Source organism: Schistocerca serialis, chromosome 4 (assembly GCF_023864345.2).
Source record: "Schistocerca serialis cubense isolate TAMUIC-IGC-003099 chromosome 4, iqSchSeri2.2, whole genome shotgun sequence".
In the NCBI taxonomy this organism is placed as follows: domain Eukaryota; kingdom Metazoa; phylum Arthropoda; class Insecta; order Orthoptera; family Acrididae; genus Schistocerca; species Schistocerca serialis.
Window position 1 is genome coordinate 496,618,536 of NC_064641.1, and position 72,089 is coordinate 496,690,624.

General features: G+C 43.6%; 1 non-coding gene across 1 annotated transcript; it reads right to left on the minus strand.

The window, feature by feature from the left end:
- Positions 1 to 39,404: 39,404 nt before the first annotated feature.
- On the minus strand, positions 39,405 to 39,479 carry Trnad-guc (transfer RNA aspartic acid (anticodon GUC)). The gene has a single exon. It is a non-coding gene; the product is annotated as a tRNA-Asp (tRNA).
- Positions 39,480 to 72,089: the final 32,610 nt, after the last annotated feature.

Here is a 72,089-nt window from a genome sequence, read left to right on the forward strand (position 1 = left end):
AATGTGGTCACATGAAATGTACAGGGAGTAGGGTCAAATGAACTAAACAGAATTCTCAAATAATATAAAATAAATATAGCCATGATCACAGAAGCAAAGAAGCTTAAAGGCATGAAGGAGCTGGAAGACCATGTCATGCTTTACAGTAGACTGACACAAACAACGAGAACACATCGTGGAGTAGCAATTTAATATACAGGAAATGGAGGCATAAAATAAGACATCATTCTTTAGTAGATGAAAGAACAATACGACTAAAATTCGTCGGGGGAACAGTAGTATGAACTTATACACCAGAGAAAGTAGGACCAAAACGACCTTCACTACGAAGAACTTCAGAAGTGGTTAAATAAAACGAACAATAAACACCAAGTAAATATAACGGGAAGCATTCTTGTAGGGTATACAAGTAACGGGAACTCCAGTAAATCACTATTTTATCCTGCGGCGTCGCGTGTTAGATTTTGCTGATTATTGGACGAGTTACTCTTGCAACCGATCCAGTCAGGTACGTTCTGGTGTGTGTTGATGTTTGGTGATGCTACGGTATGATAACATTATGTACGAGTATTTGTTGATTAGTTATTTTACTGCTGACTGCAGGTCTGAGAAGGGTTAACGTTCAACCGAAACCAGTCATTCAACAATTAATATAAAGCAATCGAGGCAGAAAATAATAAAGTCTGTGGTAAGATATGTAACTTACACCACGTGCATGGGGACACATGGCCATCTTAATAAAACAAGAAAAATCAAAGCCCGCACGAAAAGATTAAGGTGTTCGTTCCTTCCACGTGCGATTCTGGAGTGGAACGGTCGAGGTACATATATCACACATACACACTCCGTAAGCCACCGTACACTGCAAAACGTCCTTCTTGTACCACTGGTATCCAACTAACTTCTTTTTCACTCGTAAATGAAGGGAGGGAGAAACGACCATCTATAAGCCACCATACGAGCCCTAAATTCTTTTATTTTCGTGGTCCTTACCAGAAATGTACGTGGCGGCAGTTCTTCAGTTAGCCTCAAATGCCGCTCCTCTAGATCTTCTCAGTAGCGCTTTGCGAAAAGAACTTCGTCTTCTGTACAGATGTTCCCATTTCCGTAATACTTGTGTGCCGATGGATCATACCAATAAATAACCTAGCAGTACGTCCTTGAATTACATTGGTGTTCTCCTTTAATCCGACCTGGTGGGATCCCACACACTCGAGCAGTATTCGAGAATGGGTCACACGAGTGTTCTATGTGCTGTCTCGTTTATTGGTGGGCTACACGTTCCTAAAATTTTGCCAATAACCCGAAGTCGACCACTCGCCTTCTGTGCTACCGTCCTTACACGCTCGTTCCGTTTCAGACATCTGCATAACGATACGCCTAGATATTTAATCGAGGCGACTGTGTTAACCAGCACACTGCTACTGCTGTATGCGAAAGTTACGCGGTTGTCTTTCCTACTCATCTGCACTACCTTACATTTTTCTGCATTTAGAGCAAGCTGCCATTCATCACACCAACTAGAAATTTTCTCATTTTGTAGCCGCCTTCCCTGTGTCTCCCCTGACGATAGCCTTATCTATGATGAACAGTCGCCGACGAAGATGACGTTCTGCATTCTGTTACTTAAGAAGTCTCCGAGTCACTCACATGTCTGCGAAGCCATTCCGTACGATCTTACCTTCGTTAACAGTCTGCATGTGGCGTACGGTGCCAAACGCTTTCTGGAAATCCAGAAATGTGGAATCTACCTATTGTCCTTCACTCTTGATTCGCATGATGTCATGTGATAAAAGGGCAAGCAAGATTTCGTATGAGCAGTGCTCTGTAAATCCCCGCTGATTTATGAAAAGAAGCTTTTTTATGTCAAGGAAATTTATTTTGCTGTAACTCAGAATATGGTCAAGAATTCTGCAGCAACCGATGTTAAGAGTACTGGTCTGTAATTATGACGATCTGCTCTTTTATCTTTCTGATATACTGGGGTCGCCTGCGGTTTTTTTCCAGTGGCTTGGGACTTTGCACTGGGCAAGGGATTTGCAATAAATGCATCCTAAATAAGGGGCCAATGTCGTAGCAAACTCTCTGAAAAATGGAACAGAGATTCCATCCGGACCTGTGACTTACTTGTTTTCAACTCATTCAGTTGCTTCCCTATTAGTGTCTCCTCCATACGAGAGTCTGTGCGACAGTCAAACGATAGTATTTTTGTACGATCCTCCAGCCTGAATGATTTCTTAAACGCGAAATTTAAATCCTAGCTTTCCTTTTGCTGTCTTCTATTGCCTCTCCAAACTGGTCGACGAGTGTCTAAATAGGAGCCTTCGACCTGCTTGGCGATTTTACTTAAGACCAGAATTTTCCCGTGTTCTTGGGAAGATTTTTCGCTAAGCTATGACTGTCGAAGATGTATCTTCGCACATTGATCTTCTTACAGACGCACGAATATCTACTAACTTCTGCCTCTCGACATTTGCGCGTTCTCTTTGAATCGATAGTGTAACAATCTCTACTTCCCCCTCATTTCCCGACTTTTGTAACTAAACCACGTTGGATCTGTTTCAAAGAGGAAGACTGCACTGTAGTTCCCTCTCTAAATTGTGGCACAGATGACAAAATGGTATGTATCGAGATAGACGACAGAGGGATAGAGAAACAAATAAAATCGCTCAAAAGAGGAAAGGCCGCTGGACCTGACGGGATACCAGATCGATTTTACACAGAGTACGCGAAGGAACTTGCCCCCCTTCTTGCAGCAGTGTACCGTAGGTCTCTAGAATAGGGTAGCGTTCCAAAGGATTGGAAAAGGGCACAGGTCATCCCCGTTTTCAAGAAGGGACGTCGAACAGATGCGCAGAACTATAGATCTATATCTCTAACGCCGATCAGTTGTAGAATTTTGGAACACGTATAATGACTTTTCTGGAGACTAGAAATCTACTCTGTAGGAATCAGCATGGGTTTCGAAAAAGACGGTCGTGTGAAACCCAGCTCGCGCTATTCGCCCACGAGACTCAGAGGGCCATAGACACGGGTTCCCAGGTAGATGCCGTGTTTCTTGACTTCGCCAAAGCGTTCGATACAGTTCCCCACAGTCGTTTAATGAACAAAGTAAGAGCATATGGACTATCAGACCAATTGTGTGATTGGATTGAAGAGTTCCTAGATAACAGAACGCAGCATGTCATTCTCAATGGAGAGAAGTCTTCCGAAGTAAGATTGATTTCGGGTGTGTCGCAGCGGAGTGTCGTGGGACCGTTGATATTCACAATATACATAAATGACCTAGTGGATAACATCGGAAGTTCACTGAGGCTTTTTGCGGATGATGCTGTGGTATATCGAGAGGTTGTAACAACGGAAAATTGTACTGAACTGCAGGAGGATCTGCAAGGAATTGACGCATGGTGCAGGCAATGGCAATTGAATCTCAATGTAGACAAGTGTAATGTGCTGCGGATACATAGAAAGAAAGTTCCTTTATCATTTAGCTACAATATGGCAGGTCAGCAACTGGAAGCAGTTAATTCAATCAATTATCTGGGAGTAGGCATTAGGAGTGATTTAAAATGGAATGATCATATAAAGTTGATAGTCAGTAAAGCAATTGCCAGACTGAGATTCGTTGCAAGAGTCCTAAGGAAATGCAATCCGAAAACAAAGGAAGTAGGTTACAGTACACTTGCTCGCCCACTGCTTGAATGTTGCTCACCAGTGTGGGATCCATACCAGATAGGGTTGATAGAAGAGATAGAGAAGATCCAACGGAGAGCAGCGCGCTTCGTTACAGGATCATTTAGCAATCGCGAAAGCGTTACGGAGATGATAGATAAACTCCAGTGGAAGACGCCGGCCGTGAAAGCTTACATGGAATGATTCCAGTGGAAGACTTTGCAGCAGAGACGCTCAGTAGCTCGGTATGGGCTTTTGTTGAAGTTTCGAGAACATAGCCTCAGCGAGGAGTCAAGCAGTGTATTGCTCCCTCCTACGTATATCTCGCGAAGAGACCATGAGGATAAAATCAGAGAGATTAGAGCCCAGACAGAGGCATTCCGACAATGTTTCTTTCCACGAACAATACGAGACTGCAATGGAAGGGAGAACCAATAGAGGTACTGAAAGTACCCTCCGCCACACACCATCAGGTGGCTTGCGGAGTATGGATGTAGATGTAGATGTAGATCTTTTGCATCCTTAATCCATTTACTTGGCACATAATTATCCTTGGTGCGATTCAAAAACAGTTAAAAAGTTAGACGTATCCGTCAGGGATTGTCGACGATCGTTGCTTATCCCAAACTGTCCAGATTTAGTCTCCAGATAGCTTTTTTTTATTTCCACATGGCTGTCACATGACAACGAACTTTCATTTCCATATTTGTCCGGAAACAGAAAAGCCTAAATATGTGATCTGGTATTTTCTTGGTGAGTGACCAACGGGGACTGGTTGCTGAAAGTGGTTGGATGAACCCACCGCCAGACTCGTAATTGTTAATTGCAGAATAACCGTATAGAGGTAGACGAACATGTTTAACACGAGAAAATGCTCCTCAGTACTCTAAGTAACGTCAAAGTTTTCTCACTGGGAAAGTAACAGCGAACTGCAACTTAAATGACAGACAGTTCAGACCTTATACCGACGGGAACGACTTGTTATCATTTTAATCCTTACGTTCATACAATAAAAAACGAAAAAGTAAACAAAATAGAGATGAAACGAGGGCGTCCTCCTGCCCCATGTGTGTTACGTTTAGTTTAGAGAAGGAAGACTGAAGAAAATTAATGGGTTCGCTTGCGCGACAGCCTCGAGGCGTGCCTTAAAGAAGTTCCCCGACAGGCGCTGAGAGGGCCGCCGTGTAAACACGGCCATCGCCTCCTGCGTCACATTTATCTGCGTCCCTCACGGGATAAAACACAACTAGACTCGGCGCACGAGTGTGTTGAAACAATGGACGTGCCGTTCGCATCACCTAGAAGCCGTCTTTCGGTCAAAAGCTGCATCATCGACACACCAGTTACTTCCTGCTAGCATCCGAGCGCCAGAGGGTAAACCTGCAAAAGGCTACGAGCTTTACCAGCTGAAGCTGCTGAACAGGAAACCTTCGCTTGACTGGACGTTTTAACAGATCAAAATGGTTCAAATGGCTCTGAGCACTATGGGACTTAACTTCTGAGGTCATCAGTCCCCTAGAACTTGGAACTACTTAAACCTAACTAACCTAAGGATATCACACACATCCATTCCCGAGGCAGGATTCGAACCTGAGACCATAGCGGTCGCGCGGTTCCAGACTGTAGCGCCTGGTGGAACAGAACAAATGTGGACCTCAACTACAGGGTTTATCATAATAACAGCAAAAAGTGACACGGATGGAAGTGTACCTTAGGTTGGTTGTTTATTTCAGGGGAGGGGACCAAACAGCAATGTCATCGGTCCATCGGATTATTGAAGGATGAGGAAGGGAGTTGGCCGCGCCCTGTCAAAGGAACCATCCCGGCATCTGCCTGAAGCTATTTAGCGAAATCACGGAAAACATGAATCAGTACGGCCGGACGCAGAATTTGAACCGTCGTCCTTGCGAATGGGAAACCATAGCACTAACCACTACGTCACCTCGCTCTGTAGTATACCTGAATAAAAGCAAAAACGTTCCGGTATCCATTGGCCATTTGCAAGATAATTACGAATATGTCGTTACGAGATGGCACTACGTTATGTGAGAAATATAGCCCTGTGCACTACAAAGGCATTTTCAACGTAGACTTTTCGATTAAGCCCTTATCTAACAGGGCTTAAATTTCACGTGCGGTCTACGTCTACAACTTTAACATAAATGGTTTGTTACAAGTCGCTGGGTGATCTTTATTTTATCTGAAAATGTCTACGTCCCCTTAACTGTACTTGAAGAACGGACACATGCAGTGATTATAAGATCCAAGTTTCAATATTTTCTCTTGTAGGAAACACTTCAGGCAAGCCAGCTTGCTTGTCGCTTCGGAACACAGAGCTCTTTCCATAAGCTTTTCAAGGCCCGCAAAATTCTAAGAACACACGGGATGCCTGTGATAATTCTTGTTTGTCGGAAGGACAGAGCGCGCCCTTTCAAGTCAGGAAGTTCCGTTGAGCCCCGAAACTGTTTGACAGGTGTTACGGATCCGTTAAAAATGCAGAGCACTGGAGTGAGCGGCTCCGCCATTTTGTGCTTCCACAGCGTGAATGCATCAGCATCGAGCGTGGGACCGCTGGTCGCTTCGGAACACAGGGCTCTTTCCCGAAGCTTCTCAAGGGCCGAAAATTCTAAAAACACACGGGATGCCTGTGACAATTCTTGTTTGCCGGCAGAAGAGAGTGCGCCCTTTGAAGTCAGAAAGTTCCGTTGAGCTCCGAAAGTGTTGAGGAATTTTGGATCTGTTACCTCTTGGAGGGCACTGAAGTATGCGACTCCACCATTCTGTGCTTCCATAACGTGGGAACTTTTCATATTCTGGGAGCTCCAGAAGCCGCCTATCTCTGCTTTTGGTTTACCCAGTGGGTGTAGAGATAGCAGTCGGTATGGAAACCTTCATACAAACAAGGAATACGCTATTCAAGAATTTTAGCTGTTTCTCGACCACCATTTGAGATGAAAAGAGAAATCCTGAGTTCTCAGGCTGGTATTCGTGACACTTTCTTCCCACAATGACGTGGTCTTCTGGTGGGGGTGTTTGTGTTTTTAGAAAGGATGCTTTATTACTGAGGATAGTTCGAACAAGAATATTATTCTAAACATACTACTACTACCGTTTGTTAAGATCAGAGAGGTGCTCATGTCAAGCTTCTGAAGTCTTTCGCACTGACAAGTATGATCTGTTTTAAGAAAATGCTTATTGAAGTTTTATGGTAATTAGCTGGCTGAGAAACTCGGCTTGGCCTCGTTATTTATTTATAGCTGTGCCAGACACTTGGTACGTATGAAATTTACGTTTTATTTATAAAGATTCTTTGTGTTCACTGTTTGAAATACTGTAATTGGTGAAATGAATAAAGAGCTTGTTCGCTTCACTAACACAGGAGAGAGCCACGTAGGGCTAGTCGTTCGAAAAGCAACTGACGATAAGGAACATGCCCGCGACACGCGGCATCCAGCCTCGTGGTTTGTTTACAATCATGGCGTAACATAAGCTCACAGGGAAGAGTACACGTTTGAAGCAAAATGGTAAATTGTCAGGAATAAGAGGTATTCGGTGTATAAAAACATGCTCGTCTGTGCCCCTTTCAGTCAAAATTTTCGCTTTTGTGATGTTATACTGGAGAGAGATAATACATAACGCTTCAGATCAGAGTTAGTCCCATCTTGTTTTTGGAAGGAGTTTAAAAACAGCTACACTATTTGATCAAAAGTATCCGGACACCCCTAAAAACATACGTTTTTCATATTAGGTGCATTGTGCCGCCACCTACTGCCAGGTACTCCACATCAGCGACCACAGTAGTCATTAGACATCGTGAGAGAGCAGAATGGGCCGCGCGGGATTAGTCGAGCGGTCTAGGGCGCTGCAGTCATGGACTGTGCGGCTGGTCCCGGTGGAGGTTCGAGTCCTCCCTTGGGCATGGGTGTGTGTGTTTGTCCTTAGGATAATTTAGGCTAAGTAGTGTGTAAGCTTAGGGACTGATGACCTTAGCAGTTAAGTCCCATAAGATTTCACACACATTTTTGAGCAGGATGGGGCGCCCCGTGGAACTCACGGACCTCAAACGTAGTCAGGTGATCCGGTGTCATTTATATCATATGACTGTACGCGAGATTTCCACACTCCTAAACATCCCTAGATACACTGCTTCCGATGTGATAGTGAAGTGGAAATGTGAAGGGGCACGTACAGCACAAAAGCGTACAGGCCGACCTCGTCTGTCGGCTAACAGAGACCGCCGCCAGTTGAAGAGGGTCGTAATGTGTAATAGACATCTATCCAGATCATCACACAGGAATTCCAAACTGCATCAGCATCCACTGCAAGTACTGTGACAGCTAGGCGGGAGGAGATTAATACAGGCGGCTTGCTGCAGCTGTCATGCTTGTGGACGAGTTTCTACAGGCGACTAACAGCGTGCGCTTGTATCTTGAGCTATAAATAGCTGCTGATGCAACTTCGCGCATTCATTATATGAATAGCATTATTCAACAATGGGTCGCCGTTTTGGATATCGCCATCGCAGACGAATGCTGGTCTACAAACAATTGGTCAATATTACTGGCACCTATGGTACTGTTCCAGCACCAGGTACGAGTAAGAAGATAACAAACCTGAAGAAGATTGCATCTTTACCTGTATTGTCAGGTCCTAATTACATTTTAGGACTTAAATTGAATTTTTCCATTTCAAAAGCATCTGAATCAAGTACTATAGGTAATGGTTGGATTACCTTTGCTGTTGTTATGTGTCATGACGCTTCTAGCACTGGTTTGGAAAGTTTTACATCACGTGAAGTTTTGGCATTTCGTACTGTACATTTGGCCGAAATGCTGGTCTACAAACAATTGGTCAATATTGCTGGCACCTATGGTACTGTTCCAGCACCAGGTACCAGTAAGAAGATAACAAATCTCAAGAAGATTGCCTCTTTACCTATATTGTCAGGTGCGCTTGTATCTTGAGCCAAACGACCCCTCTCTTGGTATAAGGAGAGTAAACATTGGACGACTGAACAGTGGAAAAACGTTGTGTGGAGTGACGAACAACGTTACACAATGTGGCGATCCGATTTCAGAGAGTGGATATGGCGAATACCCGGTAAACGTCATCTGCCGGTGTGTGTTTTGCCAACAGTAAAATTCGGAGGCGGTGGTGTTATGGTGTGATCGTGTTTTTCATGGAGGGGCTTGCCCCTCATGTTGTTTTGCGTGGAACTATCACAGCACAGGCCTACACTGATATTTTAAGCACCTTCTTGCTTCCCACCGTTGAAGAGCAATCCGGGAATGGCGATTGCGTCTTTCAACAGAATCGATCACCTGTTCATAATGCATTGCCTGTGGCGGAGTGGTTACACGACAATAACATCCCTGTAATGGACTGGCCTGCACATAATCCTAACCTGAATTCTACAGAACACCTTTGGGACGTTTTGGAACGCCGACTTCGTGCCAGGCCTCACCGACCGACATCAATACGTCTCCTCAGTGCAGCACTCCGTGAAGAATGGGCTGCCATTCCCCAAGACACCTTCCACTAACCTTCCACCACTTGATTGAACGTATGCCTGCGAGAGTGGAAGCTGTCGTCAAGGCTAAGGGTGGACCAACACCATATTGAATTCCAGCATTACCGATGGAAGCCGCCACGAAATTCTAAGTCTTTTTCAGCCAGGTGTCCGGATACTTTTGATCACATAGTGTAGTTAAATAAAGCCTGATGTTTTCGAGCCTCAGCAAGCCTCGCCTCACGATATTCATTGGATTCTTGATATTGCATAGTTCGTAACCTTCTAACCGTTCTGGTGTATTTAAAAAGACGCGACCGTTTACTAGGCATTTTTATTTGTAAACGAAATTAAGTCAAAGCGTAATGAGTAGTCACCCAAAGACAAGAAAAATTTAAGGAAAGGTACAGGAATAAAACTTAGCGAAAGAAGAAAAACAATGTCGTTATGTTTTAAAAACACCAAAAGAAATCGGTAAATTCCTGTATCCCAGCCAGGTAAATTTGCTGTTAGTATGTATTCGTAAAGATAATTGGCGTAAACTACCGAAAATACAGATCTCACTGAACTGAAAAAAAACTAACAGCGCCATTTATGGGTTCTTTGGTGGACTTCGCCTTAATGATTAAACAAACATCCGAACTATCGATTACAAGCGATGGAAAAATCGCTGATTAGTTGAAATACAGTTTTAAGGTAAAAAATAATGTTTATCTTTAAATTACGTGGATTAAAAACAAATATTAAATGTGTGTATAAGTGTAAGTGTAGTAGAGCCGTATTAAGGGCCAAATTGTGTTATCTGGGTGTAACAGGGTGGAGGGACAGATGTGTGGTGTATAAGCCCGAGGGAAAACAGGTCTCTGGATTGCTTTCTTGCACTTCCCCCTTTTATAGGTCGGCAAACTGAAGATGGAGTAGGTGGTTCCCCACTCTCTCTGCCCACTACGTCACAAGAAACAACTAAGGGCCTTTCACAAAGTTGTACCGGCTTCCCACAGCGCAGCCTATTGATCATTAGCGACATGCATTTCCAATAAAATCCGTTGGCACTGTATGGAATGCATATATGAGCTACTAATAATACTAAAACAAGTAATGTATATAGACAGATTCAGCGTAAATCTCTGCACACTGTTCTACACTGCCAGGGGGAAATGGATTCTTAGTCATCCTGTGCGGCAGCTCTTCAGAGAAAGAAGACTACCTCCACGACGAGCGCTGCACAGTTTTCAGTTTCCAGACACTCTTTACCTCTCTAGCATTACCCATCCCGTGTTTATATAATGAAACTATTTTCAGTTAAATGAGCTCTTATTTGCAGTTGTTAAGTGAGGGTAAATGTAAAAAATGTTCCTATAAACGGTGGGTGAGAAGTGCGTAATTTGTAAGTGTGATGTTATCAGTGACCTATGCTGTGTTGGTGAGAGAGGATTATATTGTTAATGAGTGGCCGGAAGATTACTGCGTTTCCCTCACCGTTGGCTGTGTTACTGGTAGGCTGCGTAAATATTTTCCATTAAGAGTTAGCCGCACTGAGTGGAGTCACTCACCGAACATCTGCAGTTTATCTTACAAGATGGTTGTGAATATGACTGATGGAATGGGACTGATCACGTTAAAGTCTAGAACAGTAATTTATTACAAGGCATTGCTTGACTTGTGCTGAAATATTGGAAGTTCTATAACACCTAGGTGACCTACTGCTATTGTAGAAGGTCTCTTATATGTTTGGAAGAGCTGAGGCTGGGGTGATGAACTGGATGAAGTCAACATTGTCGAGTACGTATTGACAGCATGATGCACTCGGAATAGGCTTTTTAGTGTGGTAGAGAGCTGAGAGCTCCAGTTGTCGAACAGATGTTTCAACACTAACGTGCAGGATAAACAATCAACACAACACGGTATCCAAGCTAGAGTACCCCAAGGAAGCATCCTAGGGCCCATCTTGTTTAACCTGTACATTAATGACTTCCCAGCGACACAAAACACGACGTTAGCCGTCTACGCGGATGACCACCATCCTTGCGCAAGACTGGAAACCGTCGAACATCAATTCACGAACACAGACAGCACTCAGAACAGCTGAGCCTTGGTTGGAGCGATGGCGTATTAAAGTAAACGTCGACAAGTGTGAAGCAGTTCTGTTCACACGCAGACCGAAACTACTGCGCAAACATCAACACTGTAGACCAATAACACTACATACACGCCCAATACGTTACCGAGAGAAAGTGAGGTACCTTGGTGTCTGGCTGGACCGGAAACCTACATGGGGGGACCACATCGAATACGTTGCCAACAGAGCGCACGCGAGGCTCAAACAGCTCTACCCAATGCTCAACAGGGAAAGCACACCGAATAGGAGGGTGTCGAGGTCCATATACATGACACTGATTAGACCTCTGATGACGTACGCAGCTCCCGTCTGGGGATATGCAGCTTCTACACGACTGCGCCGCCTGCAGATCATACAGAACAAGGTGCTACGAATCATTAGCAAGGCTCCACGCTACACACGCACCGTGGATCTTCACCATGAATACCGCCTTGATACCCTCAAGGAAGTATTCAAAAAACACGCCACACGACTATACAGGAACTCGAGACACTCGAACAATCCTTTCATCCTCACTCTGGGAACCTACGATCACAACCACAGGTGGAAGCACAAGCGGCCAAAGACACTGCTAGCTAGGGCATAGCCACCTATGGTAAACTAACATACACAAACAGCGACAAACGTCGGTAAGCCCCTGCATATCAGCAACACTGACTGGCAACTACCAGCTGCTATTAGAGCCGACCAACAGGCCACAGCAGGGACACCGACGAGCTCGCCCACAGACGCACAAATAATCTGCCAACATTCCCTCACACTGTGCTTCCGGCATATGACCTATCGGACACAAGATCGATAACAAACCTAACTGTTGCAGGTTGCTGACGCTGAATGAGGACTCTGTACCAGCACCCAGCACCAGACGCCGAGCAGCACAAACGCACAACGTCAAGGTATCGACATGCATGATACCCACTACTAACAAAGCCTATCCTTGCACGACCTATCGCAGGCAGCAAGACAACCGCTACTGCTCTTACCACCCGACCTAACTATCGCAGAGGTTTTTTCTCTTGGCTCTTCTTGCCTTGACACTTTTTTTCCTCTGCCCTTCAAACCGCTACCCTTCGTCCGATTTCGACCAATCTATCTCCAGATGAGCGCGTGTTAATGGTTAACCCTAACCAGACGTGCGCAAACATCGCAGTACCCACATCCTGCGACACCTCACTTTAGTGAATACTAACCCTTATGCAGAGATAGCAGTAGACCTTTTGTGTTGGCCATCATGCCGGTGTGGGCGTGGAGGGGCTCCACCTCTTTAAAAAAAAAATCGACAAAACAGGAAGAAGTTGTGTGGAACTATGAAAAAATAAGCAAAATATACAAACTGAGTAGTCCATGCGCAAGATAGGTAATATCAAGGATAATGGGAGCCAAGGAGCTCCGTGGTCCCGTGGTTACCGTGAGCAGCTGCAGAACGAGAGGTCCTTGGTTCAAGTCTTCCCTCGGGTGAAAAGTTTACTTTCTTTATTTTCCCAAAGTTATGATCTGTCCGTTCGTTCACTGACGTCTCTGTTCACTGTAATAAGTTTATTGTCTGTGTTTTGCGACCGCACCGCAAAACCGTGCGATTAATAGACGAAAGGACGTGCCTCTCCAATGGGAACTGAAAACATTTGATCGCAAGGCCATAGGTCAACCGATTCCTCCAAAGGAAAACACATCTGATATATTCTATACGACACTGGTGGCGGCATGTGCGTCACATGATAGGAATATGTTGTCGACCCACCTAACTTGTACACTTGGCGAATGGGTAAAAAGATTCTTCTACCTTGCCCGATTTAGGTTTTCTTGTGGATGTGATAATAAATCCCAAAAAAGTGATGAAAACAGGAGTTTGTCACGTAAACTGGAAATAAAAAATTAAACTTTTTCACTCGAGGGAAGTCTTGGACCAAGGACCTCTCGATCCGCAGCTGCTCACGCTAACGACGGAACCACGGCGCTCGTGAGCTCACGTTATCCTTGATATTGCCTATCTTGCGCATGGACTACTCAGTTTGTGTATTTTGCTTATTTTTTCATAATTCCACATAACTTCTTCCTGTTTTCTCGATTGATCTGTGTTCAGTTTTTCAAGGCCTATCCATGTGCCAACTTATAACTAAATCTGAGGGGGGTGCGATGGGGACGTTCCCTTGTAAGTACATATCGCGAAAGGTTTATGAAGGTAAAACTAAATATGAGGTATAGCAACTAATCGTCCTTCACGGAGACTACTCGTGACTGGAACAGGAAAGTGGAAATGTGACAGCGATACACAAAACATCCTTCGCCAATCGCAATCAAGTAACCTGCAGAGTATAGATGTAGACGTAGATGTATGTAGCCCACTTTGTGCGTTGGGAACAAAAACTGCACTACCGTTGCTCTCATCGCCTGTCAACAATCTGTCCAAACAGGAGATGAGAACCAAGGAGGCGACATCTATCGCAACTGGACTCAGTAATTTATATGTAATTCTCGAATAAATGCTGCACCTGAAGCCTTTTCTGTCGGAGGAGCGGCGACAGTGCAAATGTAAAATGACAGAAATAAAGATTTACGAGCGGTCGTAACAGGGTCTGCAGCGGGAAAACGTCGATATTTGTTATGGTGTTCTGGGTTAATGACAGTTGCGAGCGAATGACGACGTTCCTCAGCCCCTAACGATCTCGGCGCCAGACTCGGTCGGCTACAGCAGGGAGTGGCCCTGGTAACAGCGCCATTTATCTTGCGCCGCTTGCTCCTGCTGTCATCGGCAGCGCACCAGCCGCAAGTAATTCTGTCTCTCGCGCCGTCGCACTGCCGCTTGCTGAGCGGGGTACAAACGCCTGCTTCAATTGCGTCGCCTACTGAGATCACAGGTGTCACTTGCGCTAATATTTATTCACCGTACAGTAATCAGGCAAGCTTGCTAAGCGATTCTCCATCATACTCAATATAAGATGCGGGAATCCGCTCACCATCTCAAAGTAGCAGCTAATTCACCGTTTTTTGGCGTATTATGACAAGACGTGAAAGCAGGGTGGAAGGGACTGGATTTTAATTCTTTTTCAGTTTGTACAGACAAGACGTGCAATGAACATAAACTCCTTTTCGTCATGAAATATTCCCATGTATCCTCACAACTTCATTCCGAGACAAGTTAATGCTTACCGACATAGACTTGATGTAGTCGTTACCAGTGGTGGCTCGTGCCTAAAATTAGTGGGAGTGCTGATTCAAAAATTTTTAGTCTTTGTTTTAAAATTGGGTAAAAGGAAACATGCATGTACAACCCTTATATTTTGCTAATTTATTTAAAGTCTGTGTGTCTCACTAAGCTTCTCTCAAAATGGCTCTGAGTACTATGGGACTTAACGTCTGAGGTCATCAGTCCCCAAGACTTAGAACTACTTAAACCTAACTAACATAAGGACATCACACACATCCATGCCCGAAGCAGGATTCGAACCTGCGACCGCAGCAGCAAAGCGGTTCCGGACTGAAGCGCTTAGAACCGCTCTGCCACAGTGGCCGGCCCTAAGCTCCTCCTTAATCCCTGCAACACCTAGAAGTTAAAGCGAAACTACATGATCAACGTGCTTCTTTGACTTCTCGTGATTTTTAGCTTTTCATCCTAACACCATCTTTTGTCCAAGTTAAATCAGGAGAGCGAAACAATGCTTTTCAAAGCCGCAAAGCCAACTTTTCCGTTGGTGTCATTCAGGAATGAAGCAAAGAAATAGTTCTTGTCGTTGCTTATGCCTGCCTGAGATATTAGTGTATCAATTTTGAAAGACCTTTTCTTTTAACTGCAACTTTTTCCTGGAGAAACGGCTGTGGATGTTTCAGCTGTTTAACCTGACTTACAGTCACATAACTTAATTCTTCGGGGTATGTCGTTGTTGTTGTGGTCTTGGCAGCTCTCCATGCTACTCTATCCTGTGCAAGCTTCATCATCTCCAAGTAACTACTGCAACCTACATCCTTCTGAATCTGCTTGGTGTATTCATCTTTCGGTCTCCCTCTACAATTTTTGCCCTCCACGCTGCCTTCCAATACAAAATTGATGCCTCAGAATGTGTCCTGCCAACCGAACCCTTATTCTAGTCAAGTTGTGCCACAAATTTCTGCCCAATTCTATTCACTACCTCCTCATTAGTTACGTGATCTACCCAACTAATCTTCAGCACTCTGCTGTAGCACCACATTCCGAAAGCTTCGATTCTCTTCTTGTCCATGTTTCACTTCCATACATGGCTACACTTTCAGAAAAGGCTTCCTGACACTTAAATCTATACTCGATGTTAACAAATTTCTTCAGAAATGCTTTCCTTGCCATTGCCAATCTACATTTTATGTCCTCTCTACTTCGACCATCATCAGTTATTTTGCTTTCCAAAGAGCAAAATTTATTTATTAGTTTAAATGTCTCATTTCCTAATCTAATTCCCTTAACATCACCCGACTTAATTCGACTACATTCCATTATCCTCGTTTTGCTTTGTTGATGTTCATCATACATCCTCCTTTCAAGACGCTATCTATTCCGTTTAACTGCTCTTCCAGGTCTTTTGCTGTCTCTGACAAAATTAGAATGTCATCGGTGAACCTCAAAGTTTTTATTTCTTTTTCATGGATTTTAATTCCTACTCCAATTTTTTCTTTTGTTTTCTGTACCGCTTGGTCAATATACAGATTGAATAAAATCAGGGTTAGGCTACATCCCTGTCTCACTCCCTTGCCAACTACTGCTTCACTTTCGTGCCCCTCGACTCTTATAACTGCCATCTGGTTTCTGTACAAATTGTAAATAGCCTTTCGCTCCCTCTATTTGATCACTGTCACCTTCAAGAGAGTATTCCAGCCACCATTGTCAAAAGCGTTCTCTAAGTCTACAAATGCTAGAAACGTAGGTTTGCCTTTCTTTAAGCAATCTTCTAAGATAATTCGTAGCGTCAGTATTGGCTCACGTGTTCCAACATTTCTACGGAATCCAAACTGTTCTTCCCCGAGGTCGGCTTCTACCAGTTTTTCCTTTCGTCTGTAAACTTTTCGTGTTAGTATTTTGCAGCCGTGACTTATTAAACTGATAGTTCGGTAATTTTCAGATCTGTCAACGCCTATTTTTTTTGGGATTGGAATTATTATATTCTTCTTGAAGTCTGAGGGTATTTCGCCTGTCTCATACATTTTGCTCACCAGATGGTAGGGTTTTGTCAGGACTGGCTCTCCCAAGGCTGTCAGTAGTTCTAATGGAATGTTGTCTACATCTGGGGCCTTGTTTTGACTCAGGTCTTTCAGTGCTCTATCAGACACTTCCCTTAGTATCATATCTCCCATTTCATCTTCATCTACGTCCTTTTCCATTTCCATAATATTGCCCTCCAGTACATCATCCTTGCATAGACACTCTATATACTCTTCCACCTTTCTGCTTTCCTTTCTTTGCTTAGAAATGGTTTCCCATCTGAACTCTTGATACTCATACGCTTGTTTCTCTTTTCTCCAAAGGTCTCTTTAATTTGCCTGTAGGCAGTATCTATCTTACCCCTAGCGATATATGCCTCTAAATCCTTACATTTGTCCTCTAGCCATCCCTTGACATATAACGTTCTGTAAAATAAAAGTCAAAAAGTACGAATCAAATAGAACAGCTGCAAGCAGGATAGTAATCTATTTCTATACTTTATCACGCTCAAGAATACGATACATGGATTTTTAAGCACAACACGCGATAAGTAAAATATCTATCGGGCATCAATAGTGTCGACACTGCAGGAGCGACACTGCTCTCTCACCAAAGCAGCCTCTTGGGTGGTTACCTACGGATGCCCGCAAGAGCAAAACACCACGCCGCCGGAAATGTGAAGCACATAATTCCATACAAAGATTTCTGTATATTCTTTATAAAATGGGAAGTAGCTACAAGCTTAAGTGACTTTTCAGGCTATTTAGACGGATCTGTTGCAAATACGCCTCTCGTGTTTGCCACTGAAATATGTGCAAAAATTCCACACCATTTCATCGATACAACTCTTCAACATCTTCAGGTGGCGGTAGTTGCCGACGTCACTGCTGTAAGACGCGTCTGCTGGTAATCACACATTTTTCTTTCTTCATTGTTATTTCATCCCCCTCGCCCCATATACAGGAAAACTATGCAGATGAGAGGTAGTAAATGAAGTGGATAATGAGAAATACAGTCTGTGGATAAGACAGGGAGTGAGGAGTAATATGTCGTGCGGGTTGAAAGAGGAAATGGATCGGGGTGGATAGAGAGGGAAAGAAGAGCCATTATGTGGAGTCGGAGAGGTGATTCAGAATTAAATTGGTAGGAGGGATAAATGTCGGGGCTGATCTCATTGTATGGGAGAGGGAATTCGTTGAAGCTGCGTTGGAATAGGATATGGAGTGTTTGTGAAGCGCAACAGCATACCAGAGTTGGTGATCAGAGGGGAGACAATGGGGTAATTGGAATCTAGTTCTTGGTCCGTCTAGGAGACGTGGAGGTGTTCGATCTGGGTGAGGAGGGGTGGGAATTTGATGAGATGGTAGAGGATCCAGGAGGCCGAAGGTAAACGGATGGCGAAAGCGAGACGTAGTACATGACCGTAGAGGATTTGGAGGGGCTTACAGAACTTTCGTGGGGCGAAGATCCATGCAACACTCGCATAGCAGACAATGGGTCGGATCAGGATTTTTCGGTGTGGAGAATACTAGAGGGATTTAATGCCCAGTCGGTCACGACGCGATGTCGAAATTTATCAGGTCAGGAGTAGGAAACACGCATGCGTGGAGAGGCGGTCACAATTGGATGAAATCGACACTGATAGAGCACCCTCCGCCGGGTGACTTCGGCCCGTGAGCGATGAGGAATCCTTCCAGACACTCCTGTGGTTAACAGGTTCTTATTTCTCCCGCTGGATTCCAGGTGGCACTTACAAGGGCATGATCCAATACGACATGTTGAAAGATGCCGTGAATTTTTTTTTTTGTGCAAGAAGAATACACCGAAAGACAGAACCTGCCAAAATTTTGGCTGCTAAGACGCATTACAAGCATTTTAAAAAATGTCAAAAACTGCCAAACTCTTAGCTCGCCAGGCGTCTTGAGGAATGGAACTGCTACCGGTGCTGTACGGGAATGCGTATGCGCAACATGGCATTCGCAGATGTCTGGTTGAAAGCATATCGGTTAACAGAGAATACGACTTGGTACGATCGTAATTTGTAAAGTTAATTTCAGATTTCGTTCATAATTCCTGTGAGATAATTGCCCATAGATACTGTTCATTCAGTTTTGCAGCTCAAATAACATCCCTAATAATTACCATTTGTATTTGTAGTTGCGTAAGCGTTAACAATGGAGGTAAAGCTGAATTAATGTTCAGTGTGTTTAAAGCTTAATGTTAAGCACTGTGCAAACCCTGTTTTCTTCATAAAATCTGTCCTTGAATGCATAAATGGAAGAAAGACTTACACGAAATAATAAATACGCGCCAAAATGAAACTCGTAAAACTATCAAAGAAAAACTATCCGATAAGATTTACTCTACATGGTGGCCACAGAGTCCGGTTACCCCCATTAATAATCAGCATAAACCCCTAAACTTGAATAAATAATGCGAAAAACAGGTTTTTTTTAAATATAGATATGAAGGACGTAGAGCTGCTCGTGAGAGGCGGTGCCCTATTACCGATACAAACGTACGAGAGTGGGCCCTCCGAATCGCACTTGAGATGAACACTGCTGAATTCAAGTTTTCTGCGACCCGGTTAAGCAGATTCAAGAAATCATACAATGTAGGAAGTCGCAAACAACGATGTTTACTTCAAGTAAAAGTGTAGAGGAGACACCATTAATTAGTAGCTGACGTAACGTGCTGTTATCCCGACATCTGCTGTGTCTAAGGTTAGTCAGCCAGGTTTCGAGAAAGAACAGTGAAGAAACAGCACTTTATCATTTCCTGGCGAAAAAAGACCGAGTCTGTTGTGTAATGACAGTGATAACTATGGCTGGTAAGACGCATTACAAGCATTTTAAAAAATGTCAAAAACTGCCAAACTCTTTCTGCAGCTTTTTATCTGCCTTTAGCACCCTCAAGGCATATTAGGACCAAAAATAAAAAGAGGACTGTTCCGTAAGAAAAATCTTATAATTCATTTATCAAAATTTAGAAAAACAAAAAAGAATCATTTTTAACATGCCTCTCGAAACGGTTTTTAATCATTTGCAGTAATTAAGTCATTGCGTTTGTTGGTCTCTTGGCCTGAACATAACGACACCTATGTGTTTCTAGTGGATGACGAAAAGAGTGTTGATATAATTCAGGTTCCACTCGGAACAACCTATGTAACTGTGAATGAAAAAAAATTTTCCTCTGTGGAAAGTTCTTTTAAGAAAACTATCGCACTATATAATTTCCGATAACTTCGTGTCATTTGAAGTTTATCAGCAGAACAACATTCTTAAATGTCAATTATTTGTGCATTATCAGTTTGCATTGGCATATCTTACGAACTGCATTAAGTATGCTCGGTATGCAGCACAATAAGCAGAGCAGTGGCCAGGACCATTGCTTACACCACTGCAGTACTGTCTAAATACAACTAGTAATTACTGTGATGTGCCTGCAAGCTTTCATTTTTATTTCGTGAAGTCTACCTGGTGTAAGGAAAATGTTTGTTTTCGTCATTCGAATGATACTTTACTTCACTGCAGTGACTTTGGGGTGAAACAAGGAACTGTTACTTTGTTACTGAAATATACATTATTTAAAAATTACCACAAGTATTATGCTACTGGAACTGTTATAAAATTATGTATGTATGAGAAATAATTTCTTTTAATAAATCAAAGTCACAAATGACGGAAGTCGTCTGGAATGTAACATCAGACGCTGACTTGATTTATTTTCCTCTGCTAGTCGCCTTTGTAGGAATTACATATGAAACAGTTTAGCTGTGGTTACGAAATGGTTCTTACTCGAAAAATTAATGATCCATGGCATTTTTCGGTATGGTTTAAGAGCTTCAAATTCGCTTGTGCCACTCCCAGTATTAGCATTACATGGAGCTACATTCTCTTGTCAGGGTCGATCGCGCGCTAGGGAGGAAGATCTATATAAACCGCAGTCATAAGCATTCCTTCGTGCGTTGGAAACGAGTAACTTAAATGCTTTTTGAAAAATATTTGCACAACGTCTTAGCAGCCAAAATTCTAGCAGTTCATTTCCTTCGTTGTACTTTTCCCGCAAAAAAATTTCAGGTTCGGTTTTCACATGTCAGATTGGACCATTCCCTTGTAAACTGCAAACCTATATGCCTGCTGAAAGGATTGTCCGCTTCTATGCTGTACGGATGTGTATGGACTCCTTAAAAATAGAGTCCCACAACGATGACGCTGAGGACAAAACTTGAATCTCTTCGTAAAACATGCGATACCCTGTGTTCGACTATCGCTGATTTAAGAGGTTGGCCCAGGTTTGTATGATGCTGGTGTTCAACACAACGTTCTTGCACGGTTTAACATGTCTGCCCAATATAAGATTTCCCACATTGGCATGGGTTCTTACGCACGCTGCATTTTCTAAGGAAACATCATCTTTGGCCGAACACAAGAAATTCCTAAGTTTTGCTGGGGGACGAAAAACACGCTTGATGTGGAGTCTCTTGAGGATTCTTTCTATTCTCGAAGACACACTGCCAAAATAGGTAAAGAAGTCCGTTTCAGAGGGTGCCTCCGCATCTTCTTTCACGTCTCTACTTTGAACTTGCTTGCAACGGATTGCACTGGGCATCTGCCTATCAGAATAACTGTTCTGTTGGAACACCGTTCTTAGGTGTTGTAGCTCACCAGGCAGACTGTTGGCATCTGAGAGCACATGTGTTCCACATTCGAGAGAGCGTAAGACACTACTGCTTTGTGCAGGATGATGACAGCCTGTGGCCTGCAAATATAACTCTGAGTCGGTTTGCGCTAGACCTTATGTCCAAGCGTACCGCCGACTTTTCATCTAACCATGACATCCAGGAACGGTAACATACCATCTTTTGCCACTCCCATGGTGAATTGAATATCCGGATGGAGCGAGTTCAGGTGCTGGAGAAGCATAGGTAATGTCTCTTTTCCGTGGGGCCACAGCATTAATTTGACGTCTACATATCGCCAGAAGCAGGAATTTTGGAGACTTACCGATTGCAGTGCCTTTTCCTGGAAGTGTTCCATGAGAGACAGAGGACTTACTATGGTGACACCGGCCATTTCTTCAAAATACTTGTTATTAAGTAAGAAATACGTTGAGCTAAGCACATGTATGAACAATTCCACAATGTCTTTCTCAATCTTGCGCTGATAAGCTATAATGAGTCCTATGGAGGTATTTTTTAAATAAAGATACATCAATGCTAACCGAAAGACCCGGCGGTTGTAGTTCGTCTTCGGACGTCCTATGAAGTCGTCTGATTTCCAATTATGAAAATGCCTCCTTAGGGCTCATTAGAGCAAGTCGGCGGCAAGTTTGAAAAAGGCATTATAGCATTGTCTAAAAACTATTAATAATTTTTGTTGTTTTAAAAAGCTTTAAGACTTTTCACATGAAAATTCGAAGGTATTATTTTTCAACACGTCCTCGTACACACACACACACGCACACACACACACACACACATATATATATATATATATATATATATATATATACTCCTGGAAATTGAAATAAGAACACCGTGAATTCATTGTCCCAGGAAGGGGAAACTTTATTGACACATTCCTGGGGTCAGATACATCACATGATCACACTGACAGAACCACAGGCACATAGACACAGGCAACAGAGCATGCACAATGTCGGCGCTAGTACAGTGTATATCCACCTTTCGCAGCAATGCAGGCTGCTATTCTCCCATGGAGACGATCGTAGAGATGCTGGATGTAGTCCTGTGGAACGGCTTGCCATGCCATTTCCACCTGGCGCCTCAGTTGGACCAGCGTTCGTGCTGGACGTGCAGACCGCGTGAGACGACGCTTCATCCAGTCCCAAACATGCTCAATGGGGGACAGATCTGGAGACCTTGCTGGCCAGGGTAGTTGACTTACACCTTCTAGAGCACGTTGGGTGGCACGGGATACATGCGGACGTGCATTGTCCTGTTGGAACAGCAAGTTCCCTTGCCGGTCTAGGAATGGTAGAACGATGGGTTCGATGACGGTTTGGATGTACCGTGCACTATTCAGTGTCCCCTCGACGATCACCAGTGGTGTACGGCCAGTGTAGGAGATCGCTCCCCACACCATGATGCCGGGTGTTGGCCCTGTGTGCCTCGGTCGTATGCAGTCCTGATTGTGGCGCTCACCTGCACGGCGCCAAACACGCATACGACTATCATTGGCACCAAGGCAGAAGCGACTCTCATCGCTGAAGACGACACGTCTCCATTCGTCCCTCCATTCACGCCTGTCGCGACACCACTGGAGGCAGGCTGCACGATGTTGGGGCGTGAGCGGAAGACGGCCTAACGGTGTGCGGAACCGTAGCCCAGCTTCATGGAGACGGTTGCGAATGGTCCTCGCCGATACCCCAGGAGCAACAGTGTCCCTAATTTGCTGGGAAGTGGCGGTGCGGTCCCCTACGGCACTGCGTAGGATCCTACGGTCTTGGCGTGCATCCGTGCGTCGCTGCGGTCCGGTCCCAGGTCGACGGGCACGTGCACCTTCCGCCGACCACTGGCGACAACATCGATGTACTGTGGAGACCTCACGCCCCACGTGTTGAGCAATTCGGCGGTACGTCCACCCGGCCTCCCGCATGCCCACTATACGCCCTCGCTCAAAGTCCGTCAACTGCACATACGGCTCACGTCCACGCTGTCGCGGCATGCTACCAGTGTTAAAGACTGCGATGGAGCTCCGTATGCCACGGCAAACTGGCTGACACTGACGGCGGCGGTGCACAAATGCTGCACAGCTAGCGCCATTCGACGGCCAACACCGCGGTTCCTGGTGTGTCCGCTGTGCCGTGCGTGTGATCATTGCTTGTACAGCCCTCTCGCAGTGTCCGGAGCAAGTATGGTGGGTCTGACACACCGGTGTCAATGTGTTCTGTTTTCCATTTCCAGGAGTATATATATATATATATATATATATATATATACTTCAAAGAAAGTTTTGTTTGGATCACCTCGGTTCCGAGAGTCCCGGAATCTGAACAGAAAATTGGAATAGAGCTCGAGATCAACATACACATCATTTCCGCCCTTTTTATTGCTCATGAAAACCACACATTGCATGTTGTACCACCACCCAGGGAGACCTTCAGAGTTGATGGTCCAGAATGCTGTACACACCGGTACCTCTAATACCCACTAGCACGTCTTCTCGCATTGATGCATGCCTGTATTCGTCATGGCATACTATCCACAAGTTCATTAAGCCACTGTTGGTCCAGATTGACCCACTCCTCAACGGCGATATGGCATAGATCCCTCAGAGTGGTTGTTGGGTCATGTCGTCCATAAACATCCGTTTTCAATCTATCCCTGGCATTTTCCAGAGGGTTCATGTCTGGAGAACATGGTGGCCACTCTAGTCGAGCGGTGTCGTTATCCTGAAGGCGATCATTCACAAGATGTGCACGACGGGGATGCGAATTGTCGTCCATGAATGCTGGCGGTATGGTTGCACTATCGGTCGGAGGATGGCATTCACGTATCGTACAGTCATTACGGCGCCTAACGACCAGCGGCGTACGTCGGGCCCACATAATACCACCCCAAAACAGAAGGGAACCCTCACTTTGCTGCACTCACTGGACAGTGTGTCTAAGGCGTTCAGCCTGACCAGGTTGCCTAGAATCACGTCTTCGACGATTGTCTGGTTGAAAGCATATGCGACACTCATCACTGAAGAGAACGTGATGCCAATCCTTTGCAGTCTATTCGGCATGTTGTTGGGCCCATATGTACCATGTTACATGGTGTCGTGTTTGCAATGATGGACCTCGCCGTGGACGTCGAGAGTGAAGTTGCGCATCATGCAGCCTATTGCGCACAGTTTGAGTCGTAACACGACGTCCTGTGGCTGCACGAAAAGCACTATTCAACATGGCGGTGTTGCTGTCAGGGTTCTTCTGAGCCATAATCCGTAGGTAGCGGTCATCCACTGCAGTAGTAGCCCTTGGGCAGCCTGAGCGAGGCATGTCATCGACAGTTCCTGTCTCTCTGTATCTCCTCCATGTCCGAACAACATCGCTTTGGTTCACTCCGAGACGCCTGGACTCCCCCCTTGTTGAGAGCCCTTCCTGGCACAAAGTAACAATGTGGACGCAATCGAACCGCGGTATTAACCGTCTAGGCATGGTTGAACTACAGAAAACACCAGCCGTGTACCTTCTTCCTGGTGGAACGACTGGAACTGATCGGCTGTCGGACACCCTCCGCGTAATAGGCGCTGCTCATGCATGGTTGTTTACATCTTTTGGCGGATATACATATTTTTCCAGATGTACTAATTTTTTTAGCTCGTCTTCGACTCACGCCACAACATCGACGTACACGGCTCGACTGGTGTCGTTAGAGGATCACTTGGAACATAGAATGGTGCACTGTGGTCTTCAGATTCTTGGCTGCACGCAAGTGATGGTCATTTGCGCATGTGACGTAGATATTGTTAGAGCTGTCTCGTAGAATTCATTTGTCCAAGACACTCTAGCCCCACCCCAGATTTTAAGCTCCAAGATGTGATAAGGTTCGGTTTTCGTATGCTGAACCAGCGCTCGGAACGCACAGAATGTATTTATTAAGTTCTTTTGTCGTTCTTGCAACAGGAAGATGATGTGTTGTTCAACAGGATAATCCTTGACCACACACCATCTGAGAAGCTCAATGTGCTCTGCAAAACGTGCAGCAACTTCCCTGGCCAGCACGATCTCTGGACTTGTCTCCAACCGAGCACAAGTTAGATATGATGGGATGAGAAATGACTGGTGCGACTCGTCAGCCAACAGTTCTTACAGAACTATGTGAACAGGTCGAGTATGTGTGGCAAACTGTATTCCAGGACAGCATTCGACATGTGTACGATCGAATGGATGCCAGAAACAGTGTCCGCATTGCCGCCATTTGGGGCTACACCATGTACTAATATAGGAGATTCGGCATGAGTCGATACCTGGTGTCCCAGAACCGCTTTGTGCTATTGATTTGCAAATCTAATCATTTCATGTACTCTCTACGCTCTGTTGCAAGAATAAATGTTTCGTGAACTGGAAACTGTTGGCGCGAACCTTTTAGGATTCTATCTATTCAATGCATCTCTTTCTTTCCTTAGGTAAACGAATGTGTCTTCATGATTTAGATGTTAGAGCTTGGAAGAATTTCTGATGTATTCCCACACAGAGTCCCCAATGATCACTTCATCGACAGGATGAAAGAACCTAATCATGCATTTCTTCTTGTTTTTCATTTTTGAACCAAAACGTTACAATCTGAACGGTTGCATATAAAAGAGAAATATAGCCACTGACACAATTACTTAATAAAAAATTGAATCTATGCACCAGCGCTGGTGATACAAACCCTGAATATATCCGGAATTAGTTTAAATCACTTTTTATCACCTTGCTAATTTTCTGGTGTGAAACCCTAGGGGCATTAGTCATTGCTGCATGCGAAAGATATTTTCTCGTTACTACGTTCCTCCCACAGTTGTCTTCCCTTTCACCGTAACCGAGGTCACCAAGTGGTGGTGGCTCTCATGTCAGAGGTAGCCGGTTCGAATACCGGTGATAGGGCTTTGGAAGAGCGCTGATGGTGTCGAGTTGCTCACCACAAGGGCTGCTCCAATGTCCTGGCTTAAATTTCAAACCTTTCTACAACGACGTCAAGACACTGATACATCCTAAGGTGTGGGAAATTTACGCTCTCGTCTTGTTACATTTCACAAGTACCATTTGGCGGTGTGTTTAACATTGTCATTTGGATCTAGTCAAGGCAAATACATACACTTACTTATACTCGTTGGATGCAAGAAGGATTGTATGGTGAAAACTCTCAGGTGCAACTATTGAAATTCACGAGGGATTTAGTGGAGTGAGGGCTTGAGAAGCACGTTTGGACTACAGAAACGTGGGGTAATGAGAACTTTTTTAGTAAGAGTTACTTCAGAGAAACGCATTGGTATAGGTTATGTGAAGAAGAAAAGGCACGACAAACCAGTCGAAAGAATGTAGAAAAGAACAAAAAGAAAGTGATGGACAGCAACATGTTTCGCAAGTATCGTAGTTGACATTCCGCAGTGCTCAGCCGTCCTTGGATACGTTTTGCAGTGGACCGGGAGGCCCAGAAAATGTTGGAGGCTACGTGTTGTCTGGCGGATCACGTGCGCGTTGAGACGCCGGGGCTGCCCCTGTTTATCCTTCTGGGAATTACAGCGGCGGGTCGCGACGCCAGCGATCACTTCGCTCCAAAATGGGCGACGTCCTTGCCGCTGTCTGCAACTGCCGCAAAAACTCCGCAAGGGGGCGCATACCACCTTTCCGTGCCCGGAGATCATAAGTGAGCGCTGCACAGAATGCAGACTGCTTCACACGCTCCAAAATCCATTACGTGGTGCCCATCAGAACAACACATCCCCACAACCCTGCCCTGTAATAACACAAGTCGCGTCTGGGAGGAAGTGATGGGAATTACAAATTTGGTATACAAGTTGTGGATGATTATAAATGACAGTGTTCCAGTTTTTTTACGCTCGTTGACGTTTATAATTGAGCTCTGAGGGAAATGGCGTGTCTCTTCTGAACTGCAAAAGACCGTTGCCTCACATCTAACTTCGCTGAAATCATTTCTGTCAGTATCAGAGTTAAATACACACATCGTAAACGTAAGGGAGGAACATTTCTCATTTTCAGAGGTTCTTAGAGAGTTGTGCCTGGAAACTAAAGAACTCGTTGCCCAAAACGCAACCCAAGTGTAGCCACAACCAGGCCTACGCAACATCGCGGTGGCTAGCCCAGAAAAAATTTTCGTTTTAAAGGGGGCGGGAGATTTTTTGACCACCAGCCGCCAGTAACATTATCACCAGCTAGCGTCCACAGGGAATCACGCGTAGACAGTGCCTCTGAAACGTCTGTGCAATGTGTGTAATCGTAGGGTCCGAGTTTGCCTGACATAGCTACTGTAAAGCTCAAGTTGCTTCACTTCATCAACCACTTCCCAGGAGACATATGGCATTTGTACTTGGAATAGTGCTCACGAGATTTACGTTACTGGGTTTGAGAAGTACTGGTCTCCAAGTTGGTCTCACTTAGCCACTGTCGATCCTAGACTGAAGAGCCAAAGAAACTGGTACACCTGCCTAATATCGTGTAGGGACACCGCGAGCATGCAGAAGTTCTGCTACACCACGAGCAATGGACTCGACTAATGTCTGAAGTAGTGCTGGATGTAGCTGACACAATGAATCCTGCAGGGCTGTCCATAAATTAGTAAGAGTAAGAGGAGGTGGAGATCTCTTCTAAACAGCATATTGCAAGGCATCCCGGATATGCTCAATAATGTTATTGTCTGGGGAGTTTGGTGGCCATCGGAAGTGTTTAAACTCAGAAGAGCGTTCCTCAGCCACTCTGTAGAATTTCTGGACATGTGGGGTGTCGCACTGCCCTGCTGAAGTTGCCCAAGTCCGTCGGAATGCACAATGGGCCTGAAAGGATGCAGGTGATCAGACAGGATGTTTACGTACGTATCACATGTCAGAGTAGTAACTAGACGTATCAGGAGTCACTTGTCGCTCCAACTGCACACGACCTACACCATTTTAGAGCCTCCACCAGCCTGAACAGTCCCCTGATGACATGCATGGTCCATGGATTCATGAGGTTGTCCCCATATCCGTAAACGTCCATTCCCTCAATACAATCTGGAACGAGACCGACCAGGCAACATGTTTCCAGTCATCAACAGTCCAATGTCGGTGTTAAATGACTTAGGCAAGACGTCCTGTTGGAATTTCCTAAGTCCGTCGGAATGCACAATGGACATAAATGGATGCAAATGATCAGATAGGATGCTTACATACATGTCACCTTTATCGCATATAGATGTATCAGGGGTCCCATATTACTCCAACTGCACACGCCCCACACCATTACACAGGCTCCACCAGCTCTAACAGTTTCCTGCTCACATGCAGGGACCATGGATTCATGAAGTTGTCTCCATGCCCGTACACGTCCATGTGCTGAATACAATTTGAACGAGACTTGTCCGGTCAGGCAACATGTTTCCAGTCACCAACAGTCCAACGTCGGTATTGAGGGGCCATGCCAGACGAAATGTTTTGTGTCGTGCACTCATCAAGGGTACACGAGTGGGCCTTCGGTTTCGGAAGCCCATACTGATGATGTTTCGTAGAATGGTTCGCACGCTGACACTTGATGCCCCAGCGTTGAAATCTGCAGCAATTTGCGGAAGGGTTGCACTTCTGTCACGTTGAACGATTCTCGTCAGTCGTCGTTGGTACCGTTCTTGCAGGATCTTTTCTGCAGTAGCAGCGCTATGTTGGAGATTTGATGTTTTATCGGATCTCTGATATTCACGGTACACTCATGAAATGGTCGTACGGGAAAATCCCCACTTCATCGCTACCTCGGAGATGCTGTGTCTCATCGCTCGTGCGCCGACTATAACACCACGTTCAAACCCTCTTAAATCTATATAACCTGCCACTGTAGCAGCAGTAATCGATCTAACAACTGCGCCCGACCCTTGTTGTCTTATATAGGCGTTGCCGCTCGCAGCATCGTATTGTGCCTGTTTTCAAATCTGTGTATTTGAATACGCATGCGTATACCAGTTTCTTGGCGCCACGTCCCATGAAATCCACTGCATTTGTGCTGCAGCACACGTGTTGACGATATTTCTCACGTTACGTTTGGCAAATCAGTCCCGAATGGGATCCTGCGCTCAGAGTTGGCGTGACCCAGCCAACGTCAGGCAAAGGTTGCATCAGTTTATGTGTTATTTACCTTCACGCACATGGTATTTGTGCTAGACTATTAGTGTTGCTGAGATTTATTTCCTTGTGTTTGAAGAATTGGTGCAGAATATAACCTCAGCGCCCTGATAAGGGCTGATTTAGCCACTGTCGAACCGAAATTATCCAGTTCATCGTTGCAATTGCCATGATATCCAGTGTATTTATACTTGAGTACTAGAGCTGGCGAGGTTTCTCTCCTTGCGTCTGATGAATCGGCGTCAAGTGTAGTTCTGGGGTCAAGATTTCCTCTACGTTTGCCTAGTTAGTGCCGAAGACATAAGCGTATTACATCTACGAAATATTTCTGCTGTCAACGTATGAGCGTGGCTCTCATACTAGACACTGGGTAGCCTGTAGAGAACTCTTGGTATAAATGCCTTGTGGTCGACCTATGAGCTTCGCCCTGACCCCAAAGGGATGTCAGATACTAGCAAATGCTGACACTTCAAATGATTGCCACAGCATATTTTTACAGCGGAGTTGAAATCGTCGGTAAGGTTTCCCATACTTCGGTGTTCAAGTACTGTACATCTATCACACATATACTTGATGTTGGTTGCTTCACCGACAGCTATAGCAGTGAACGACCCTGGCCTGCTTAAGGACTTCGTAGTTGTCCAGAATTTTTCTTGAATTGTGTTAAATCCTGTTATCACCAAATGAAACTTCAATCGTATAGCCAAAATTGTGGGTACTTTGACTGCTCTGGGATATAACTCAACAAGCTACAAGATATGAAATATTATTTCACTTTATTATATGAGTGATAAAAATATTTACTTCACTTGATACACTTCTTTGCTACAGGGATACTTGATAATTTACAACTGTCATCGTCTGTTAAATCATAACTTGATGCATGCAATCACAAGCTCTATCCCTAAACTATACAAAAGTAGATTTCAATGTGTTATTTCAATAACTCTTTAATCGTAGACGATGTGGATGACTGTTTCAAATGAGGTCACGAACCGGCGTGGAGCACTTCCAAACTCAGCACTATGTTGACCTCTACGTGCGGGCCCTGTTGGGCTTAGAGAGATGGTATGTCTTCTTCAGCCTCTCCCATTCGTCGTTGTGGATTGCTGCGAGACATAGCTAACGTCTGCGGTACCGATGCGTGTTGCCAACATAGTGTGGCACTGCAAATTTTGGATGACACCACAAATCCCACAATGGCTGTGTCCTGACATTAAATGTCTGCCACACTGTTCACCACAAAGGATGTTGCATAGTCACTCTGACATACTGTGTATTGTTGTTGGTGACAATGAATACAAGCGACTACACAGGAACGGTGTGGACTACCGCCAAAAACCACTGTGAGAGAACAATAAGGATTATCTGAGGAATATAAGTGGCAGCAACTGCTACGACTGCTGCCATTCAGAAAGCAGTGATTCACCTTCTTGGAACACCGTATCGGGCCCACGAACAACGATAAACGTGGACATTGTAAAAATGAACGCATGATTGAACTGTCAAGTGATTTCATCAATTAGTTCCCGATTTCGCGTGAAGTCCTGTCAATCAACGTCGGTTTTCAGCACGAGTGGCAGATCATAGACAACTAACTGCGTTGACGTTTGTAGCGTTCACTACCAATGATCGACTTCAGTACGACATCACTCTTTGCAACTTCCAGGTTTGGTCTTGCGGGGGTAAATACTATTCCAACACTATCCAGGTAAGAGACTGTGTGAATCTGGAAGTTTCCTATTCGTTTGCAATTTCATTTTTGATCAATATAATTATATCCTTTTTTTTATCATGCCGGAATCTTTGCAAGGCTTTGCACGTTTCCGCTATAGTCAGCTTCGATTACTTGAGCAATTCTTGGTATATCCACCCAGGCGTTTCGCATCTTTGGAGGTCGGTTTTAGCCACCACCCAGTCAGAAGGCTTCGTGGTTGTAGGATCACGAGACTTGTTTAGTTTGAATGGCCAGCTGCCACGCTGTTTCCTCTTGCGTTTCTACTTGCAGGTCTACTGCTATTTTTTGTTGTGTGTTGCACTGTTTGATTTGAAATTGTCTGGTTCTGGTGTGAACTGGTCCGGAATTTCAATAGCGGTGAAGAAGTATAGTGATATCCTGTCAGTTACTTACCATGGTGAATATTAGGCGTATGTATATTTCATTTCAGAAGTATACTCAAAGTTCTACGCAATTCACTAACGATTACTCCTCGCCCAGACTAGCGAGGATGTGCCTCCGCGTGGCGAAATAGAATCGAATAAGTGGCTTTTTTTTACTGAAGCTGATTATCTCTTCCTGCCTCCGTGTTGTTGGCTCAACGTCTCCTAAGCAGAGTAAATGAGTTATTGCCTTGCTGGCAGTAGTGTATTAAGAGCCCGTCTTTTCGTTATTCGTTGTACCTCTCAGTTAGTTGAGTCTTTCCAAAACATGGTTCAAATCGCTGTAAGCGCTATGGGACTTAACATCTGAGGTCGTCAGTCCCCTAGACTTAGAACTACTTAAACCTAAGTAATCTAAGGACATCACACACATTCATGCCAGAGGCAGTATTCGAACCTGCGACCGTAGCAGCAGCGCGGTTCCGGACTGAAGCGCCTAGAACCGCTCGGCCATAGCGGCCGGCTGAGTCTTTCCACACCACTTAAATTATTTCATTTACTTAAAGCAATTGCATGCTGGCTTGCCATCGTATTGAGCACTCTTGTAGGAATGGAATGAAACACGTAAATACTATGAAATGGTCAGTAATTTAACCGACTTCATTTTGTTTTGAAATTGCAGACACTAACAATAAATATAGTTTATTTGCATGAAATTAGATTTCAGGTGGGGGAAGCCAAGTCGACGTCTGCTGTTGTGGACGATCGATGCTTTCGAAGTGCAGTACTTATGCGAGAACTGGCATATTAGTGAGATATACAGTGAGGCGACAAAAGTCGTGGGATCCCTTCTAAAATCGTGTTGGACCTCCTTCTGTCCAGTGTAGTTCAGTAACTCAACGTGGCATGGACTCAATAAGTTGCTGGTAGTCCACTGTAGAAATATTGATCCTTGCTGTCTCTATGATGATGAGGTCCCCTACTCCGAGGAGCGTAGGGGACGATGCGGGAGACCCGCACCGCTGTACTAGGCAAGGTCCGAGTGGAGATGGTTTGCCATTGCCTTCCTCCGACCGTAATGGAGAGCCGTCCATAATTGCGAAAGTGTTGCCGGTGCAGGATTTTGTGCATGAACTGACCTCTCGATAATGTGTTCCATAAATTATCGATAGGACTCATGTGAGGCGATCTGGGAGAGCAGATCATTCGCTCGAATTGGCCAGAGTGTTCTTCAAACCAACCGCGAACACCTGTGGCGCCGTGACGTGGCGCATTGTTATCCATTAAAATTCCATCGTTGTGTTGGAACGTGAAGTCCATGAATGGCTTCAAATGGTCTCCAGCTATCCGAACATAACCTCTTCCAGCCAGTGATTGGTTCAGTTCATGTAAACACAGCTCACACTATTATGAGTCACCACTAGCTTGCACAGTGGTTTGTTGACAACATGGGGCCACTGCTGGTGGAGTATGCGCCACACTTGAACACTGCCATCAGCACTTAACAGCTGAAATCGAGACTCACCTTTCCACTCTTCTAGGGTCCGGCTGATGTGGTCACGAGCCCAGGAGAGGGGCTGCAGGCGACGTGCTGTTAGCAAAGGCACTCTCGTCGATCGTCTTGTGCCGTAGCTCTTTTTTTTTTTTTTTGGTCATCAGTCTACTGACTGGTTTGATGCGGCCCGCCACAAATTCCTTTCCTGTGCTAACCTCTTCATCTCAGAGTAGCACTTGCAACCTACGTCCTCAAATATTTGCTTGACGTATTCCAATCTCTGTCTTCCTCTACTGTTTTTGCCCTCTACAGTTCCCTCTAGTACCATGGAACTCATTCCCTCATGCCTTAGCAGATGTCCTATCATCCTGTCCCTTCTCCTTATCAGTGTTTTCCACATATTCCTTTCCTCTCCGATTCTGCGTAGAACCTCTTCATTCCTTACCTTATCAGTCCACCTAATTTTCAACATTCGTCTATAGCACCGCATCTCAAATGCTTCGATTCTCTTCTGTTCCGGTTTTCCCACAGTCCATGTTTCACTACCATACAATGCTGTACTCCAGACGTACATCCTCAGATATTTCTTCCTCAAATTAAGGCCGGTATTTGATATTAGTAGACTTCTCTTGGCCAGAAATGCCTTTTTTGCCATAGCGAGTCTGCTTTTGACGTCCTCCTTCCTCCGTCCGTCACTGGTTATTTTACTGCCTTGGTAGCAGAATTCCTTAACTTCATTGACTTCGTGACCATCAATCCTGATGTTAAGTTTCTCGCTGTCCTCATTTCAACTACTTCTCATACCTTCGTCTTTCTCCGATTTACTCTCAAACCATACTGTGTACTCATTAGACTGTTCATTCCGTTCAGCAGATCATTTAATTCTTCTTCACTTTCACTCAGGATAGCAATGTCATCAGCGAATCGTATCATTGATATCCTTTCACCTTGTATTTTAATTCCACTCCTGAGCCTTTATTTTATTTCCGTCATTACTTCCACAATGTACAGATTGAAGAGTAGGGGCGAAAGGCTACAGCTTGGTCTTACACCCTTCTTAGTACGAGCATTTCGTTCTTGATCGTCCACTCTTATTATTCCCTCTTGGTTGTTGTACATATTGTATATGACCCATCTCTCCCTATAGCTTGCACCATTTTATATTGTCGAACGCTTTTTCCAGGTCGACAAATCCTATGAAAGTGTCTTGATTTTTCTTTAGCCTTGCTTCCATTATTAGCCGTAACGTCAGAATTGCCTCTCTCGTCCCTTTACTTTTCCTAAAGCCAAACTGATCGTCACCTAGCGCATTCTCAATTTTCTTTTCCATTCTTCTGTATATTATTCTTGTAAGCAGCTTCGATGCATGAGCTGTTAAGCTGATTGTGCCATAGCTCATTAACGCCAAATTTAGCTGTATTGTCCTGACGGATACTCTTCGCAAGCGCCGATGCTCTCGTCAATTAAGTGAAGGTCGTGGGCCTCTGCGTTATCCGTGGTGAGAGATAGCGCCTGGGACTTGGTATTCTCGGCACATTCGTGACACTGTTGATCTCGGACTACTGAATTCCCTAATGATTTCCGAAATGTTGTAATGTGGCAAGCGTCTAGTTCCAACTATCATTCCGCGTTGAAAGGCTGTTGATTACAGACGTGGGGCCAGAATCACGTAGGAAACTTTTTCACAGGAATCGCCTGTGTACAAAGCTCCGCCAATGCACTGCCTTATTGTGGCTTGCGTAAGCGATTCTACCGCCATCTGTATATGTTCATATTGCTGTCCTATGACTTTTGTCACTTCAGTGTATGATGGAATACTTGATAGCAAGAGGCTTCCTATTGCACATTTAACTTTTGTCCTGCTCTTAGTGCTTCAAGAAAACATTGGTTTAATTATTCTTGCAAATTCAGAATCACCGATTGTATATTAGGGGGAACATCCTCATTTGTCTTGCTTGGAGCTATAACCCAAAAGTAAATACACTATTCAATTCCTGGACAGCATCTTGATGGATCATTACTTTTTATTTAATGTTTGAACATTACTTAAGCAAACTACATTTTCATTAGCGCTTAGATTACGTATGTGCGTGACTGTGATTATTATATTAGCGTTACTAATTTGTTTTTTGAAGCAAAAAATTTCATATTTTACTGCATACCTCAATAGACTTTAGCTTAATGCTCGTGGTAGCAGTTCAGTTCTTCCACGCACGCACACACACACACACACACACACACACACACACACACACACACACACACACACATATCCACGCTACACGTACACACACACGTACACATATCTTTCAAAATGTTTTTTCGTTTGTGGACATGACTCCACCTCTACAAGGAATCTACTGCCCAACTAAGATATTACTGCACTTGGTCTCTCTTGGCCGTTATCGGAAACACTCGGTGACGTTACAGTAAAGTAGTACAGTGGTGACCACGGGAAACCCATCATACTGGCAATTGTTTCTGGTCAGTTGTGCACAAACTATGAAGTGCCCAGCGTGTCCTCATAAAATACCGTCAGTAGTGCATGAATACAACTGAGAGTGGAAAACAGAGGAATATGTCATGAAAGTGGACACATTCAGGCGAAAAAGAGCTCATTTACAGAGTTGCGGAATTTTACAAGGAAGGAAAAAGGCAAGATACCTCCACAGAAAGATATCTTTCGAATGGTTGAAATGATAGGAATTCAGAAAGAAAAGTGAAATACATTTTTAAAGATAATAGAGAGGAAGAAACCAGAAAAAAGTTAAAAATTAAAAAAAAAAGATGTTCTAGGCCTCTAGGGAATAAGTTTCTGTGGGTGCCGTCGGTAAAGCATTTATTTGAAGATTTTTTTTAAATATTATGAGCAGAAGAAGAAATTCCAACGTCGAGAAAGTTGCTTGTATTTTCGATAACTGTGATAAATTTTTAGAGGGGAGCGAAACATTTCGAAAAATTTTTGAAGAGACGGTATATCGTTTAACAAATGTAAAAAATAAGAAAAAGTCCTAACAGTCTGTTCCGATATTGTTACAAAGTGTGAGGAATACTCGAAAGCTACCTGAATTAATAAAAAGGGGCCAAATAAACCAGTGCTGTACAAGGACGAAGCATGGGTACATATACACTGTACTATGAAAAAGTGCTGGTAGCATGATGTAGTTCCGAGTGTAATGACAAAAGGCAGCGCAGGTCAGAAAACTATTATTATTCAAGCTAGAAGAGCAATGGGCTTCATAGGTGGAACAGAGTTAATTAATTATTCGAAATCTAGATCCCATGATTATCACGATTACTTGAAGAAGCATGTTTATCCCAAATAGTTAGAAGATGAACTGATACCTACCATCACAAATGGTAGTATTGTTATTCTTGATAACGCACAGGATCGTACTGTTCAGGCAAATGAAGACCCCACTACTGCAGCTCTCAAAAAGGACGTAATTGAATGGCTCACTGAGTCTTTCAGAATAAAATCAGTTTTGAATCGTGCTTAACATGAAATGAGCTGAACTGTGCGCCCAGAACAAAATCAGTTTTTGAGCGATTTCAACAAGAAATGAACTGAATTGTGCTCTATAATAAGCTAAAGCCTCTTTTTAAAACAGAGAGTTTTAAAGCGTAAGGGATATACTGTTCTGAGCTTTCCACAATACCGCTGTGCTTTAAGCCCATAGAACTAACATGGAATACAATGAAACAAGAAAATGCAAAAAGAAACATTTCTTCCATTAATTTAGCCACCCTAAACAAATAGCCAAAGGTCTTTATCCAGGATTACCTAACATGGTTGGTTAAAAGCTTGCGAACATGTAAAAGGAATTGAAAATTAATACTGGCGTAGAGATGGGTTAATGGAACATGCAACAGAGAATATAATAATCAATGTTGACCTGGAGAATGAACATATATATGCAGCAAATGACGATATGGGAAGAACGGTGGCGTGAATGATCACATACTACTGCACCAGCAGATGACTGTAACTAAAATGTTGAATTTACTAACTGGCTAGCACAGGAAGACACGTTATACGTCTCACGAGAAGATACTTCGAGAACTTCAAGAACTCATTTTTACGGGAAAGACTAAGTATATTCTTTAGCTCCTTAGCTGACATCCATTAATTACGTTAGCTCAAAATAAGAGTGGGCGGGGAGGGTTTGTCTAGCAAAATCTCACAAAATCTCACTTCAGCGGAGTGGGGAAAACATGAAAAATCTCACATACTATTATAACGGACAACAGTTTGTTCTGTATAATTAATCCCGAGCACAGACAATATTTAAGTGCCCACCAGTCTTAAAGGTCTCTCTGAACTGAACCGAGTGCTTTACGCATATGTATGCCCGGGATTCACCGATTTTAAACAAGTGCCGAACAAGTGTCAGATTTCTTTCGGAGAGCTCTCTGCCGCGCCGGTCGGTATCTCTGCGTGCCAGTCAGTGAGTCAGTCGTGATAATCTGCAACGCATATAAAGCCGACATTATTGTCTTCAGCACGAATTTGTATCAAAACTCCTACAATGCGTATGTTAAGCGGCATACCGACAACTCGAAACACACGTGGGAGCAAGAAGTTAACTGTTTGTGTAAGGAATCTAAGCTGAAGTTCAGCGACAAGGATTCTCTTTGTGATAATATATATCAAGAGCCTTCAAAGCTAAGTAATCATACAATTCATAGGAAGATACAAAAGATGTTCTCCTGCGTCTACAAAGTAAGTCAGGTTCAATGAGATTTAATTTACATAACATACCAATAAAAGGTCAATCATTAGGGATCCGCCAAAACGGCTACTACTATTTTGGTGAAGCTTTCTTGTCCGTCTGTCTGTGGGTGTCTGTCCCTCCGAATACTACCAGGGTTGGTATGTTTAAAATAATGTGTTTTTAATGACGTGTTAAAACAGGGTTAAACACACTTTACAAATAAAACACGGTTTTATTGAAGTGTTTTTATTGAACTGTTAAAAAAATAAAAATACGTGATTTTACACGGCTACGGGGTAAACCGCACATGAGGGTGAGGGGTGAGTGTAGGGTGATGGTCCCGCCACCTCTCACCAAATCTCACCAAGGGGGGGGGGGGGGGGGTCAAAATTTTAAGGAAAACCTCTCACATAATTGTTGGACGTCCCCTTATGTATCGATCTCATACAGACCGTACCGACAAAGTTATACAAAAACAATGGCATAGAGTGGCGAGAACAGTCATCCTAGACATGTTCAATAGCTCAGTGGAACAGGAAGAAATGTTAATATACGGTAGCATTAAAAGTGACTTCTGTCATGTATTTCAGACATTTCTCTCTTTATTTATTCTGATCAACGCTAAACTGATACACAATATTTTTTGCACAACACAAACTGACTTTCAAAAATCCCTTCAAAAGAATGGCCCTGACTAACATTAACCTATACGTTTCACAAATCACTTACCTCACAAAAATCTTCGTTAGTCGAACTACTGCAATACAGCGAGCGCCACTACTGCCAGCTAAATAAAAGATTCAAACTACCGAAGGCACTAACTACTGATAGGCATAGTTAGGAAATGAAAGATTTTGGTAGAGAACAAGCAATGTATTTACCATAATAGTATCCAAAAGTCATTATATATATATATATATATATATATATATATATATATATATATATATATATATCAGTCCATGATATCCAATATTACATATTTACTCTTTCTGATGGACACACACCCAGATCGACCGCTCTCAAAATTCCGCCATCTGTCTCCCCACATCCACCACTGCTGGCGGCTCACCTCCAACGGTGCAACGCTACGTGCTGTTAACAGCCAACAGCCCAACACTACAATAGCAAATATTGCAACAATGCCGACCAGCCTCAGACTGCACACAGCACAGTCAGTGATTTTCATACAGAGCGCTACGTGGCGTTACCAATATAAAAACATAAACATCCTACTTACAGTTCCACTGAATTTAGGTTGCAATACATATCCAAAGATAAAGCTGCCTGCACCAGATTCACTAGCATGGGTAGCTGATTCCAACTAGTCTTCGGACTGAAGGCCACAACCAACAACACACTAATCGTTATTGGAACTGTTGGAACTACACTGATCCGCCGGAAGACTATCACCACATACCTACAGTCCGTATATCTACCTTTGGCACGGGTAACAGCGGCGACGCATCGTGTCATGGAAGCAATGAGGCCTTGGGAGGAAGTAGGTACGACATCTACACACACGACTCAAGGAATTGCCGTAAATTCCAGGGATGGGGGCGATGAACTGTGATCCCACGTCCAGTCACATTCCAGACTTGTTTGATTGGGTTCAGATCTGGCGGGTTGGGAGGCCAGCACATCAACTAGAAATGAAATGAAATGTCGTGTGACGAGGGCCTCCCGTCGGGTAGACCGTTCGCCTGGTGCAAGTCTTTCGATTTGGCGCCACTTCGGCGACTTGCGCGTCGATAGGGATTAAATGATGATGATTAGGACAACACAACACCCAGTCCCTGAGCGGAGAAAATCTCCGACCCAGCCGGGAATCGAACCCGGGCCCTTTAGATTGACAGTCTGCCGCTCTGACCACTCAGCTACCGGGGGCGGACACATCAACTAGAACTCACCACTGTGTTCCTCGAACGACTTCGTCACACTCCTGGCCTTGTCCTGGCCTTGTGACACAGGCATCTTGTTGAAAAATGCCACTGATGTCAGGAAACATGAGTGTCATGAAGGGGTGTTAGTAGTCTGCGAGCAGTGTGCGATACTGGGATACTCCGTGGCCGTGGCGTGCACGAGCTTCGTTGGACCCATGGATGAACACATGGATGTTCCTCAGGGCATAAAGGGGCCACCACCAGCTTGTCTCCGTCCCGCAGCACATGTGGCAAAGAGCTGTTCCTCTCTTGCAGACAATGGATTCGCGCCCTCGCATCGGCATAATGAAAAATGTATTCAGATTCTTCCGACCACGCAACGCTGTGTCACTGCGGAGGCCCATCGTCAGGAGTGTTCGGTGCATTCTGTGTTCAGGCACACTTGTGTTCTGCCCAGCATTAAAGTCTCACGTTACACTACTGGCCATTAAAATTGCCACACCACGAAGATGACGTGCTACAGACGCGAAATTTAACCAACAGGAAGAATATGCTGTGATATGCAAATGATTAGCTTTTCAGAGCATTCACACAAGGTTGGCGCCGGTAGCGACACCTACAACGTGCTGACATGAGGAAAGTTTCCAACCGATTTCTCATACACAAACAGCAGGACCAACGTTGCCTGGTGAAACGTTGCTGTGATGTCTCGTGTAAGGAGGAGAAATGTGTACCATGCCGTTTCCGACTTTGATAAAGGTCGGATCGTAGCCTATCGCTATTGTGGTTTATCGCAACGCGACATTGCTGCTCGCGTTGGTCGAGATCTAATGACTGTTAGCAGAATATGGATTCGATGGGTTCAGGAGGGTAATACGGAACGCCGTGCTGGATTCCAACGGCCTCGTATCACCAGCAGTCGAGATGACAGGCATCTTATTCCCATGGCTGTAACGGATCGTGCAGCCGCGTCTCGATCCCTGAGTCAACAGATGGGGACGTATTCAAGACAACAACCATCTACACGAACAGTTCGACGATGTTTGCAGCAGCATGGACAATAAGCTCGGAGACCATGGCTGCGGTTACCCTTGACGCTGCATCACAGGTTCTGGCTGATCCGTCTACTACGAGAGAAGCAGCTATGAGGTTTGGCAGGCATGTTATTAAGCAATTATTGCAATCTAAGGAACAATATTTTGCGCTACACATGGAAGCACTGTATACTACCTGACCATGACATTATTGAATGTGACCTCCCATGAGCGTTTTTACCAGTGAGTGAATGGTGTTGTTATAGCAGCAATGTACAGTGGTCACTGAGGAAACTGCACTGCATTCTGAATGATTTCAAGGCAGTTATGTATATACTATCAAGTGGTTTAGCGTGGCCTCGTGAAATGTCACTATAAAAGCTCACCACAAGCCGACAGAAGAACCCTCACTTCCAGATGCAGTAACGTTGTGATCGACTAATAGTTCAGTATGACTTTGAGTTACGATGTTTGCAAGGAGAGTTTCCCTGTGGTCGTAGAAAGGAATTATATTAGTCGACCACAATATTAAGGCACATAGGAATAACGGCGCTTCGTTGATCTTGTAGTGAGTCAGCGCGTAATCAGAGGTTTGCGGAGGGAAGGAAGAACGGTGCAACTACATTTCTGCGATGAAATCTGCGCTAAATTTGGTGATTAGAGTTATGGAGTGGACAGTCCATCACACAATTGAAAGAGGCCAAGTTCTTCATCTGCTGTATCTGCTTCACTGGAATCCTTTCCATCTTCATCCACCGTGTCAGTTTCCATATGATTTATGTGACCTGTAAATCAGATCTCATTTGGATTTCATACATATGAACCATGTTTAATTAGCGGTCGAACGAGTGTTCTGTAATTTTTACCAGTGACTTGTAGCTTACTGTTTTCTTTTCCGCTTGAAATTTCTATGTTCTGCTGCTCTAATGTATTTTTGTGATAAGACTGACTCTACGTGTCACCTCTTAGTTTTATATTCTGTGAAGTTTACGAAATTTCTGGAAGTAATGCAAGTCTATATATACACACATTTAGCCTAATGCTAATGTCTTAATTTATAAACTCTCAGCCATTCGCACGTTGGTTGCATATCGTACCCATCGAAAAAAAAAAAAAAAAAAAAGAAAACAGGAACACGCAAGAGATTGCCAACTCACTTACTAAACAGGTGTAGTCGGTCTTACATGTGTTTTAAATGCGGCATAGAGTGCATCGATGCTGTCTTAAAAATTTCTGTCGCCTGCCAGTAATGCAATAAAAGAGCTACAGACGGAGCGCAGCCAGGCCAGGCGATAACCCCTGAGAATCTGAATGCCCGCTGGCACAGTAACACATTTTTGTTGCAGGTTACGCAACAGCGCCGAACTTGACCGGACACAGGGGCAACGTTCGACCCTTCCCTTCACTGTTATCGCAGCCGGTCAAGGGTAACGCCTGCGTCACGGGACCGAGACTGCCCCACCAAGACTGTTCCTCTTACTGGACCCACTGCACACTGGTGTTCTTAAAGCCTTATGTACGGAGATACTCCGCAAAGAAAATTGTCGCACGGTCGATTAAGGGCAGACTGGATTTTTCTTATGTGAAAGTACACTGATGACACAAAACATTACAGTCATCTGTTTGATAGGGTATGAGTCCAGCTCTGAATTGTAATGGAGCAGCGATTCTATATGGCATGGATTCAACAAATCTTTGAGAAGTTTCCTAAAGTATGTGACACAAAACGTCTACCAACAGGATACATAACACTCTTAAACTAGCAGCCAGTGGTTTGCGAAAGCAGAACTGCCTCCCATAGTGTCGACAGATGTGCTCTATCGACTTCAGGTCAGCCGAATCTGGTGGCCAAGATATCAACGACAGTTCAGTGTCAAGCTCCACAAATGATTGCAGTATTATTTCGATTTTGTGAGACGGACGTTTATCCTGGTATAAGATCCCACTGCCGTCGGGGAAGACGTCAACCATGCAGCGTTGCGGGTGGTACAAATTACGTACGTGCTGAAAGGGTACAGTACCACCCGTCATTGAAAATAGGTACAACATTCTTCGTTATTCTTGTCAGAACACATATTTTTTTGTAATAATAACTCATTTTCACTTAATACACCGAAGCCGGATACCAGTGTAGGAAAGAAGGACAATTTATTTATTTAATTGATCACATTCAATTTGGTGAGATCTGTGAAATGGATGAATGTATGGTCGTTTGCTAACCGCAGATAGTGAACGTGCAATATTTGATCATCTTTGAGATGGTCCTTTGGTCACCTTTGGTGGAACCAAAGAGAAGAAATTTACCTGAGCTTTGAGCGCCTGAAATGTGGCTGTCCAGTACGGTAGCATGGTGGTCCCCCACCTTGCGGGAGGTGCGAGATGACCTGAAGAACGGCCATGTTTCAGCACTCTGGCACTGGATCTTGTGTTGGTAAGACCTGTCTTAGGTACGCTCCGTAAAAACAAAAGAGTGGAGAAAATGGTATGCATGGGAAATACTTAAGAGTAGTTTGGAATAATTATTTCTCTATTTCAGGAACTTTTAGGGGGGGGGGGGGGAATTTAATGACAGGCAGGTAATATTAAGGGGATCGTAGTAATCTTCGGAAGTGACCAACGGTCACAGTGAAACCACGTGTAGCAATAAGTTGAAATACTTGCGAGTGCTAGTACTAAGTCGGAACACATGCGAGTGCTAGTACTAACTTGAAATACTTCCGAGTGCTAAAGTTAAGCTGAATTACTGGCGTGTGTACTATAAGTTGGAAATATATAAGAAATGGCATGTGCAGGACTTGAAATTAGAGACGAGTACTTCCACGTGGTGAGTACTGTGTGAGTCTCAATCTGTGTATGGGACAAAGGATAAAGAGAAGTACTCGTCCATGGTATCAGTTGAGGACTCGCGTGTGTGACGAATATGTTCTTAATATTACTTTGCGTGTTATGTTTTCGTGTGACGCTGGATTCAAACTCTAATACTCTGAGAGTGAAGCAAGGTGAGTCAGCCGTCTATCCAGCAACGCCACTTGGCTTGCATTGCACAGGAAGACGTGCATATATCCTCCAGAGTTCGTAGTAGGAAACAAAAGTTACGAAGTGAGGCATTGTCGTGTGAAACTGGAATGAATACTGATTGAAGTGGGATAGCTGAATGTGATGTGATTCTAACGTTATGACTATTCTTTGTGTTGTATTGTATGTTGCCAGTGTGATGTATTTCATGTAATTTAAGTGTGTGTGGTTTGCATGGGAGAGTAGTAAGATAGGTTCAGAGGCAGTGGGTTATGCATGTTCCTTTTTGTACCGCTCGGTCTGGAGTAAATTTTCGTGATGATGGGTGTGAGAGTCGAAGTGTGAAATATAGCAAAAGATCCACCACCCTATCCACAAAGTGCACTGTAGCGTTAGATAATTACGAGACAATAAGATAGAGAATCACCAATGTAAAGCCATGTCCACTGGGCGGAGTTTCTCATATGTAATTATTGTATAAAAATGTAATAATAGAATAACAGAGTTTATCGGAATAAAAAAAAAGATAGTGAAAAGAAATAGATTGGTGGCCTTGTTCTTTGAATAGTGTGTAGTCATGATATCCAGAATTTATAATGTGTGCGCCATTCACATTCAGTGCGATGGCCACGTGTTGATCAAAGCCGTTGAGTAAGAAAGAAAATGTGGTATTGCGTAGTGAACATTCAGAGTTGTGTAAATTATTAACAGTCAGATGTGCGTCATCCGTTTCCGTTGCGTAATATTCAAACATGAGAATAATTTGTAACTTAATTGTGAGTACTAGAGCTCATAATCAGTCACTGATGTTTTGCGATAAATAAGAATAAATCCACTCGCTTGGCAGACCACTCATCTCGCAGGCCTGACTGCTTGATGCCACAGTATGAGCAAGGCATGTGGGTGCCTCTCAGTGCAGTCCAAAGCTGTCACGATGCTTTCGAGTACAAGCACAGATCCAATGAAAGCCCACGCGAGTGCCACTCACAGCATAATAATGCCCCTAAAAGCTGCGTCGGTAGCGTGGTGCATGTTTCGAGCAGTTTTTCTCCTGGATGAAGGCGTATCCAGACACGAACATCGATCTGATATTACACTCCAATGTACCACTCCATGTGCTGTGACCATTTGCAAAGCACGAAATCCCGCTATGATTGTCTGCGGAGAGACTGGTAATTGACGGATCTGGCTAGATCGTTTGACTGCTATATTTGCAGAAGAGTTCTTGGATGAGAATCGACAGTATTGTTTTGTTCAGTCAGACTAAGTGCAAAGAGTAGAACTCTGACACTACATACCACATCCCCATTGGCTTAGCTACAGATTGCTCTTAGAGATTGCCCTAAGCTCATGCGCCTGGAATGGAAGCATACAGCTCTATTAGTCTTCATCTCCATCCAACTGGTTCCTGACGCCTTCTTCGACAGTAGAGCCAAAGAAAAAGTCTCAAAATGTGATTTCAGAATTAGCTAGTAAGTTATATGCCAACGGCCTTTCTGCATTGGTAACACCCGTTCCCGCGTAATCATCGAAGTTAAACGCTCTCGGGCTTGGCTAGCACTTGGATGGATCACCGCCTGCGTCCGCCGAGTGCTGTTGGCAAATGAGGTGCACTCAGCCCTTGTGCGGCTAATGAGGAGCTACTTGATGGAGAAGTAGCGGCACCGGTGACGAAAACTGACAACGGCCGGAAGAGCGGTGTGCTGACCACATGCCCCTTCGTATTTGCATCCGGTGACCCCTCAGAGCTCAGGATGACATGGTTGACGGTCGGTACCGTTGGGCCTCCAAGCCCTGTTGGGACGGTGTTTATTTATTTTTTAGTTAGTTATGTATTACATGCGTCACTTTGCACAATATTGTTAAGATGTGCGACAAGTGATTTACAGAATACTGACATGACTGCTATTCAACTACGCTAGCATATTGACCATTTAAAGATGGATTCACGTAACAGAGAGCAATATTTAGTTTTATAGGTCAAGTAAGTGTGTAACACTTTTACGCTAAACCAGCTAGTAGTACGCAAATAAACATTCACATTTAGAATAGAATGACTTGCCCATTGGCATGGACTGAAATCCGGAAAGACTAACGACTTCCCCGATGACGAGTCCCCATTGAGTTGTAAAATCTACGATATACATACCCACAACAGACTCTTGCCTAACTCGACCTACCAAATTTCTTTTAAACTCAGTGGTATGCCTTTGGTTTTTCAGCTGCTGTATGGAATCTTTCTGTTTCTGTAACTGGATCCATAGTTTTATGTTCCATTTGCTCTTTTTGATTTCGCTCGAAAGTGGTAGTCTATGCCTTGGGTCTACACTTACTCCTCTTCCCACGTTCCAAAGTAAATTACTGCAATATATATAAACAACTGATCTGAATGGAAATATCATAATAATACACCCTCTTGCTAAGACACGCAGATAAATGACTAATAGAATTTCATTCAAACTACATTCTGGGTGGAGTAAATAGCAAAGAGACGTCCAAAGAAACGAGGCTTGTAATTCTGCCGACTGAGTAATTCACTAAGTACAAGCAGCTACCGTGAAGAAATCCTGACGTATTACGTAGGTATTAATGTTACTGGTATTTTGTCATCTCATTAAGCAGATAAAAGCGACTGTGACAATAAAGATGCATAATGACTTCATTGTACATATCAGCATTTTTAATGCACAATGCCAGACACAAAAAGTGAAGCACCCAAAAGAGTGACAAACTCCCTATTGGCTTCTGTCTCGCGATCTCCGGCCGACGTTCATCTGATGATCTTACTGACGTTTCGCCAGCACGAGTGGCTGGCATTGTCAAAGCTTCACCCTCCATTGCCGGTGGTGAAGGATTGTAACTTATGACAGATAGTCTACAATCTAGTTATAAAATACGGACCCACTTGCGAAAGTTCTTCACTTCCTTAGTGCTGAGCGAGTTGAATGACGCTCCAGGGAGCTGGGAAAATAATGTCAGCCGTTGCACATACCCCCTCTCTAAATGGGTGGAGCATAAATGCATCAACTTTCGCAAGGCTTCCACTATTAGCGTTCACAAAATTCATTTCTATTGTTACTTAAAAGTTGTGATTGCGCTTTCCATCACTAAATAGCTAAACTGTTTGCAGAAAAAGTGCGTAAAAACCTCGTAACCTCGGCTAATACTCCTATATCACACGTGTAGATTCGCTTTACTCCTAGCCTGTAAAGTCACCAGAGCATCAGCCAATAACAGAGCGATTTCGACCACGTGACCAGATCCTGTCATTTGATGACTTTTTAGTCTTAATTACATAAATAACAGATATTTTGTGAGAACATTAATCGTAAATGGTATTCAAATGTTGTAATCAATCAGGATAACAACAATCTGAACATTATTTTTAACATAGGAAAACAGCCTATACTCCACAAGAGGATGGATATGCATAGTGTAGACAGTCTCTTCAGCAGATTTTCTGCTACTTCCTGAGCGCTCTGTCAATAGAACGCAGTCTTTGGTTCGCCCTCTCCATTTTCATGCGATGGTTCAAATTAAGCTGTTCGTAACTGGATCAACGGCGTCATCAATTACGATTGCAGTGGGCACGGAGTCATCTATATTGGACGGTTAATCGATATGTCACCTGATCGGATGAGTTACATCTTTTGTTGCATGGGGTCGATAGCTGTGTCCGGATGCGCCTTCATCCAGGCGAACGTCTACATCTCTTCCTGTCTCCCTCTCTCCACCTCTATCTGTCCATCACCTGCTCTGTCCATCCTCTCCTCCACGTCTCTCTCCATCTCCTCCTTCCCCTCTCTACCCCTCTCTCTGTCCATCACCTCCTCCCATCTCTCTCCTCTCTGTCCATGTTCTCTTCCCTCGTCTCTCACCATCTCGTCCAGCCCCCCCCCCCCCCCCCCGCCCAACCGTCGCCTTCTCTCCCATTTCTACGTCTATATTCTCCTCCTCTCTCTTTCTGTCTTCTCCTTTGCTCTCTCTAGGTCCATTTCTTTCCACTCGTCTGTCCATATCCTCTCCATCACCTCTCTCTGACCTTGAGCCTTGTTTATTTTTACTGCAAATTCAGATCCTACAGTAGTATTCTAATCATAAGCCGTAAGCCATAAATACAACTATCTGTTTGTTAATAACATTTCACTATTTTCAAGGGCGCTTAATAAGAAATGCAGTTCTTTTTGTCGAAGGAGGTTGGTTTTATTCAGAATTTTAATACCTTATATTATTTCTCACTTTTCTGGCTTCAAAATCCCAGTTTTCAGCGTAATCTTCATTCCATGCGACAGCCTTACGCCACCTTACTGGGAGGGCCTGTACCATCTACTGGTGGACGTGGGGGCCAACGTCTTGCTGCATCAATAACCTTCCCATCATCCACGTACTGCTTCCTGTTGAGTGCATCCTTCACTGAACCAAAGAGATGTAAGTCGGATGGTGCGAGAACCGGGCTGTAGAGTGAATGAGGAAGAACAGACCAACGTCGTTTTGTGAACACCTCTTTGATGCACAGACTTGTGTGAAGCCTTGCGTTGTCCTGGAGAACGAGAAGTTCGTCTGCATTTTTGTGGGTACGAACACTCTGAAGTCGTTTCTGCAGATTCCTGAGGGTAGCGCAGTACACTTCCGGGTTGATCATTGCACCATAAGAGAGAACGTCGAACTGAACAATCGCTTCAGACTCCCAGAAGATCGTCGCCAGGTGTTTACCATTGAGGGTGCGACTTTGAACATTTTCTTCGGAGGAGAGGTGGTGACTGGTGTGGCGCCACTCCATGAATTGCTGTTTTGTTTCCGGTTCAAAGTGATGAAACCCTGTTTCATATCCTGCGACGATATTTGGCTGAAATTGTCACAGTCAGGCTCGTATCACGCAAACAACTCTGCACAGACGATCTTTCATTGTTCTTTATTGTCTTCTGAGAGATGACAAGGAACCCAGCGGTCGCAAACCTTTGAGCCCCCTCCCCCCCCCCCCTCCCCCCGCACTAATAGACGAATGTGTCAGTGTCACCAACAGGGACGTCCATTTGTGCATCGATGTGTTTGATTGTAATCCGTCGATCACCTCGAATGAGACTGTCCGCACGTTCCAGCATTGCAAGAGTCACATCCCTGTGTTGTCAGCCGGCACATCGGACACTGGACAGGTTTGTGCAACCTTGTTTCGATGACGACACACGGTTCGCCCAACGACACACCGTGCGTTTGTTCAGTGCCAGATCTCCTTAGACATTCTGCAAGCGCCTATGAATATCTGCGAAGCTCTGGTTTTCCGCCAAAAAGAATTTAATGACAGCTCTCTGTTTGGAACACGCCTCCGTTATATACGCCATTTTTAAGGCTAAGTTTAGCGCCACAATGAACTGGAACTTCATGAAACTGCAGGGGCTGAAGCGGGAATATTCTACGATTCTCACAAAAAATTCCATTTTTTTTTCAGTCTAAAGTGGCCGACAGAAAAACTGTCTTGCATTACTTATTGGAAGTTCCTCGTAGATTATACACTACTGGCCATTAAAATTGCTACACCAAGAAGAAATGCAAATGATAAACGGGTATTCATTGGACAGATATACTAGAACAGACATTTGATTACATTTTCACGCAATTTGGGTGCATAAATCCTGAGAAATCAGTACCCAGAACAGCTTCAACACGATACCACAGTTCATGAAGAGTAGTGACTGGCATATTGTGAAGAGCCAGTTGTTCGGCCACCATTGACCAGACGTTTTCTGGAGAATGGAGAACGTGCTGGCCAGGACAGCAGCCGAACATTTTCTGTATCCAGAAAGGCCCGTACAGGACATACAACATACGGTCGTGCATTATCCTGCTGAAATGTACGGTTTCGCAGGGATCGAATGAAGGGTAGAGCCACACATCTGAAATGTAACGTCCACTGTTCAAAGTGCCGTCAATGCGAACAAGAGGTGACCGAGACGTGTAACCAATGTCACCCCATACCATCACGCCGGGTGATACGCCAGTATGGCGATGACGAATACACACTTCCAATGCGCGTTTACCGCGATGTCGCCAAACACGGATGCGACAATCATGATGCTGTAAACAGAACCTGGATTCATACGAAAAAATGACATTTTGCCATTCGTGCACCCGTGTCCGTTGTTGAGCGCACCATCGCAGGCACTCCTGTCTGTGATGCAGTGTCGAGGGTAATCGCAGCCATGGTCTTCGAGCTGATAGCCCATGCTGCTGCAAACGTCGTCGAACTGTTACGCGCAGATGGTTGTTGTCTTGCAAACGTCCCCATCTGTTGACTCATGGATCGAGAAGTGGCTGCACGATCCGTTACAAAATGGTTCAAATGGCTCTGAGCACTATGCGACTTAACTTCTGAGGTCATCAGTCGCCTAGAACTTAGAACTAATTAAACCTAACTAACCTAAGGACATCACACACATCTATGGCCGAGGCAGGATTCGAACCTGCGACCGTAGCGGTCGCCCGGCTCCAGACTGTAGCGCCCAGAACCGCGATCCGTTACAGCCATGCGGATAAGATGGGTATCATCTCGAGCGCTAGTGATACGAGGCGATTGGGATCCAGCACGGCGTTCCGTGTTACGCTCCTGAACCCACCGATTCCGAATTTTCCTAACAGTCATTGGATCTCGACCAACGCAGGCAGCAATTTCGTGATGTGATAAACCGCAATCGCCATAGGCTACAATCTGACCTTTATCAAAGTCGGAAACGTGATGGTACGCATTTCTCCTCCTTACACGAGGCTTCACAACAACGTTTCACCAGGCAACGCCGGTCAACTGCTGTTTGTGTATGAGAAATCAGTTGCCAACTTTCCTCAGGTCAGCACGTTGCAGGGGTCGCCACCGGCGCCAACCTTGTGTGAATGCTCTGAAAATCTAATCATTTGCATATCACAGCATCTTATTCCTGTCGGTTAAATTTCGCGTCTGTAGCACGTCATCTTCGTGGTGTAGCAATTTTAATGGCCAGTAGTATATGCGGGGTGCTCGAAAAGTCTCTCCGCAGTGCCGTATGACTGTTAGTCGCGCGGCCACAGTCTGGAAACGCGCGATCGCTACGGTCGCAGGTTCGAATCCTGCCTCGGGCATGGATATGTGCGATGTCCTTAGGTCACTTAGGTTTAAGTAATTCTAAGTTCTAAGGGACTGATGACCTCAGAAGTTAGGTCCCATAGTGCTCAGAGCCATTAGTTAGCCGCGCGTGCCATATGATTTTTCGCCTGCCTGGGTTACTTCCCTTCAGGTGGAGTCTCCTAACATTGCACTGTTTCGTTTATCTCAGCCAGCGTCAGTAGTATCGTTGGTGTGTGCCGTTTTGTGTTGACGTGAACATTTGAGTTTAATTCCCTTGTTCGTTTGTTTCGTTTTTGTTACCGTTAAAGTGCTAACCATTGAAGAACGTGTGCTTTTAGTCAAACAAGTGTTCAAAGCTGGCGGTAAATACACAGTTTCAGTTCCTCAAACATTTAATTCAGTTTTCTCCGAGACAACACTCCCACATCGCGGTACTGTGCGAGATTTGATTAACAAATTTCGAAGTACGGTTTCAGTGACAGATGCACCGCGAAATGGCCGTCGTAGCATTTTGTCTGAGGATAAACTACTCGATATTTCCGATAAAATGTCCATGAGTCCCAACAAGTCAGTAAGAAAACTCACCAAGGAAATCGATGTTAGTGTCGGAACGGTCCACACAGCTGTAAGGAAAAAATTAGAACTTTTCCCATACAAAGTGACAGTCGTGCAAGAACTGAAAAATGCTGATCATGGCAAGAGACTGCATTATTGTCAATGGCTCAAAAATTTCGTTCAACAAAATGGAAGGCATATTGTTAAAATCACATGGCTCCGAGCACTATGGGTCTTAATATCTGAGGTCATCAGTCCCCTAGAACTTAGAACTACTAAAACCTAACTAACCTAAGGACATCACACATATCCATGCCCGAGGCAGGACTGAAGCGTCTAGAACCGCTCGGCCACACCGGCCGGCTCATATTCTTAATTAAATGTTTTTCACTGATGAGGCGTGGTTTCATTTATCCGCTACATGAACTCGCAAAATTCTCGTATGTGAAGTACTGCAAATCCATTATGTATTCATGAGGAATCACTTCATTCTGTGAAAATAGGAGTTTGGATTACAATTTCTAGACGTCGGGTTGTGGGTTCCATGTTTTTCAATGAAACAATAAACGCACAACGATACTGCAGTAATATTCTGTACCCATTCGCAGGAGAACTTGTGTCAAGTGAAATACTGAATGGTTATTTTCAACAAGATGGTGCAACAGCGCATACAACTCGCGTTTCTATGTTACTCCTTGCTGATGTTTTTGGTGATCGTATAATTTCACAGTGACTTGGCCTCCACCATCGCCTGACCTAGCCGGCCGCGGTGGTCTCGCGGTTCTAGGCGCTCAGTCCGGAACCGCCCGACCGCTATGGTCGCAGGTTCGAATCCTGCCTCGGTCATGGATGTGTGTGATGTCCTTAGGTTAGTTAGGTTTAAGTAGTTCTTAGTTCTAGGGGACTGATGACCACAGATGTTAATTCCCATAGTGCTCAGAGCCATTTGAACCATTTGAACCTGACCTAACACTACCTGACTTTTTCTTCTGGCGTGCAACGAAAGCAATTGTCTATAAAAACCGTCCAAAATCCATCGATGAATTGAAAACTGCAGTATCCGCTTTCAGGCTTCTGTTACAGAAGAAATGTTACAGCTTGTGTTTGGAAACATTATTAGACGAATTGAATTGTGTATTCAACAACAGGGGGGGGGGGGGGGCACTTTCAACGTTTAATGTGAAAATTTGTAAGCAAAAAATGAATATTCAATAAATTAATAACTTGTATTTCACTGAGTTTCATTTCGGTATATTCACTGCAGCATCCGGCACACGAGGCTGATAATCATACGGCACTGCGGAGAGACTTTTTGAACACCCCGTATTTATATATTGCATATATTTAAATATGTAGCTGATGTCTGCTCGAGTGTTCATTAGAAAATTATGTAAAAATTTGAGGTAAATGGGTTAAGAACTTCTCGAGGTTTTCGGTAATAGCGTTCTCCCTTTATATAATATATATTTATACATAATATACATTTAAAAATGTGTGGAAACGCGTGACTTCCATTACGTATAAAACTCGCGTATTCGAATGCAAAGTTGTGTCAAAATTTAGATTCCAGATTTTGAACAAACGAACTACATTTCTATTTATATAGGTTCCGTGCAAGTACACACAGGTTATTGCTCACAAATTACTTGACAATTACTGAAACGAGCTCTTACAGTGGTAACTTTCAGCGTCACTGATCTTTAGAATACTTCTCGTCAATGTGATCTGCACATTAAATTTAACAGCAAACTTTCGTTTTGTTGTTTGAGTATTACGTGACTCTATTAAGTAAGTAGCGGAATGCTACCCGTTCCCTCTTACACACATGCGCCTTGCGCTGCCTGTCCCCGTGTAGTGCGCCTTCCCGCCTCTCTCTCACTCTCTCTCTCTCTATCCTCTCCGTCTAGCAGGCGCCGAGTGCGGCCACGGTCCAGCGCTCGGAGCCGTGCATGCATTTTGCACGCCTTTCTAATTTGTTAATGCGGCCGCGCATAAAAAGTGCAGCGTGTCGCCCGCTTTAAATGGCCGTCGCCGTTTCCCCGACAATTACACGGCCTGCGACTATTCCGGGCTGCGTGGTTGCCGGGCAACGGGCCGCCTGACGTCACAGATTACGCACGCTATCGCCCGCACATGCCTGCAACTCGCTCGCACGTGGCCAGCCGTACTCCAGGTGAACTTGACGCCGCAAACGTGTATAGTGGTAAATATAACCTTCCTTGTATCACGTAACTTGAATATGACTTGCAATTACCATCGAGTTAAATGTAAAACAGCCCACTAATACTATTTAAACAATTTTGTTGTTCGGCCCCTCTATCTACGCTTGCATAACATAACTACTCTGCAAATCACACTTAAGGTTCATCGAACAATGTTCACACTAATTCTCTATTATTCCACACTCTAACAGTGCGAGGAAAAAACATACACTTGTATATTTCCGTGCGAGCTCTGAGTTCCCTAATTTTTTATCATTATGATTCCTCCCTGTGTAGGGCGGCGCCAACAAAATATTTTCGCATTCGGAAGACAAAGTTGGTGACTGAAGCTTTGTGAGGAGATCCCGCCCCAACGAGAAACACCCTTGTTTTAATGATTTCCCCCCCAAATCCTGTACAATGTCCGTGAAATACTCTCTCCTATTTCTCGATAGTACAAAACTCACTGCCCTTCTTTGAGCTTTCTCGATGTCCTCCGTTAATCGTATCTGGTAAGGATCCCACACCGCGCAGCAGTACTCCAAAAGAGGACGGACAAGCACAGTGTAACCACTCTCTTTAGTAGATCTGTTGCATCTTCTAAGTGTTCTGCCAATAAGACGCAGACTTTGGTTGACGTTCCCCACAGCATTTTCTACGTATTCTTTTAAGTTTAAGCCGTACATGATTGTAGTTCCTAGGTATTTAGTGAAATTTAAGGGCTTTAGATTTGACAGATTTATCGCGTAACCGAAGTTTAACGGATTACTTTTAGCATTCATGTGGATGACCTCACCCTTTTCGTTATTTAGGGATTTCCGGTTTTCGCACCATATATCTTTTCTAAGTTGTTTTACAGTTGGCTCGGATCTTTATGACTTTACTAAATGATAAATGACAGCATCATCTGCAAAGAACGTAAGACGGCAACTCATATTGTCTCCTAAATATTTTATGTAGATAATACACAGCAGAGGGCCTATAACGCTACCTTGTGGAACCCTAGTAATTACTTCCGTGTTTTTATTACCACCTGTGACTCCTCTGACAGGAAACCACCAATCCAGTCGCGTAATTGAGACGATATGCCATTAGCACGAGGTTTAAAAGGCCTTTGTGAGGAGTAGCGTCAAAAGGCTTCTGGAAATTTAGAAATACGGAATCAATTTGAAGTCCCTGTCGAAAGCACTTAACACTTCTTGTCAATAAAGATCTGGTTGTGTTTCACAAGAACGATACTTTCTAAATCCATGTTGACCATGTGCCAATAGACCGTTCTCTTCGAGGTAATTCATAATGTTCGAACACAATATATGTTCCAGAATCCTGCTGCATGTCGACGTTATTGATATGAGCTGGAACGTAGTAGATTGTTTCTTTTGACTTTCTTGAATATTGGTGTGACCTGTGCAACTTTCCAGTCTTTGAGTGAGAAATCTCTGCGGTCGTTTATGATTGTTAAGTACGAAGCTATTCCATCAGGACACCCTGAAATGAAACTAATTGGTACACAGTTGAACCGGAAGGCTTGCTTTTATTAAGTGATTTAAGTTGTTTCACTACTCCAACGATATCTACTTCTAACTTACCCATGTTGGCAGCTGTTCTTGACTTCAATCCTGGAATATTTACTTCGTCGTCTTTGGTGAAGGAATTGCGGAAAACTGTGTTTAGAAACTCTGCTTTAGCAACACTGTCATCGATAGCATTTGCATTGCTATTGCACAGAGAAAACATTGGTTGTGTCTTGCCGCTAGCGTACTTCACATACGACCAGAATCTCTTTGGATTTTCTGCCAGGTTTCAAGTCAAAATTTCGTTGTGGAAACTATTATAAACATCCCGAAAAGAAGTTCGCGCTAAATTTAGAGCTTTTGTAAAAGATCGCAAATCTTGGGGATTTTGCATTCCTTTAAATTTGGCAAGTTTTTTCCTTGTTTGTGCAACAGTATTTTGACCTATTTTGTGTACCATGCGGATCACCTCCGTCTTTTGTTAAGTAGCGAGCGCTGATATTTCCCTACAGGGGAACAGCAACCATGAGAATTTAAAATTGTATGACATCCACAAGTATCATGCCATATTTTCCTTATTTTTACATGTTTCACTCGACCAACGCGATCTTTTTCAGAAGTGTGGAAATACAATGTACTACGCCACCATACAATTAGATAAATTCACAAATGCAACTTACAGCGTGATGACTTACATTACGTAGCCGAAGGCCGCACGTTACAGATATCGAGCTGTGTATAACGCTGTCATCATATCTAACATGGAGTAAGTTGCTTGTGTCCAATTAACGTAAACTATCTACTCAAGTAAATTCTAACATTAAACAACAAGCCCTAACAAAATGCTCTTTGGTTGAAATTACGTCATGAAGCCTAAAATAAAACAATACAATACAAAAAACACTAATATCGTTAAACTATGGAAAGGTATCTGCCACTTTTTCGGGCGTTCACACATACAAGTCTAAAAAAATACCTGGTTATTAAAATAATTTTGAAAAGACAATTACAAATCAAAATTATAATTGCCACTTTTACGGGCGTTAATACACACATGTGTACAGCAGGTTGTTAATCCCACTGACAGTAACCAATGTTCTTGTTGTGGTTTTCAGTTCTAAGACTTATTTGATGAAGTTCTCTACGATACTTTATCCTGTGCAAGCGTCTTCATCTCCGAGTAACTACTGCAACCTAGATCCTTCTGAATATGCTTGCTGTATGCATCATTTGGTCTCCCTCCATGATTTTTTCTCCCCCGCCGCTCCCCAACCCCTTTCCCCCAAACATACTTCCCTCCAGTACTAAATTGGTGATCCCTTGATGTCTCAAAATGTGTTCCACAAACCGATCCCTTCTTCTAGTTAGCTTGTGCCCCATCTAATCTTCAGTAGTATTCTGTAGCACCACATTTCAATAGCTTCTATTCTCTTATTGTTGAAACTGTTTACCGTCCATGTTTCACTTCCATACACTTCACACAAGCACTTTCAAAAAAAGACTTCCTGGCACTTAAATCTGTATCTGACGTTAACAAATTACTCTTCTTCAGAAACGCTTTTCTTGCCATTGCCAGTCTACATTTTATATAGCGTACCTTAAACGTACCTCTTAGACAAGGTGGCACGAGTCCTCTTCCTTCTACATCTATTACAAAGAAAATGTTACATGCGACTCACGACTGCTCTATAATTTTAATCTGAAATGTTACGTATTTCCCAAATTGTTAATGATTTTGTCTAAAACGCGGATTACATTTTGGCAATTTTTTCTGCCTTTCACACATTTCCTTTTTACGTAGCATACTCATATATTTTATTTACTTCCTTCGTAAGCATTCACGTTAGATTCTGTAAGTTTACATATTCAAAAAAGGAAATAGAATCAATTTAGACATATACACACATAAAAAATGAAAATGAAACACTTTTTCCCAGGAACGAGAAACTGCTAGAGTATTTTCTTGTGGCTTGAACAACCACTCCTAATTGCAAGAATTGGGGAAGTATAGACATTGACATAGGTGATTCATTGTCTGTATTCTCCACATGCACTCAATGTTGGTCCTTGTAAATATTCCCATTTCGTTAGACTGTTCTTACGTTTGCCAACGTCCGGCCGTAACTTCATCAGTGATCTGCGTATGGTCCAGCCTAAGTTGTGTCTGGCTGCTAAGCATTCTGCTGGCCTTAACTCTAGTTGGAGATAGCTCATTCTTGCTGCCCACAGTTTTTCTCTGGGTTTCTTGGCTGATGTATTTAATGCAGGTGTTGACTGTAGGAAGTTCTTCATAAACCTGAGATGACTTCAGTGCTCAACTTTCGATCGGTAAGAGGTCTCCTTATCTGTATGGGCAAGTAGTGAACATTGCGATGAATATCTTCCCCTCCGATCCGTGCCTCTGACGTCATATGACGACATATGAATCGATTGAAGCTTTCTAATTACGGAAATGTTGCGTTTTCGCTAACATTCTCTTCATATTTAACACACGAAGCAAAAATGTATGGCAACTCAGAAATGTTGTTACACATGACAGAGAAACCTCCGACGCTTATTTTTGTGCATGTTTCGCATAAACATCGCAAATCAACGGTCAAAATCCACCACTACTGTTAAATTTTTGTTATTATTCCCCACAAACCGGCGCTACCAGCTTCATCCCACAGGGCCATTTCGAGGTGTCTTCGTAAGCACAAGTAAAATATGAATCATACTTACAAGCGCCTAAGCTGTTCGTATGTTATGGTGTTACAGGCATAGTCATCCAAGTCTAGAGATTCTTGCGTCCAAACGTGTTTGCTTAGAATGCCACAAGCAAACTCATAGACAACATACTCTACTACATTAACTATTAAATATGAATCATATTTACAGGCGCATACTGACACATTCATCTGAAAATGCCCTGCGTGCTCAAAGGGGATGACAATGATGGTGCGGTTTAACAGCCACCACCTTTGCCTAGAGTTCTGATCGACTTTTCATTAATTAAAACTGGAAACGATTGTACCGCTCGTTTCTTGCTCATATGGCGTGGCTCTGTAGTTAAGTGATAAAGTGCCAGGCTGCACACAGATAACGGTTTGGCTCCGCGATCAATTCTAGGAATTTTTTGTGTCACTTATTACTTCTTGCGGTATTTTTTAACGTAAAAAGTCCAGTGTTGCACAGTGGTTCGTATTCCGTGTTAGACAGGAGTTCTCTTTATAACTCGGTCGGGTGGTTGGTTGAAAGGTTGGCGGAAGACAAGGATGCATTACCTCCAGCAGGACAACGCCTAAAAGCAGTTTAGTGTCACACTAACGTTCGGGTTGACGGCAGCTTCAGTTGAGGTAAATACATACCTGACGAACTTCCAATGAATCTGTCACCATCTATCCGAGGTTTGTGTGAAAAATATCGCGTGTTTCACAAGGAGTTTTGAAAGTAAGGACGATGTGTAAATACGATGCTCATAATTATGTTCTGTTTCGGAACATATCCTTGATAAGCGCCTGTTAATATTTGTTATCATTAAGTTATATGTTTTCATGGATTGGTTACTACGTTTTATGTTTCACGTTACAATAATTTTCAATATATTTTCAGCATTTCACATTAATATCCAGCCGCAAAGTGCAGTTTAAATATGACTACATTGTAAATTTACAACATTTCTCAATCAACTCAATGAGAGCAATGAAGTTCGAAGCTTCTGATGTCTTCTTGTGGCCGGTTTTGGACTCTTAGAAGAACATCTTGTGTTGAAACTTCCTGGCAGATAAAATCTGTGTGCCTCATCGAGACTCGAAATTGGGATCTTTGCTCTACCGACTGAGCTACTCAAGCATGACTGACAACCCCTCTTCACAGCTTTAATTCTGCCAGTACCTTTCAATCTGCCAGGAAGTTTCGTATCTGCGCACACTCCGCTGCAGAGGGTAAATTTCATTCTGGAAATATGCTGTGTTGCTTGGCTTAGTGTGTTTTTGCGTTCTCTTATGAGAATTTATTTATTTATTTGCACGTCAAGATCTGTAGCACCAAATTGAGGAGAAAATCTCCAAGGCCATGGAACGTGTCAGTACATGAAATTGCAACATAAAAGTAATATCGGATAAAAATATAATGTTTATCAACCCGAAAAAATTCAAGCCGTAAGTTTAAGTAAACGCATTCAATAATACAAGAAGAATAAGCTTAATTTTTCAAGGAACTCCTCGACAGAACAGGAGTGACCCAAGAGGATACTCTTCAGTTTCGTTTGAAAGAGCGTGGAGTAATGCAAAGATTTTTTAATTCCAGTGATAGCTTATTGAAAATGGATGCAGCAGTATACTGCACACCTTTTTGCACAGGAGTTAAGGAAGTCCGATCCAAAAATGCAGGTTTGATTTCTGCCGGGTATTAACTGAGTGAAAGCTGCTTATTCTTGGGAATAAGCTAATATTGTAAACAAGGAACGACACTAAGGAATTTATACATTGAGTGGCCAATGATAAAAAACCCAGACTCATGAACAGTGGTCGACAAGATGTTCGTGAACATACACCACTTTTTGCTTGGACTGCCTGTTCTGAGCCGAAAATATCCTTTTAGAATGGGAAGAGTTATCCCAAAATACAATAACATACGACATAAGCGAATGAAAATAGGCAAAGTAGACCAATTTTGGTGTCGAACAATTGTTCATTTCAGATACCATTCGAATGGTAAAAATGGCAGCACCAAGTCACTGAACAAGATCCTTTCCATTACAGTTTACTATCTATTTGAGCACCTAGAAATTGGAACTGTTCAGTTTAACTTATCATATGCCCATTCTGTGACACTAAAACGTTAGGTTTTGTTGAATTGTGTGTTAGAAACTGTAAAAACTGAGTCTTACTGTGATTTAGCGACAGTTTATTTTCTACAACCCAAGAACTTGTGTCATGAACTGCTCTATTTGAAACCGAGCCAATATTGCACACAACATCCTTTACTAACAAGCTAACGTCATCAGCAAACAGAAATATTTTAGAGGTACCCGTAATACTAGAGGGCATATCATTTATATAAATTAGGAACAGGAGTGGCCCCAACACTGATCCCTGGGGCACCCCCCACTTGACCGTACCCCACTCAGACCTCACATCACAGCCATTCTCAACACTGTGAATAATGACCTATTGCTGCCTGTTGCTAAAGTAAGAGGTGAACCAATTGTAAACTGCTCCCCGTATTCCATAATGGTACAACCTCTGGAGCAATATTTTGTGATCAACGGAATCAATCGTTTTAGTTAAATCAAAAAATATGCCTAGCTTTCGAAATCTTTTGTTTAACCCATCCAGTATCTCACAGAGAAAAGATAATGTAGCATTTTCAGTTGTTAAACGACTTCTAAATCCGAACTGTACATTCGGTAGCAAATTGTGTGATATAAAATGATCAATTATCCTTACATGCACAGCCTTGGTTCAAATGGTTCAAATGGCTCTGAGCACTATGGGACTTAACTTCTAAGGTCATCAGTCCCCTAGAACTTAGAACTACTTAAACCTAGCTCACCTAAGGACATCACACACATCAATGCCCGAGGCAGGATTCGAACCTGCGACCGTAGCGGTCGCGGGGTTCCAGACTGTAGCGCCTTTAACCGCTTGGCCACCCCGGCCGGCTGCACAGCCTTGTCAGTAACTTTTGCAAACACTGATGGTATAGAAATAGCTGTTTTCGTGACGAACCTAGGAGTTCACCTCGAGTATCCACTTTCCTCTACTACGTACGGCATAAAACCCCATAAAATGGGCGTAACGATACTACAACTGGAGATCTTGGTTTCGGATAGAAGAGTACTTCCAATACCATTCGACGATGAGAAAAGAATGAGTGTGGTCGCTGTGGTGCTTTACACCAATGGTAATGTGGAGCAAATTCATCACGCTGGAAGTACATTGCATACCATGTCTGCATCGCATTTAGCTTGGTTCTTAAAAATAACCGCAACTAATAAACATACCAACGTACACGAAACATATTCCATATCGGAAAAAAGTCGGGGCAGAACATAAGACTGTACGAACGTTTTAACTCCAATGTACATACAGGTCTGTCACCTCACGTAGTACTTATCTACCTTCCTGAAACTGTCTGTGAAACTCTGAGATGCTGAAATACTCTCCACTACTTTCAACAGCACACTCACAAAATGATTCCGTTAACAAATTTGATAGGGTATCAAGTAAAACTAAATAGCAAACCGACAGTGTCACATACTTACTGGATGTAACATATCGTCAAAAAAATGCCACCAAGATAATTTTTTCAATACTTAAGAAAATATAAAAGATAATGAGGAAACAACAATACCGAATCTCAGTGAATGTCTTTCTTCGAGGAGTGCCATTTAAGCATGTAGCAATAGCCCTCGTGTGAAGTTTGGAAACCAAGAGAGAGGTGCTGCGAGACTGAAGGTGTCGAAATGGACCCTGACTTATGCCAGGATAGCTCAATCGGTGAGAGTGCTGCTCGCGAAAGGGAAGCGGCCGGCTCCGACACCCGATCGGGCGCGTTATTTCCGTGTTCAAGACGATTCACTAATGTGGAAGGCATTCCACATTTAAAAGTGTTTATCGCTGTAAAGGAGAGTTGTACGTAATATTACAGTCAGAAACAAAAACAACCTACATTTTATTGTAATGCGTATTCCATCTACGTCTAACTACGGAAGCGCTCACGTCTTCGTTGTTGTTGTTGTGACGTCTACAGTCTGACTACTGTTTTGATGCAGCTGAGCACCTTATTCCGCATTGTACAAGTCTCTTCTAGTGGGTGTAACTATTGTAACCTACATCATTTGAACTTCATTGCTGTATTAGAGCCTTGATTTCACACGACACCTTTTACCCATCACTGTTTTCTGCACTATTAAATTTACGATTCCTTGATATATCAGTATGTGTCCGATCCACCGAGCCATTCGTTTAGTAAAACTGTATGGGAAATGTTTTTTTCCGATTAGATGCATTACTTCTTCATTAGTAACTCCATGTACCTATACAATCTTCAGCATTCGTCTTTCGAACCACGTTTCGAAAGTTTCAGTTCTCTACCCGACATAACTGCTTATCGTCGATGTTGTATTCCGTCTTCAAGCAAATAACTTCAGGATAGACTTCCCAACATTTAAATTTTTGATTATATTCATGAGGCTTCTACTCTTTCTTTTCCATTAGGCAGCATCTGCCTTTCCCTAATCATGCATACTTCAGCAACCTTGTACTCGTCCTTCAGCCGTTCCTGATTAGCCATTTTACATGTTCTGTCATAACGGTTTTTAGGCGCTTGTATTCCGCTTTGCCTTCTTAATTTTTCTGTATTTTTATTTCCCCTGTCATCAGTTAAATTTAGTATCTCGTCTGCTATACCGATGTTTCTGCTTGTCCTTGTCTTCTTTAATCTCATCTGTCCCTCTGCTGCCTTCATTATATCATCCGTCAAAGTTACCCTCTTGTTTTATATTCCTTTCTTCTTCTTTTCTAGTTAATCTCTCCTTAAGGCTGTCTTTGAAACACACGATGGCCCCTGGTTCTTTTATCCAGACCCCATCTCCTTAATTTACTATCCTTCTGCAATCTCTTTGCCTTCAGTATGCACTTCATGAGCAATAAATAATTATCATAGGTCAAATCTGCCTACGGAAACGTTGTGCAGTTTAAAATCTGGTTTCGAATTTTTTGTGTTACTATCACATAACCTATCTGAAACCTTGCTATGTCTCAAGATGTCTTCTGCTAACACCATATCATATTATTTATAATTTTATCTCAGCTGCGTAAATTCCTATAACCTTGCTAATTTGCTGTGGTGTTTCTGGTGCACAAGTGTGACTTCCACTCTGGAGGACAATTGCAGTGTATCCTCCGCTCTTTGTCAGACTCAAGCGCTTCTCGTCTCCAGGGTTCTGATCTCCGTGGATGAGTTCTCAGAATATGGAGAGGGTAGCTGCCGCTCGTTTACTGCCTACCGTCACGTAACTTTTGCTACCTTCACTCACATTACTAAAAATAATCGTCTACGGAGACCAGTTAACCACGTTAAATCTTTTACATATGGTTCCTGTATCGTTACAAACTCGATTTCGATTAGAACTGGACAATAATAATTACATCGACAGCGAAATGGCATGGAAATGTGATCTTAAAAGCGTGTCGCTCCTTCATGAGTGCAGTAACAAGTGGAAGCACGGACTCTGCGACATGTTGGAATCTTTCTGGAGAGGTACTGATTCACGGATCTAGCAACATCACCCTCATCCGTTCTGTGTAATTGGTACTGGGTTCATCAAGCACAAACGGATGTCAACATCACTTCATAAATAATAGATTTGAATGAGAGATCCTGTTAAAAAAATCGTTCAAATGGCTCTGAGCACTATGGGACTTAACATCTATGGTCATCAGCCCCCTAGAACTTAGAACTACTTAAACCTAACTAACCTAAGGACATCACACAACACCCAGTCATCACGAGGCAGAGAAAATCCCTGACCCCGCCGGGAATCGAACCCGGGAACCCGGGCGTGGGAAGCGAGAACGCTACCGCAAGAAATCCTGTCTTCTGAACGCAGGAAAGGGGAGGGGGGGGGTGGGAGAGAAACCACTGTTATGAACTCACAGAAGTGTTTATCCAATGGATGCAGATGACATGTGAGAATATCGATGTAAAGTGTACCTGTCATGTGACCATAGTCAGACCATAATCGAGCCAATCCTTGCCTAACTACCGACCACGTTCACATGCAGTTGTCAATATCAATGAAATTCGCCAACAGTCGTGTAACTGAGATGTTTCACAAGTGCTGCATTCAAAGACTAGCTAACAAGTGGAACGGTTTGAATTCACGACATCAGGGATATATGGCAGTGTATGATAGTATCGTTTATTTTGAGAGATGCATATGGGGCCTGAAGATGGGACAGTGGAATGCCTAAACTGGCAGTTGTCAAAATAAAATAAAATAACGTCTCAGTTACAGTACTGTTGGCTATTGTCCTTGACGCTGACAATTACTTAACCAGCTGATGCCCCTCCCTGTCCGTGTTGGATCAACAGAGGTGTTGACAAGCTGGTTCAGTAGTTTCACGGGGCACACGTTATACTCTTATTTGCCCATCGGGAATGATACGAGTGAAGTCAGGATTCATCGGCCATGCTGGTCGTCGCCACTGTTCCACAGTCCAGTAACAAAATTGGTGGGCGCATGCCAGTTGCTGAGGTCTCTGTCAATGTGTCATGAAAGGTCCGTGAGACAGTCATTGACTACTGAAGCATATGCAGTGCATGTTTCTCCATACAGTCCTGACATCTAAGGGGTCTTGATCCCCACATTCAGATCGGTGACGATCTAACTCACAGCAGAGACACTGTGCAGGCCTACAGCCTCGTTCACTATTCACGCCATACGCCGCATCGAGCTGCAAGATTCGAGCGTTATATCACGGCAAACTTTCAAACTGGAGAACTCTTTCCAAAGCTATTGACTACGCAGTTTATATTACTACTCTTGTTGTCGTCGTGGTCTACAGTCCGAAGACTGGTTTGATGCAGCTCTCAAAGCTACTCTACCCTGTGCAAGCCTCGTTATCTTCAATGCACCACTACTGCAACCAGCATTCATTTGAACCTGCCTACTGTACTCGTTTCGTGGTCTTCTTCTACAATTTCCCTCTCCTCCCCCCTGCCCCCCCCCCTCCCATCCACTGACCCCTCTCCCCCATTTCCCATCAACAGTTCATTGAAGATTCCTTGAAGTCTCAGGATTTGTCCAATCAAACGATCGCTCCTCTTATTAAAGTTACGCCACAAATTTCTTTTAGCCTCAATTCTAGTCAGTATCTCCCCATTAGTTACACGATATACCCATCTAATATTCAGAATAGTTCTGTTAAGTCGCATTTCAAAAGCTTCTATTCCCTTCTTTTTTTTTTTTTTTTTAACTGCTTATCGCTTACATTTCACTTCCGTACATATGCGACGGTCGGAGTGGTCAAGCGGTTCTAGGCGCTACAGTCTGGAAGCGCGCGACCGCTACGGTCGCAGGATCGAATCCTGCCTCGGTCATGGATGTGTGTGATGTCCGTAGGTTAGTTAGGTTTAAGTAGTTCTAAGTTCTAGGGGACTGATGACCTCAGATGTTAAGTTCCATAGTGCTCAGAGCCATTTGAACCATTTGTTAAGATATCTCTCTTCTCCAGAGGAGCTTTTCTTGCTGTTGTCAGTCTCAATTTTATGTGCTCTCTACTTCCGAAATCATAAACTGTTGTTCTGCCCTAACAGCAAAATTCATCTACTACTTTTAGTGTCTCATTTCCTAAACTAATACCCTCACAATCCCCTGATTTAATTCGACTACATTTCATTACTCTTGAATTGATTTTGTTAGCATTTATCTTACATTGTCCTTTCAAGATACGTTACTACTACATGAATAAAATTAATGCCGGTGAGACTATGGAGATCACTCCATGAAAACAGGTCGCAGCTATATTCTCTGCACTGGACGTCGATACATTGGAGTGCCAGTGTGGAGGGATGGGGGGTGTAGCTAGCACACTGGTTTCCCTGATGTTGAGTGTTGAGGTTCGAACATGCAGATGCTACCTTCCATTCAAATATCCCGTCAGCTGCTGACTGTTCAGTTAAGGACTTCACAATTCCTGATGTGATAATAAATAAATAAATAAATAAGAACATTCGAATGTCTTACACAATACGTATGGTGCATAAAAAACGTAAAGCCTTCAGATCAAGATAATGGAGAGAAACGCAGGCCGGAAGTCAACTGTTGTGAAACTACGGCCGTGAAACTGCAGCGAATCAGTGACGATCCCCTTAAAGAGTCTACCTTTTGACTTGCCCCGGTTGATACTTGTTATGCTAAAGAAGGCAATTACCCATTAAATAATCTCCAAGTAATTGCTGAAGCCGAACAGTCAAAGCTAGCTGACTTCGTTAGAAGCGGTTTTTCTATGGTGTTCCCTGGGTAGAGCTTGACTATTAAATCAAAAAGACCGAAATTCAGTTAATTTCTTAAGGTAAAGTTCTATCCGGCAGAATTATAACTGCAGAGAGTGGCCCTTCACGTAGAAGTGTAACGTGCAATGATATCAATAATGGAATACAGTCATGTGATAAATTTTTGCTTATGCATGGAGAACAAGAACGAACGTTTGTTGCAAGAAGCAGATCAGTAACTTTAAATTAACACACTGATGAGCAAGGAAATAGAAACTAAGTTTTTGTGCTTAGTTTTCTTAGATATCGTTTTTTAAGTAGATTCTCTAAATTTCTAATTATTAGCCATATTGACTAATTAGTCTTTCATGAATGTATTAAAGTGTAAATGTGTGTAACGGAACTGCTACAGAAACGAGGACAGTGTTCAACTATCGCAACAGCCAGTGGATGTATAACTAGTAAGATATCAACATACTTTCGTAAAGAATTATTTACGTATTAGCATATCCTTTGGCAAGAAATGCAATACACATTTTTCCGCTTTCTTTTTTAGGGAGATAAACATTCTGCACTTGCTGAAGAGACAAGGAACCCAAAACATTAGCGATAATCTACTGCAGATAATAATATTAACAGTGTAAATAATATTTAAGTATTTGTATGTCTTGATGTCTGACAATTAGTACTAATGGCTCAAAACATGTTCCTTATAAATTAATGTCGTAAGATCAATCGTCATTAAGCACAGATTAGTCGCTGTACATAAATACATATAGCCTCGAAAATTCTGATTCGAATTTCGCTACAGAGTTAACATCCTCTAACAAACAATTAGGTCACAGTCTCCAAAATTACAGGGCTAATGAGACTTGTTGACAAAGACTTAAAAATTCTTGCGATTAGCTTGACAGACGTCGGTCCGTTGGCGGACTGCCACATTCGTTTTGTTCCGTAAATTCCATTAATCACAATTAATGTCATGCACGCTTGATACTTGTTACTGTAGTGATACCAGTGATTGTAAAGGTCAACCCATTTTCTCCATTCTATTAATCTTCTCTGTTCTGATTGGGAATCTTTTCTTGAGGGTATTTTTTTCTGTCGTTGCAACTACAAAAATGCGTGCTTTTTTCACCAGAAGCGTTTCGCTTTATTGACCATAATCAATGGTCTATAATTAAGTTATTTACATTTTGATTTGCTTTAAGACAGAAAAACAGTTTGTTAATAATAAGTTGATTTGTACTTACGGTAATTTCCGCTTGATTTTTCGCTTACTTGGGGAAATACCGTCTTCTAGCACATCGTTTCTGTTTTTCATGTTTAGAAATTGGTAGTTGTGGTCTAATTTTCAGTTGTTCTGCAGCACTATGCATTTCTTATGTTTTGCACTACACTCTTTTTCGCACAACACTGTTTGTTTACTGTTTGTTTTTATACTTTCAAGTATGTGTTGTGGTTTGTGTTTTGTAGTGTTGCCAACCATAAAAACAAAATACAGCGCTCCTCGTGTGTGTTGATTTCTGCGGAGTTTCGCCGACTGGCTGCCATTTTATAGCGCAGATCAACAACGGGGCATTCACGATCTTTGGCTATGTGCGGAATTTTACTCGATTCAATGTCTCCTACCCTCACGTGACGCTATTCCAGGGTTCCTTCTGGTACATGTGCAATATTCTACTAGCGATAGGAGCCAATAACTGTATGTTGTGACTCATTTACGTCAGTTCATCACATCCTTCAAGATTCCACTGGTATGCAAGATATACGTCATCCGTTAAACCTTGCGTATCTCCTAGCACAGTTTCTAGCTTATGACGTAACAGTCGTAAGAAATGTGATACATTTCTTGCAAAGGATTCAACATAATAGTCCAAACTGCTCGTATATATTTCTACGCCTAAACTGAATCAGAACAGATACAAACTGCTTATACTAGCTTGAAACTGTAACTTCTTTATATAAAGATCTTAGTTGTACTTTCATGAGATCTAAACTTTACGAATTTACTTGTTTTTCTGCTTATGGCCATAGAAACAACTTATTCTGCTATTGGAGTCCCAGAGGTACACCACTGTCGAGCATCTGCAAACACACAGTGCAAGGTATGAGGAAAACACGCTACACAGCAGATAGAGAAAGTAACATATTAACAACTCGGTGTAAATAAATGAGAGTGCTGGGACATGTTGCCAAAGGTCGCGCAGTCGCGTGTAAAAAGGTAGACGCCACATCATATGACGTTAGCGTAACCATAGCACCAAATGTGGCTGTTCAAGAAACGAAAAAAGACAGTGTGTGGCAGTCAGCGAGCAATTACGGTGCACTGTCGTGGTGTTACAACTTGGCCCGGAGACTGCAATTGGACGACTTCACAGGAAAAGAACCTTAGGGAAACTGGAAGAAGGACGAAATCTACTGAGTGTAGCCCAAGAGCTTGGTGTAGTTCACAGCGTTCCGAACCACAGGTACCGCTGCCTGAAGAGGAGAAGGGCAGTCGACCACAGCCAACTAAAGCAGCAGATCACCACTACACTATGCAGCAGGCAAGAAGGAAAGAACGTGAAACAGACAGGAGAGCAAGGTACGCAGTATTAGCCTCGCCTGTAGCTCGGCGACTGCATGGGTTTGGTCTTTTTACCCGACGACCAGTCCGTTGTGTCCCGTTGACACTCATACATAGGCGACGCTGTCTGCAGTGGCACCAAAAGCATAGGCAGTGGATCACCGAGGAGAGTGGTAGCGTGCTCTTCTCGGATCAGAGAAGATTCAGTCTGAGTAGTGATTCCGTACGCATCCCTATACGGCGGGAGGTGGGAACACGTAATGCACCCAGGATACTGTCGAACATGATCGTTTCGGAGGTCCAGGTATTATGGTATGAGGAGGCATAATGTTGCAAGGGCGTATTGACTTCCAAATCTTTGACTGCAGTACAGTCACAGGTCAACGTTATTGTGACACTGTACTTCTTCGCTATGTGCGTTGTTTTCAGGAGTGCATTCCACCCTGACTTTATTGTTATGGATGACAATGTGCATGGAACAGCACACGTGTAGGAGCTCTTGGAACGAGAGCATATTCGGCGAACAGACTGGCCTTCCCGTTCCACCGACTTAAATACCATCAAACACGTGTGAGATTCGTTGGGAGGCGGGTTGCATCACTTCTATATCATGGTCTCGTCCAAGGTTACACCACCGCCGCCTAGCACAAACACAACCGCCTTCTCTAATGAGAGCGCCCTCTGCTATATAAGTGGGTCAATGTTTTTATATTTTTTGGGGGATAAAGAATTAGGAAAGGGAGATAAGTAATTTACATTTACTGTCTACAATACAAAATACAGTCACCAACTACTTTTATTTTACAATTTACATTGCCTATTTTGACCCAAATAAACAAGTACTCATCAGAATACAACTTCTTCTTTCTTCTGTTTGACAATACAAAGGGCTTATCTGGAACCAAAGTACCATATGGCACCTTAGCAAGTATGCCAGGAGTCTCTGTTATACTCCATGTCTTCCACGCAAAAATATTGGCAACAGGGATAGCTTCAAGGCCACCATAGTCTCCATGGTTAACACAAACTACAACAAGAGTCAACCATGTACTAACTCCAAAAACACCAGATACTTCACATGTGAACTGCAATCCCAGTTCTCGAAACACATTAGGATCTCCAATAAGCTGCTGCTTTTTTAACTTGCCAGCAAGGTCAGTGTCTATAGTTTTCAGAGCCTTGTACACGGACATCATACGTCGACTAGGCCTTGCAGAGGTACAACACGTCCACGTCCAGCAGTTGTCAGTCGCGCTGGTGGAGGAATGGAACACCGTACCAAAACAACTCCTTACCAACCTTGTGGTCAGCATGGGAGCACAGCCTACATAGCTTCAGCATGGGAGCACAGCCTACATAGCGGTCCGTTGTGACCGCGCACTGACTTAAGAAACATACCTCGCCTTTTACAATGTCCAAGGTATCATCATAAATCGCGGTGACTTCTGCGTAATTATTTTCGTTAAATAAAAGTGTTACTTCTGTTAGTCTCATTGCGTATTCCTTTCAGTCACCTTGCGTGCTGTACTGTAATGGATTGTAGCAGCTTGGTCTATGGTCTAATTTTCATCGAGCTATTATTGGCAGTGGCACGTCACACGAAATTTACTTTCATACTGATGTTTTGTCCGGAACCGCGCGACTGCTACGGTCGCAGGTTCGAATTCTGCCTCGGGCATGGATGTGTGTGATGTCCTTAGGTTAGTTAGGTTTAAGTAGTTCTGTGTTGTAGGGGACTGATGACCACAGATGTTAAGTCCCATAGTGCTCAGAGCCATTTGTACCATATGAACCATACTGATCTTATGCGCACCAGTGCATGTATTTTCATCTTTATCCTTCAGTCTTTTGGATTTGACCAAAAAATAAAGAAAATCAACAACGTAGATTTAAGTAAATATCATAAAACGTCCATCTTTTCATAGACTGTAAAAAGACTATAAAATTTCGCTCTTTACCGCGCGACCGCTACGGTCGCAGGTTCGAATCCTGCCTCGGGCATGGATGTTTGTGATGTCTTTAGGTTAGTTAGGTTTAAGTTGTTCTAAGTTCTAGGGGACTGATGACCTCAGAAGTTAAGTCCCATAGTGCTCACAGCCATTTGAACCATTTTTTCGCTCTTTAATTAAATCTGCAGCTTCCTAATGGGCATTTTAAAGCTTTTGGTTGATGAGTAGAATTCTACGCCATTGGAAGCCTACCTCCGAGATTACAGGGTGACGGGGATAAAATAACAATATAGAAAAACTTTATAATACTAAATAACAAAACACTTTACGAATGTGAATAAAATCTTCTAGAGACTTAAACGGAAAGGAGGTGCTTCAGACAATTTATACAGGGCTACAACATGAACAGCGAAAATGTGGTAAGTGGAAAAGCTTTCCCCTTTCATCGTGTTATGGGGAGGGAGGAGGGGAGGCGCGCCATCGAGACAAAGTAAGTTAATGGTTTGACGTTTTGAGCAAACTTTGCTGGAAGTTGCTTATGGTCTCATTTTCAAACACTGGTTGAATGTAGTCAGGGAAGATAGCGGGCCGTGAGTTATGTTGCCTGAAGACATACACAGTCCAGTCCCATTAATGTGATCGCCTCCTAAGCTCGACGTCATCGCGCAAAAACGACTCACAGACGTCACCTGGCAGCCCTAGCAGTGGAGGGTATATACACCTTGCCGGCGGGACGCGGATAACAGTACAATCGTTGTCGCAATTTGGAAACGAAGCGATTTATCTGACGTGCGGGAAGGGCATGATCATTGGCTTTCGGGACAATGGTGGAAGAGTTTCTGAAATGGTTAAGTTTGTAAGCTGTTCGCGTGGTGGCATTGTCAACGTACGCCATGCATGGGAAAATGACGCTATCCAAAACCGGCGGCGAAGCAAATGTGGCCGTAGATGAAAGGGGTGAACGACGGTTGTGGAGATGTGTCCGGGCGAGTAAGCGTGCAGCTGTTGAGGACCGTTACGCTACTGCCCAGCCAGATGAACCAAGGGGCTACCAACAGTGCCTCCTCAACGAACGTTAAGCAAACGTTACTGCATATGGGCGTCATCAGCAACCGCCACGTTCACTCACACATGCTAACTACTGTTCTACAGCGGCGAAGGCTGGAATTTACACGTCAGCGCCGCAGCTGGGTGACCGCTGAGCGACGACAGGTCGCCTTTTCAGATGAATCACGTTTTATGCTCCATACGACGGATGGTCATTGGTGTGTACGGCGTAAAACGTGTGATAGCAAATAACCTGCATCCGGGAGGGAGCGTTGTGCTTTTGGGAATGTTTTCGCGCCAGTCGTTGGGTGATCTCGTCATTCTGGAAGGGACAAATGGTTCAAATGGCTCTGAGCACTATGGGACCTAACATCTGAGGCCATCAGTCCCTTAGAACTTAGAACTACTTAAACCTAACTAACCTAAGGACATCACACACATCCAAGCCCGAGGCAGGATTCGAACCTGCGACCGTAGCAGTCGCGCGGTTCCAGAATGAAGCGCCTAGAACCGCTTGGCCACACCGGCCGGCCTGGAAGGGACAATGGGTCATCACATCTATGCATCTATCCCTGGAGACCAAGTCAATATGCAGTTCGTTCTCCCTCGACACGATGACATCTACCAGCAGGACAATGCAACGTGTCACACAGC